Raw genomic sequence first — 71,722 nt, 5'->3', positions numbered from 1 at the left:
GAGTTAACATACGAAGCCAAACAAACTATTGAGCAATCATGGACTCAAAGCTTGGAATAGTGGAGAGGAAGTGTTAGGGGGTTACTCACTGCAAACTCTAGTGTACTTCTGCTTTCAGGTATATATTTTGCAGTAGTTTATGGATACGTGTGCACATAAGCTCTCTCTCTTTCAGAAACTGGTGTATATCTAGGTTTTGGGACTTTGTTAGAAAGTGAACCACCTGAGATGGAATTAGAGTATACTATGAAAGGAAAGGTCTCACCTGAGTTACTAATGAAGCTGAAGGGTTGTCATTCCACACGTGAAGTCTCTGGACACAGTCTGAAGTGAAGCATGTTGAGGTGGCAATCGTTGTGTTGGTTAGGTTGTGATCGGCAGATGCAATATTATTTGATATGGATTGGAAGAGGCACATGGGAAAGTGGGCCCTATCCAATGGTTCTAGGACTGCGGGAAGTAGGGGCTTTATAGTGGAGATGTGAGGTTCCTGCTGTCGTAGGGTTCAAAAAGACAATTGATAGTTAATGTTATCATCACATTATTTGGCAAGTCTTATAGATCTAGTGAACTGATTGGCAGAATTGAGAGAAGAATCTGTTTTTCTCTACGAACCTGTCACTCCTCGTTTTCATGGTATGCCTCTTCATGTTCACAGAATTAAAATCTTTCCCATCTTAGGTCTCCTTCTTATGGAAGGATCACAGACCTTTTGCTTTCTATTCTGATAAAGACAGAGAAGTGGAGAGAGAGGATAGAGGAAAGAGATGCCTCTAGTACAGTAGTACCTCTTCCAAAGTTTCTCCCATGATGACAGAAACCAGGGTCTTGAACCTGAGTCTTTGCACACTGTGACAGGAAAGTTTTTTCCTGGTGCGCCGACACATGGGCCCAGGTTTCTAGCCTTTCTGTGAAGACAAGGAAAGGCAGCATTGAGTTGGGGGTGCCTTACCTGGGCAGCATGGGGTAGGGACAGTCACCTTGGTGACTAACAGACCTAAGTCCATGTCAGAAAGGAAAAACAGGAGATATGAAACATGTAAGAAAATTTGGATTTATTTTCTCCTTTTTGTACACTGAAGAATAACATTATTCATTAAGAGCATCTAGCTGTTATATTTAAAATATTTTCCAACAAAAAGTAGGCCTAGCTAAGAACACAATATGGGGAGTAGTAGCACAGTGGGTTAAGCGCACATGGAGCAAAGTGCAAGGACTCTCATAAGGATCCAGGTTTGAGCCCCTGGCTCCCCACCTGCAGGGGGTCACTTCACAAGCAGTGAAGCAGGTCTGCAGGTGTCTGTCTTTCTCTCTCCTTCTCTGTCTTCCCCTCTTCTCTAGATTTCTCTTTGTCCTATCCAACAATAGCAGTGGCAGTACCACTAACAAAAAGAACAATAACAAGGGAAACAAAATGAGAAAAAAATGGCCTCCAGGAGCAGTGAATTCATAGTGCAGGCACAGAGCCCCAGAAATAACCCTGAGGTAAAAAGAAAAAAGAAAATATTTTCAAAATGTTACAGCTTAGTGATGATCAACAAGTTTTCAGAAGCTAAATGTAGTAAAATAAAGTCTCTTAATAATAAAATAAGCATAGGCTTTTAGAGCTTGTGTTATTAAAAATTGCCATCTAGGTGTGGGTATTTACAGCCAGATAACATATTTACAACAATATAAACTATAATTTACATTTTGAAAACATGCCCCAAATAAGAAAGTCTTCTAAAAACGGACACAGCAAATTGGGAGAGAGAGTCAGAATTGAGGTTTCCAGGATTTGAGAACCATTAATTCTTAAGTGCACCAGACTACGTTCGCCTTTTATAGAACCTGTACGTATTTTCCTCCCTGGAAAATAGCAAAGATTCTTTCACATTTGCTCTGCAAGTCCATGAAACTGACAGGAGGCTTGAACCCAGGTCCTTGCACCATTTTAGCACTTCCACTCAACCAGGTTCACTGGCACCCAGCCCTTAGATTCAACTTCTTCTTTGTAGTGAATTTCTCCATGAAAATGACCCTATTCATAATGAGTTCTCATTGGTTCCTATGTTCTTCTTGGCAGAGAAGAGAAAGTGTCTCCTCTGAAGAAAAGATGATGTTCCCTGAGGTTCTAGGCCACAGTGATGGGTCTTTTTGACTTTTTATAAAATGAGTCTGCCATTCCCTGTAGTGCTAGTGGAACGGTCAGTGTTCAAGGCTCTCCTCAGGATTTCGCACATGAATACAGACTTTCAGAATATCCTTATGTTCCTGGCTCTTCACGTTTGCTCAAAGAAAGGTATAAGGCATGAGCAGAACAAGTAATATTCTTACCTGGAAAGACTCCATGGATAGAGAAGAGGAGACTCTTGTGTTTGCTGAGCAATTCTGGATCTGCAGCTTAAAAAACTTATATCAGGGAGTCCAGCAGTAGCGCAGAAGGTTAAGCACACATGGAGCCAAGTGCAAGGACAGCATAAGGATCCCAGTACAGGCCCCTGGCTCCCCAACTGTAGGGAGTCGCTTCATAAGCGGTGAAGCAGGTCTGCAGGTGTCTATCTTTCTCTCCCCTTCTCTGTCTTCCCCTCCTCTCTCCATTTCTCTCTGCCCTAACAATGATGACATCAACGACAACAACAATAACAACTACAACAACAATAAAACAACAAGGGGAACAAAAGGGAAAATAAATATAAAAAAATTTAAAAAGAAAAAAAAGTTATATTAACTGGAGTCATTACCTGAAGAAAGATTATGACTAGGGAAGCCAAGTAGAATGAAAGAAAGAGAACCCTGTTGTCTTCATTCATTTTTTTTTAAATCTAGAAGTCTTTGAGACAAAGGAGGGCTATCTCTATCAGTCTTTCCATGAACTAGGTCTTTTCCATGACCTAGTTGAAAATAAAGCTTAATGTAACCAAAGATTTCCAGTAAATACTAGTGTTTCTATTATTAAGATAATTTGAATTGAGTTTTTGCTCTTAGAGTTAAATAGTGTTAACATAGACAGTGTTAACAGAGACAGTGAGAGTGAGTTTAGTGGACTGGCCAAGGGAATCCTGTCTAGAAATGAAATCTTACTTGATGTCCAAGTAGATAGAGACAAAATGGCATCACTACAATTGATATGGGAATAGGTGGGAGGAGATATACGGAAAAAAAAATCATACCTCCTCTGTAACTTCCTAATCTCCATGTCACCCTACTGCTCCAGTGACCAATTTGAAGGTCACCTGCAAAGCATGTGCTCTGTAAATCACCAGATTAGAAACTCAGTGAGGGCTGAAAGGATACCTGAATCACTCGCTTCCGCATTACTCCAGTACCCAGAACAGTGGTTGAAAACTAAGCACACAAGTAACTTGTATGCAGAATGCATGACGGAGGGTATTTTGTTTGCTTCGTCTCTCCCTCAGTCAATGCATATCCCCCCATTATATATGGGTTTCTTCCAGAGTCACTGAGACATTTAATTGGAATATGATGTGTATGATAGTCTGTATGGTTTCTTTGTCTCTCAGTTCCTCCAACACTTTGCAGACATCTGCTGCATTTAGAATAACACTTGTAAGACTTGGAATTAGGAGTCTTGTGCTTCAAGCCCAGGTCCATTACAACATGATTTTTATATGAGAACCTTTCTCCTTTGGATAGTTTTCCCCTTTGCTAAAACGCAAGGACGGAGTGAGATGAGACTTATGTCCCTTCCAAGTCTATCACTTCACGGTTTAGGATAGAGCAGGATATTGATGACTCACTTTGCAGCATAAACAAGTTCTCTCAGTGTGCAGTCTGCTAAAGTAGTGAGCAAGGAACAGAACTCTTTCTAAATAGTAAAAAATATTCACACCAGACAGAGTCCAAAACCTCTGAGGGTTAAATGAGGGGAACTATAATACTAAGCAGATGAATCCTCTAGACTAATATTACAACACCTCCTGGCATCCCTACCCCTGTTTCCATAGGATTGCTCCCCAGTGACTCAGCTGCTATGCATGGGGACACCTAAGGTCACCTCCATCCTGACCTTGACCCAGCCCAGTCCAGCACACCCTTTGTACAATACTGGGTACATAGAGCATATTCACACTCTCCAAAAGGCCTCCCAGGGAGACTATAGACTCAATGCTGCCATCTGGTAAAATGTCCGTCCATCCCAGATGATCCTAGGGGTCATAGGAAACCAGTGAGATAGGCCCTTTTTCCAGCCATGACATCTTTTTCCCAGACAATAACTTGGATCCACCTGCATATCAGATTTCAGGCTCAGAGGAAAAAAGAAAACTAGTATAGTCACAGGCTCTTTGGGATTTAACTAAAATATACCTACTAGCTATCTACAGAATGGAGAACCCCCCAACTCTTCATCTGCACTGTTCCAGCCTTTGGGCCCATGATTGGTCAACAATTTGTTTTGCTTTGTATGTTAACTCTCTTTTCAGCCACCAGGTTTCAGATGCCAGCATGATGCCAACCAGACTTCCCTGGGCAGACAACCCACCAATGTGTCCTGGAGCCCTGCTTCCCCAGAGCCCCACCCCACTAGGGAAGGAGGTAGGCAGGCTGGGAGTATGGATCCACCTGTCAACGCCCATGTTCAGCAGGGAAGCAATTACAGAAACCCGACCTTCCACCTTCTGCATCCCACAATGACCCTGGGTCCACACTCCCAGAGGGATAAAGAATAGGAAAGCTATCAGGGGAGGGGATGGGATATGGAGTTGTGGTGGTGGGTATTGTGTGGAGTTGTACCCCTCTTATCCTATGGTTTAGTCAGTGTTTCCTACATATATATATATATATATATATATATATATATATATATATATACACATATATATACATATATATATATATATATATATAAAGATAGGGAGGATGAAAGTGGTTAACACACTTTGCACTATTGTATGTCTTTTACACACTAGCTGTGAAGATATCAAGATACATGGAACAGGTACTTTTATTCCCAAATTACAAAGAAATGAAAACTCAAAAGAGTGGATTTAAACTGCATAGAATTATTATGAGGTGTCAGAGTTCATATCGGGAACATCTTACTCTGTCCCTGTTTTTCCACTTCTAATTTGTCTGTAGATAAAAAAAGATACCTCATCTTTTGGAATAATAGACAAACTATTTCCTCCAACTGGTATAATACTGGTGATGTAAGCTATGAGTATTGGTGAAATCAGGACACTGGTGGAGGCCAGGGTTCAAGAAGGAAAAGGTTTCCAGTAGACATTGTTATACTCAAAGTCCTAAGCAGAGGAGACAGAGTTGAATCCAGGTTATGTCCCTGAGTTCATTCTACTCAGTCTAGGTTACCCTCCAAGGTCACTCTCCCACAGCCACACAGAGACTCTAAAATTAGAGTCAGATCCATCTGTCGTGACATCCAGTAGGAAGTTATTCCTCATCTCTGTTGATTAAAATTGTAATCTTAGAAAGTCACTCAGTGACAAATCTAGAGGCATCTTTCCAGAGGTCTTTCTAAATGGCCCATTATCCATGGGGCTCTCTCTGCTAGATCCTTATGTCCCCTGGCATATTTTGCTGCCTTTCTTAATGCTGAACACACTCACTGAGACCACAGACTTACAGTAAAATCTGATCATGCCAAATCCATCTCTATTGATAACAAAATTAATCTTGAAAACATTGCTCTCCATATAACAGAATGTACTTTATAACACACAAGAATATTTTTTTTCAGCGTTTTTGGAAGAAGTGTGTCTGCTGAGTGATAGACTTTTTTCCTTGTTCAGATATGGTACATTTCATCACTTAGATGTTTACCTTTGATTTTAATATTTATTTATTCCCTTTTGTCACCCTTGTTATTTTATTGTAGTTATTATTATTGTTATTGATGTTGTTTTGGATAAGACAGAGAGAAATGGAGAGAGGATGGGAAGACAGAGAGGGGGAGAGAAAGACAGACACCTGCAGACCTGCTTCACCGCCGTCAGGTGGGGACCCGGGGGCTCTAACCGGGATCCTTATGCTGGTCCTTGCGCTTTGAGAGGGGAGGGAGACACCTTGCTTCACCACTAGTGAAGCTTCCCCTTGCAGGAAGGGACCAGTGGTTTGAACCCAGCTTCTTGCGCATAAGTGTGTGCACTGAACCAGGTGTGTCACTGCCTGGCCTTTATTTATTTATTTCTAATTTTTTATTATATTTATTTATTGGCTAGACACAGTCAGAAGTTTGGAGGTAAACTTTGGGTAGGGTATCAGAAAAATCAGCTCCATGAGTGGGTGTTAGAAGTGGCCAAGTTGATCTGAGGGAGTGATGTCTTTTGGGAGGAATGTATTCCTGGAGAGGGACCTCTTACAAATGTCTTATGAATATCAGCAGGCTGTTGATTCTAAGAGCTTGACATTTAATACTATCACGGGTGGACAGCGGAAACATGATGCGCAAGGATCTATCACATTGAGATGGCTTCTAAATTGCTCTCTAGAGCAACCATTGGACAAAACTAAATTAATAGAGGCTAGGTGGTAGCACACTTGGTTGAGCACACGTGTTACAATGCGCAAGGACTCAGGTTTGAGCCCCCAGTCCCTGCCTCAAGGTGGAAGCTTTGCAAGTGGTGATACAATACTGCAGGTGTCTCTCTGTCTTTCTCCCTCGCTATCACCCCTTCCCTCCCAACTTCTGGCTGTGTCTAGCCAATAAATAAAGATAATAAAAAATTAGAAATAAATAAAGGCCAGGCAGTGACACACCTGGTTTAGTGCACACACTATTATGCGCAAGAAGCTGGGTTCAAGCCACTGGTCCCTTCCTGCAAGGGGAAGCTTCACAAGTGGTGAAGCAAGATGTCTCTCTCCCTCCCCTCTCAATTTCTCTGTGTAACTATCCAATAATAAATAAATAAATTGTAAAAAAAAAAAAAAAGAGCTAACAGGGAGTTGGGCAGTAGCGCAGTGGGTTAAGCGCACGTGACACAAAGCGCAAGGACCAGCATAAGGATCCCGGTTAGAGCCCCTGGGTCCCCACCTGACGGCGGTGAAGCAGGTCTGCAGGTGTCGGTCTTTCTCTCCCCCTCTCTGTCTTCCCATCCTCTCTCCATCTTATCCAAAACAATATCAATAACAATAATAATAACTACAATAAAATAACAAGGGTGACAAAAGGGAATAAATAAATATTTAAAAAGAATTAACAATAATAATAAATAATACAAAATAAATTGTATATGCATGTAGATATAGATCACATTATATTGGCTTTTCAAAGATCCAAATGTTTGTTAAAAGTAGCCCTCATTATATCCACAAATATTTAACCAGTCACTAAAATCAATATGAAGGCCCAGGAATAAATATGAGACGGTGTCTGTTGCAGAAGTCTGGCTAGTCTGCGCTTCAGTCCCCTAAGTCGAGCCGTTTATACTGCCCGTCAGCCAGCTCACTGCTACAGCTGTGCTCTGGTATCTACAGCTTGGTGCACTACCCCAGCTGACAGCTAGATTCAAAATTTTGAAAAATAAGTTTCTCATGTAATGAAGAAGACCTTCACTCATTTTTAGAAAATGTGTTTGTTCCGACTCATCAGTCCCCCATCCACCCCTGCCTCCAACCACTATCTTCTCCCCACGTGTGAGATGGACGTGACTGCTGGACTCTGAATTGCCTTGCTGGACTTGGAGCACTGATTCTGAGAATGTCTCTTGACCATCTTTAGTCAGCCAATACCCAGTTGATTAAGAGCATTGATTCTCCTTGTAAGTGCCACTTGGGCCATGGGTAATCAGAGAATCAGATCATAGCCTGCCTTCCTGAAGACCGTGGCCCAGAGGTGGAGCCAGGTGCCTAGGCAGAGGAACAGTCCAAGCATAGATCCAGAACCGAGGCTGCCACAGTTCCTTCCTGTAGGATCATGGGAGAACGACTCCCACACACTCTCCCTCTCTGACCTTCAGAACTCTCACGCATGCAAATAGAGGTCAGATCACTTGTTTGAAAAGGTGTTTCTGTGCCCCCTAACTAGCAAGTGTTGAACGCAGTACTTAGAGAGCATAAGGTAGCTTTAGCACTAGTCTTTGTAATGCATAAAAACCTTAGATGTCAGTTCAACCTCCTCGGTCCCTCTTGCTGGGGTAGAAGCTTCATAAGTCATCCAGCATTTCTGCGGCTGTCTCTGTTTCTACCTTTCCTACCACTCCTTTCATCTCAGTCTCTCCCTTTTTATTTTTAGTTTTTTAATAGTTTCCATGGTCTTTATTTGTTTATTGGATAAAGACAGCCAGAAATTGAGATGGAAAGGGTGGATAGAGAGGGAGAGAGACAGAGAGACACCTGCAGCCCTGCTTCACCACTCAGGAAGCTTTCCTCCTGCTGGTGGGGACTGGGGGCTTGAACCTGCATCCTGTGCACTATGCTCAACCCGGTGCACCACTCTTCTCCCTTTTATTTTTATTTTTTTTATTTACTGGATAGAGAGCCAGAAATAGAGGGGGTAGAGGAAGATAGAGAGGGAGAGACAAAGAGGCACCTGCAGACCTGCTTCATCACTCGGAAAACTTTTCCCCTGCAGGTGGAGACCAGGGACTCGAAACTTTTCCCCTGCAGGTGGAGACCAGGGACTCGAAACTTTTCCCCTGCAGGTGGAGACCAGGGACTCGAAACTGGGTCCTTGCACACAGTGGCATGTGCACTAAACCAGGTGTGCCACCACCTGGCCCCCATCTCAGTTTCTCTCTGTCGTTAACTAATTCATTAGTTAAGAGTCTTAGATCCTCAAATTCTTTTTTATGCCCTAAGTGTGGGTCCAGTAGTTAAGTATTATATGACTTCTGATTCTTTGTCTCCTTGAGGATAGGTGCTGACTAGAATTTGAGAGCAGTTCTCACATGACAATCCACTTCATCTCCTCCTCTCTTCTTGCCAGAGGACTGTGGGGATAGGCATCCTAGATGCAGAAGTCAGTTATCAGCAATATTCACAAAGGGGATGGGTCTCCTCCTGCACTGCCTCCCAGACCCTCCCCAACAACACCCGTCCCAGCTTCCTCTAGAACCCCAATCCTTGGTCTCCACATGTCAGGCCCTATAAAGCTCTATTTCCATCCCAGAAGAGGAAAAGGTGGCCTGAGGATGTCACCCCATTGTTTCTCTTTCCTATGGGCTGGGTCATTTCAGGGCGGATATGCACTCCCCTCTGAGGTCAGGGCATATTTCTTTTTAATGAGGAATCATCAGAGAACTATGAATGCAATGTCTTATGCTGTGCCTCTCCCTGAGGTAGTGAGTTCCTTCAGAACATAGGGTGTGGATCTGACCAGTCTCACAAAGTGACAAGGATACATTTCAATTGAGAAACCAAATCTGGGCAAGGGAAAGAGCATAATGGTTCTGAAAACAGATTTCCATACCTGACGCTCCAAGTTCCCAGGTTCAGTCCCCTACACCACAATATGCCAGAGCTGAGAAGTGCTCTGGTAAAAGAGAAAGGAAGGAAGAAAAAGAGAGAGAGAGAAAGAGAGAGAGAGAGAGAGAGAGAGAGAGAGAGAAAGGAGAAAGAAAAGTCAATGATTATTTGAAATGATGGCGCTATGTTTTGCCCTCTCATGACAGTTGTTATTGGGGATGGGCTGACTGATTCTGTTTCATTCAGTTTCCTTTCAGATATTTCTCCCCAATAGAGTTCTTGCTTCACTATCTACGATCCAAACTTAGCTTCTGATTAGAACAGGTTCAGCTAATGTCATGATTCTAGACAGGGGTGACCCAAGGAAAGACATGGTAACTGGGGGCAGGAGGACTGTGTCACTAACAAACCAGCTGCAGTGAGGAGTCCATGCCACATGTCCTGTGAGCACAGATAGGATCTAGCACAAAGTGGTGACCCATCTGACAGGACTTCTACGAGTGGTAGCTTTAGAAGGATACACTGAAGAAGGATATGGCTTGATCAATGCACTGAATCCATAATTTTTAAATTATGGGAAAAGAATCCATAAAATAACAAATAAATAGAGCTGTAATACCAAAGAACAGCAAAAAGTTGAGGACAATTGGCAAAAAAAAATAAATAAATAAATAAATAAAACTTCACCTGGTGCTTACTTAAAAACCAGAGAGTTTCTTTGGAAACTGCCAACAAAATTCTCCAGTAGCTTCCAAAGAAGTTCTTACTTCTTCTTGAACTACTTACTTCAAGAACATTTGGACAGATACCCAAGGCAGGAATATTCTACCAAAGCCCTAGTTTGGAAAATGAGGTCCCTGGATAGGAATTATGAGGCTGGGAGATATCTCAGATAGGAGACTGCACACTTTACCGGGCACAAAAACCTGGGTTCAAGCCCTGGGCACCACACAGGAGCACTGTGCAGAGAAAGCTTCATGAGTGGTGAAGTAGAGCTGTGGTGTCTCTTCTTTTCTCTGTCTTCCTTTCCCTCGCTGTCTTTCATTCTCAAACTGGAAAAGAAGAAGCAGAAATGGGAGGAGGAGGAAGTGGAGGAGGAGGAAGAGGAGACAGAGGAGGAAGAGAGTAGTAGCCAACTTTAAGTCAGGCTTAAAGTTCTAGTGGCAAAAAAAAAAAAAAAGAGAGAAAACAGAATCTGGATCATTGTCCTAACCTGGTGGATTCTTCCAAATACTCTAGCTCCTCTAAAATCTTATAACCTCAAAAAATCTAAAGAATGACCTCTGTTACTAAAAGCCAGCAGTCCTCCCGGGGAAATCACTGTAAGATGAAAGAGTTCCCTTCAGAACCTTCTTGAAAGTCACATCTATCACTCAGGTTAAGTGATACTAAAATCCCGTCTAGTTGAACAGGCAGCAAAATCCTTCCTGCAGATGCTTTCTCCTGTCTCCAACTATTTCCCACCCTCGGTTAAGGTCTCAGTTTCTGGCAGCAGGAGCTTCAGGGTAAACTTGAAGAAATGATGTTGCCTGTGTAGCGGCTACACCTTGGAGTAAGGAGCCCTGCCTCCATGGCTGACTCACCCTTCGGGGAGTCCTGTTTGGCCATCACCCTTGAATTCCACTTGTAGTCTTCATTTTAGTGCCTTCTAAAAGTTGTAGCTTTGCTCAAGCCATCTGTCCTTGTAAAAGCATGTGTAGACGAATTTACGGTTTACACAGTATGGCGATTTACTCACAATAACCCTTTGTTTCCATTTCACACAGGAGAAAACTGAGATGCATGAAGGAGTTCCAGCAGATGATCCAGTCAACAAGTAGTACAACAAGTCTAGCAACAAGATCCTCTAGTTGCTTTCCCATTACATCTACATACCTAAATATTCAAAGCTTCCAGACTGTGGGTAAAGAGAAGTTTCTTGTGGAGGGGGAAGGAAAAGAAAAAGGAAATGACATAAAGGCTCTAGTCCAATCCACCGAGGTTGTGATGTAGTTCAAGAATAGGTGATTTTTTTTTTCTTTTTAACTTTTTTTTTTTCACTTTATTTTTTATTTATTTATTTTTTACATGCATAACATTCCCCAGATTCCCATTTAGCAATACAACCCCCACTATTTCATTCATCATTTTTCATGGACCTGTATTATCCCCACCCACCCACCCACCCCAGAGTCTTTTACTTTGGTGTAATACTCCAATTCCATTTCAGGTTCGACTTGTGTTTTCTTTTCTAATCTTGTTTTTCAACTTCGGCCTGAGAGTGAGATCATCCCATATTCATCCTTCTGTTTCTGACTTATTTCACTCAACATGATTTTTTCAAGGTCCATCCAAGATCGGCTGAAAACGGTGAAGTCACCATTTTTTACAGCTGAGTAGTATTCCATTGTGTATATATACCACAACTTGCTCTGAATGACTCTGAAAATGTCCAATAGTTCTAGGTTATCTATCTCTTCATTTAGCTCCCTTATGTCTTTACTGATTTTCTTCCTGGATGATCTGTCAAGTTGAGATAGTGGGGTGTTGAAGTCCCCTACTATGATTGTGTTACTGTTAATATATTGCTGTAGCTCTTTCAGTAGAAGTTTGATGTATTTAGATGGCTTCTCATTGGGTGCATAGATATTAATAATTGTTAAGTCCTCTTGATTGACTGATCCTCTGAGCATTAAGTAGTGTCCATTCCTATCTTTTTTAATCTTATGTATTTTAAAGTCTATCATGTCAGATATGAGAATAGCTGTTCCTGCCCTTTTTTGTGGGCCATTGGCTTGAATGATAGTTTTCCATCCTTTCACTTTAAGTCTGTGTTTGTCTTGTTACGTTAGGTGAGTTTCCTGTAGACAACATATTGTTGGGTTGTGTTTTCTGATCCATCTTCCTACTCTGTGTCTTTTAATAGGTGAATTCAGGCCATTCACATTTATTGATATCAAAGATTGAAGATATTTTAACGCCATTCTTGTAGAGTTTTAGAGTGTTTTGATATATGTTCTATTTGTGGTGGTCTGGTTGTTTATAGGAAACCTTTCAGAACTTCTTTCAAGGCAGGCTTGGTGATGGTTGCTTCCTTCAACTGTTGCTTGTCTGAGAAGGTTTTGATGCTTCCATCTAGTCTGAATGACAGTCTAGCAGGATATAGTATTCTTGGCTGAAAGCCTTTCTCATTGAGCACTCGATAGATATCTTGCCATTCTCTTCTGGCCTGTAGTGTTTGTATGGAGAAGTCTGCTGCTAATCTTATGGGTTTTCCTTTGTAGGTGACTCTTTGTTTTTCTCTTGCAGCCTTGAGGATCCTTTCTTTATCCTTATTCCTTTCCAATCTAAGTATGACATGTCTTGGTGTCTTTAGGTCTGGGTTAATTCTGTTTGGGACCCTCTGGGCTTCTTGAATCTTTATGTCTTTGGTGTTGTCTAGACTAGAGAAATTTTCAGCTATTATGGCCTGGAGAATGCTTTCTTCCTCCCCTTCTCTTTCTTCCTCTGGTAAGCCAATAATGCGTATATTGTTTCTTTTTAACTTTTTAATAGTGATTTAGTAATGATTAACAAGACGGTAAGATAAGGGGGGCGGGGGGCACAATTCCACACAATTCCCACCACTAGAGTGTCCTGTTCCATGTCCTCCACTAGAAGCTTCCCTATTGTCTATTCTACTGGGAGTATGAACACACAATCTTTATGGGAGCAGAAGATAGGAGTTCTGGCTTCTGTAATTGCTTCTCCATTGGACATGGGTGTTGACAAGTGGATCCACACCCCTAGCCTGTCTCTACTTTCCCTAATGTGGAAGGGATTTAGGGAGGTGAAGTTCCAGGGCACATTAGTGAGGTCATTTGCCTAAGGAAGTTTTCCTACTTCTTTTTAAAAATATTATTCTTTTTTAATTTTCTCTTTAAAATATTTTTATATTTATTTATTCCCTTTTGTTGCCCTTATTATTTTTTGTTGTAGTCATTGTTGGATAAGACAGAGAGAAATGGAGAGAGGAGGGGAAGACAGAGAGGGGGACAGAAAGACAGACATCTGCAGACCTGCTTCACCACTTGTGATGCAACTCCTCTGCAGGTGGGGAGCCGGGGTTCGAACAGGGATCCTTGGGCTTTGAGCCACATGTGCCTATCCCTCTGCGCTACTGCCTGACTCCTGTTCCTAGTTCTCTTCTCAACTCTCACACCATCTTCCTAGACAATACTTTTAGTCCACCTGGATATCAGACTCAGGAAAAAAAAATTAGTAAAGTTGTGGACCACATAGAATATACCTAAAATGGACTTCCTAGCTTCTTCCCACATAAAGACCCCTAGTTTTACCTGTTTTATTCCTGCCATTGGGTTCCTGCTTATTAAACAAATTTTCCTGCTTTATATCTTTTTAAAACATTTTTTACTATCTTTATTTATTGGATAGAGACAGCCAGAAATTGGGAGGGAAAGGGGTGATAGAGAGGGAGAGAGACAGAGAGACACCTGCAACACTGCTTCACCACTTGTGAAACTTTCCCCTTGCAGGTGGGGAGTGGACACTTGAACCTGGGTCCTTGTTCACTGTAATGTGTGCGCTCAATCAGGTGCGCCACCACCCAGCCCCCTGCTTTATATCTTACTCCCTTTCAAAAACCAAGTTGCAGACACTACCATGACACCATCCTGAAAACTTCATTTAGACTCAATTTTCTTCTCCACTGCTCTTGACAGTAGCTTTGAGAGCAGCAGTAAACACAGTCAGAAGAGGTGTGAGAAGGGAGGTGGAGGCTTTGGTAGTTATTAATCTTGAGTTTCTCATTCTCTACCAAGAGATATCAGTATTTCCCTTGGGAAGCATGGATGGATTTTATAGATTGTGAAGCTGGACTTCAAACAAGAAATCTGACATTAGCCAGTTGCATGATCTTCTTCAATTTAGTCTGACTTTCACTTTACTTGTTTGTAAAACTTGTGACCTACTTTGCAAGATTGATCATGGTTTTAAGTAAATGTTGGTTCTTATTTCCTGTGACCCTTTACCTTCTAGACCAGATCTTTATTTCAAATTTTGATTTCCTGCTGTAGCAGAATGTGTACCCAGACACTCTGGTGCATGTGAATGCCACAGACCCCATGGGGTTATTTATATCCCTGGCCTTGGATCTAGTGGGGATGTTCCTCAGTTTCCTAATTTGAGGTGCCTGATATCTGTTTTCCCAACAGCAAACTGTCAACTGTCCAGGGTATACATAAAGAAGCATCTGAAAGACATAACCCTTCAAGCTAGACATTGGCTATGGTGACATGTAGCTCACAATTCAGACAGTCGTCTGGTCCCTATTGAAGACTGGTTACTGAGGTAGTCACTGAAGAAACTAGGCTGAATCAGGGAAGAAGACTACCACTTAACAAACCCAAGAACAACATGAGAGAACTCAGGATGAGCAACAAAGATCAGTGTTGTTTGTATTGAGCAACCTACTTTAAAATCCTCTAGCTGTGACCATGGACTGTGAGCTCAGACCAACAGGGCTTGGAGCTTACACTGGCTTCTGTGCTAAATATGAATAGACTTGGGCCCTGGGTCATAACAATGAGGTTTATAGTTAGCAGTACTTCTTTATTTTCCTCATGTTTGGGAGCTGCTCTCTGCCCTAATCCAGCTTTCTAGTCTTATTCTCAACTCTTGACACCATCTTACCAGACAATACCTTTAGTTCAACTGCATGTTGTCTATCGGGATCAGGCAAAAATTACTAAAGACAGGGGCCCCTTGGAATATACCTAGAATAGACTTCCTAGCATCTTTCTACACAACGGCCCATATTTTCTTCTGCTCTATTCCTACCTTTGGGTTCCTGTTTATTAAACAATTTGTCTTGATTTATATCTCAATACCTTTCAGCCACCAAATTACAGATACTAATATGAATCCATCCTGACTTCCCTGGGCAGACTACCTCACCAATGTGTCCTGGAACCTCACCTCCCCAGAGTTCTGCCCCACTAAGGAAAGAGAGAAAGGCTGGGGGTGTGGACCCACCTGCCAACACCCATGTCCAGTGGAGAAGCAATTACAGAAGCCAGAACTCCCACCTTCTGCTCCCCATAATGACCGGAGGGATAAAGAATAGGGAAGCTTCCAGTGGAGGGGATAGGGCATGGAACTGTGGTGGTGGGAGCTATATGGAGCTGTCCTCCTATCGTCCTACAATTTTGTTAATCATTGTTAAATCACTAATATATATTTTTTAAATCCTCTGAATACTTTTGTCTTCCAAGTCAGTGTTTCTCTGTTTTATAAGGAACACTTGCAGTGGTCTTGGGCCATGCATGCTTTGCCCATTGTGGGTCAGTTCTTCTCAGACTAGCTCCAGGATCTGTGTCATCCCTATGAATCTACATTAAAGCTGCACTGGAAAATTGTAAAAGTCAATCTTCTCTGGCCCTCAGAGGTCAGGGTGCCTCTGACCTCCCTTTGATGGCTTCTGGTAGATTTTCAGCTCTAGTAGCATCCTCCCACTCAACATATCTGTGTCCTGTATGTCCTTGGCTCTCATAGTAAGTCACCATTTGAACTTAGCACAATACTAAATGCCTGACATGCCCTCACTCAGTTAGTTGTCATAATGTCCCTGCTTCTTGTAAAATCAAGATGATTTGCTTGATCACCACTCCTGAGAGTAAGGATTGAGAGTCCAGGCATGATTTCTCCCCTGCAACCTGCCTTGATTCCAGTGACCCAGGTCTCTTGCCCTGACCTAGGGCCAGAATAAGTTAAAAAAAAAAAAAAAAAAAGAGCAGTGAAATACCTTTGCCCAAAGGGGTTGGAACAATTCAAGTGTGTACAGGCTAAGTAAGTGCTGAGGTGTCAGGAAGCAGGAGCTTGCTGACTCTGCCTTCCCACTAAGGTAGAAGCTGATTACACGGAGAGGCTGGCAGTGTGTGTGCCAACAACTCCTTCCAGCAGGCACACATGCAAAGGTTTGACAGAACACAATTCAAGCAGGCACTCATTAGGCAGCAGGCCCATTTCTGCTTAATCACAGGCAGTGAAAGAGCAAAGAAATTGGATCTGTCTGAGCCCTCACAAAAAAAAAAAAGAGAAAAAGAAGCTTCAAGACTTGTAAAGGCAGTTTCTAATGATGCACCTCCCAGAAGTCCTGGGTGGGGAGGAAACTGAGAAGCATGTAGTCCCTTTGGCACAATTAACAATTGTTTACAGAACACTTCCTGCATGCCAGGCACTGGGTCCGTGTTGCTGGGGATAGAGGTGGGGGCTCTGGAAGGCTAGCTTTCTGTGAATCTAAAACACAGGACCGACATGGCAGGAAGTCTCTCCTGTCCTGGCTTCCTATAGACCACAGACCCACATTAGCTAGGACTTTGCTTGGCTGGCTTTACAATACGGTACAGATGGCGTTCTCCTGAACACTTGTCCAGGTGTTTCCCACATGTGTTACCTTCTGCTTTCAGCAGTATGGCTGGTGCCTTCTTCATCTCCTAAGGCTACTCCTTTCTGGGATCCCACTCAAGTACCACCCTTCCCAGGACACTTCCTAGCAGACTTAGAGCTGGTAAGGTGTGGTTAGTTTCTACTCTACTCTGCTCACAGCCTTTGTCTCTCCATGTCTGATGCTGCAGAGTGCACTGACAGATGATGGAGAACAGAGGACAATGGACAGAGGGGGTGCTGGCTACCCCTTTCAGGATTAACTCACCCTGTCTGGGCTGCACTGCCTCCTTCTGAGTGAAGTACACAGAGGATGAGGACAGGAGTGCATTTGGATGGTACTGTCTGCAGAGATATGCAGCTCTGATTTCTACACATCACAGGGTGAAAATGGGGTGGGATTTAATTTCTGAAAGTTGTGAGGTCTCCATGATGCGATTTTTTTCCAATCCCATTTTCAGCAGACGCTGCCTTCCTAGGGGATGCATGTGCCAGTCTGGACTGTGTGAAGTTCAGCTAAGCCTGGCTACTCCAAAATTTCTTCACACTTTTTGCAGTCTGTGAATACCTGATTTCTGGCCTCATAGGAAGAGTGACAACAGTTTTTGAGGCCATTTATGACTCACACACCTTTCTGTGTCTATCCCATTATGTCTGAAATTCACACCAGTGATGATTATGGTGTTGAGTAAGTCAGTGAATACATGCAATTTGACCTGTTTGGGTCCAAGCACTTTGGGAAAGCAGTTTTGTTGCTTTATACAAATCAAAGAGTAAACACCTAAAGAAACAAATTTCTGAATGGAAAAAAAAAAATCACTTGCCAGACCCCAGAATTTTAGTTAAATACGCACAATTTTATTGACTGAAGAGATTAGGACAAAAACATTAAACCAAATACAACAAAGCACCAGAGGCCATAGATTCCTGCCATGCATATGACATCCATCTTTCCTCCTTCCTGGTCCCTAAAAATTAGAGGGATGGGAAGAAGAAGAAGGAGGAGGAGGAGGAGGAGGAGGAGGAGGAGGAGGAGGAGGAGGAGGAGAAAAAGAAGAAGAAAGAGGTCCTTCTTGACACAGCACCATCTTCAGATTGTAAAACGCCTCTCTCTGTCATAGCTGACATTATCAAAATAGAATCCAGGGCAAATCCATGGCCACCTGTCTCCCGACTATGAAGGATTGAGCCGCCCTCCTGGGCACGTGGGGGTGGAGCCTGCAGGGCAGGCATGAAGCATCCAAGGTTGTCACATACATGCCACGCACAATAATGAAGCACTGATTCAAGTAACATTTACACTAGAGTCCATGTGTCACCTACCCCAAAAACATAACCAGTTCACGAGACGCATACAGGCAGTCAAATTGAAACAACTGAGGTACTGAAAACACAAAGGTTGATGCCGGAGGAGTCCTGTATCATACAGCAATAGAAAAGACATAATGGGAAAAAAAATGCCACTCAAAACCAAAGAAAGCTATCTAGAAAAAAAATAATAAGCCAAATAAATTGTTATTTCAGGGACAGTGATAATCAAACAAGAAAAAAAAAAAATATATATATATGTTAACTATAGCATGTAACATGTCATCCCAAGTCAACCCGTAATTGAAGTACTGGCTTAATACATCACAATGTGACATTTTCCTTAATAAATAGAGGAGTTTTTGAAAATACAAAGGTGCGTATTGGGATAGAGAGCTGTTTTTATTTATATCATCCTAGCTTTCAGCTTATTACCCTTCTTGCTTGTCTCTACTGAGGATTTTGTTTTGTTTTTGTTCTTTTCTTCCATCCAAGGAGAGCCTTCCATGCCCAAGGGATGATTCTTTGTAGAGGAAACTGGCGTAGCTGCCCTGTATTTCATACAAGTGGGACAATCTGCTCTGTTTCATTTGCTTCCAATGAGACAAAGACCAAATGTTTAGTTGAGATCAGAGACATGCAAAAGCTCCCAGTCCAAGAGCTTCCTGCTCTCTCACAGGCTAGCGCTTAGCTCAGCAAAGAGTGACACCAGCCACCAGCCCTCATTATTTAAAACAAAAAAAGAAGGAAGGAGTTGAATTTCTTTTCCTTTTGTTCCCTCTTTCTCGACGCTATGATAGCCGTAATGCATCTGGAAGTTTGACTTCTAGCAGCTTCCTGCCACAAAGCAATTGACACAGAACAGAACATCTTGCTGAAGGACAGACAGATCCTTCCCACCCCACCCCCCCCTTGAGGGAGCAAAGCATTAATGTGTCATTTCCTGACCAGGATATTCAATAGTTGATGTAGAAGAAATGACTTTGAGAAGAGAGATTAAGAGACACAAACTGGACTTTTCTTTTTAGTTTAGCACCCAGGTTTCATGTCAGTCTGTGTGCACCGGAATTTTTTGTTTTTTAAGTGAATCTCATTAGTTGTCAGATAGGTTGTTGGCTTGTTTTGTTTTTAAGAAAAAGGAAAGCAAAAATCTAAAAAAAAAAAAAAAAAAAAAGAAAGAAAGAAAGAAAAAAAAAAGAAATCCTTGGCTAATTGTACCTTCCCTGAAACATGACAAGAAGTTAAATGCTAACAGTGCAATGCCAAGATGTATGTCCGAGGCAGTTTTGATTCTGTCGGGGTCTACAATGATTTGGGAACAAAATGAAAAGTGGGAATGGTAGACGTGGCCCAGCTGGCAGGGGCATCCCCAAGACTCCACTGGGGAACAGGAAACATGTGGTGGTAGCTTGTCCCACCCAGATGACCTGGCCCCAGGTTGACCCCTGGCCCCTATCTCCTGCCCCATGCTACAAGTTCAGTCAGCTCCTTGAAGGTGTTCCTTCTTTGAAACCAAAAAACATGGTGAGTGTGAGTGTCTTCTATGCTCCCTGTCCAGGAGATGGTGTGTTTCCTGGAAGAGCTCCCTTCCTCTGCCCTCTTTCGCTCCTGGTACCTGCTCAGTATCTGTGGGAGCTTGAACTCAGTTAAAGAAAGGATCCAAATTCTCCTCCATGTTGACATCTGGCACCAGCTGGTCAGACACCTCTTTAGCACCACAGCCTGAAGTCGAGACATTAAAATCTGTCGTAAACCAAGGGTGGTCCAGAATCTCCTGGGAGGTCAGCCTCTCCGAAGGCTCCCGTCGCAGGATGCTTCGGATGAGGCACTTGGCCTTGGGCGACAGAGTCTCTGGAATGCTGAACTGGCCACGCCGGATCTTGCTAAAGAGGGAGCTGGGCTCAATGTCATGGAAAGGGTAGCGCCCCACCAACATGGTGTACAGCATCACTCCTAGGCTCCACACATCGGCTGCCTTGCCCGAGTAGCTGCCACTGGTATTCAAGATCTCTGGGCTCACATAAGCCGGGCAGCCATGCTTGTCTGAGAGGGAGTCATCATCCCCCCGTAGAATGTAAGCATCTTCCAGGCTCTCTAGCTTGACCCGAGTCCTGCAAGAGAGAGAGGAAAGTGTGAGTTCTCGCGGTGGTGAATTCTCACATGAATATGTGCATTGTACAGCGAGTGTTAGCATGCACAAATGGTCAGAGAAGAGAAAAAGTGCCAGGGGAACCATCATAGAGCCTCTGTCCTAATCCCAGGCTTGTGACTTTGGTTTCTTCATTGCCCCTTCTCCCCCCCACCCCGTGCCCCCAACCCTCAAGGAGACTTTTAGTTCCTCTGGGCCATCTCCACAACCACTCTGACAGCCACAGCAGGAAGACAAGCTGGAATTAACCAAAGGAGAGCTGTCAGGAGCTCTCTAAAAAGAAAAGGTCCAATAAAATCCTAGAAAAAAAAAAGTCAAACAAAAAGATTATTTCAGAAACAGAAATACTCAAACAAGAAAAAAAAAAAAAAGTACAGTACAGTACAGAATGTAACATGTCATCCCAAGTCAACCCATAATTGAAGTACTGGCTTAATACATCACAATGTGATATTTTCCTTAATACATAGAAAAGATTTTGAAAATACAAAGGAATAGGTTAGAGATTGGGATAGAGAGCTGTTTTTATTCATTGCTTTGAAATCTCCTCTGCAGCTGACAAGGCTGAGGAGTCATACAGTCCTTGTATTAAATAATGTCCACTAGTGAAGAGGGGAAAAAAAGGCAATGTTTGTGGTCCCTGAAGAGGTGCAGGACTGGGATCTAAGAGAATGATTTCTACGTCACACTATATACCCCCCCACACACACACACACACACCGTATGTGGCTCACTCAAGATTTCTATTTCTCTGTCTACAAGAGAATTGACAAAACAGCCGTCCTTGTATTTCACTTCATTTATTTTTGTAGTTGTTGCAAAATAGACACAGCACTTTATCCATTTTAATTGTTCAGTTCAGCAGCACTAAGTAATCTGTACTGTTGGAAGGCCATCTGGATAAGATCCTCTTATGTCTGTTTGTCTTAACATTCTGAGACGTTGTGATATTTACTGACATTTCTTTTCCTTTCTCCTCCCTCATCCATCTTCTGCTCTAATCTATAGGATGCCTGTTCTTCTTTCTTCCTTACATCAAATGCTCTATAAAAACAGGAAGGCTGTAGAAGCGCTAATCCAAATATAACTCTTCCTTTTTGCTTTTTCTAAGCTGAGGTGGAAGGTATCGCTTATCCACACTGACCTCACAGATGTTTCTAGGCTGGAGGTGATTCACTAAAACCCAAGGGGTAGAGGTGAGGGGTGTGCAAGCTGTAGGTAGGCCAGGGGCAGCTTCCTCCCCTTCCTGCAGCTGCTGCTACCCAGAGAGTCAGACTCCTTGCCTCTGAGTTCCACATCTTGGCCACCGAGCAGGCTGTAGACACAACTGGAGCAGTGCAAATACCAACGGTCACCATCTTCACAGTGAATGTCCGTCTTGGAGACAAAGGACTGTCCAGTGCAATGAACAAGCAGTGACATCGGAATCAGAGTGTCCCAGTTTGGGCTGTCTCCTCTGCCATGACACCCAGGAGTGATTAGTCTCATATTAAGTAAGAGGTGGCATCTTCAGTGTTACTGCCTCTTGACCCCCTCACCTTCTAGCCACAGTCCTGTCAGTTCCCCAGATACACTTCCTGACCACAGTCCTACTTCCTAAGCCTTACCTCTGTACCCCACACCCCCACACACTCCCCCTCTTCACCTGCACTGCACTCCCCTTTCCAAAGTTGCCTGGCCTAGCCTGAGCACCCTCTGCACAGATCCCCGGCTCCCACACACGAGCATTTCTAGCCTGTGTTAACCCAGTGGCCATGGCAAGGGGGCCGGTGGTCTCCTTTCTCACCTCCAGGAGACTGAGGTCACTTGTGAAGAGCACAGCACTTCCCGCATGCCTGGGGAACCTGGACCAACCTGGTTCACAGCAGACACTCATCCGGATACAAAGGGACACCCACACTATTCTTCAGGCTCAGAGGAACAGAGTCCCCACTCCATCTACCAGGCCAGGATTAAGCAAAGGACGCCCCCCGGTCCCAGGACAAGCTTTGTGAAGTCAGTGCTTCAGGCACTAGTCCAGGGAGGGCAGGTGGCAGAAAGGATTTCAGAGACTTAACTGGCTACTGACTCAGCCATTTCAGGAGACAGACGCCAGGGCCTCAAGCTCTCAGGCCTGGCCTAACCTACAGCTTTTGTTCCTTCCTTCCAGGTCACACCCCCAGGGTGACTCACCCTGTCATCACATTAAGCCTCTCCTACCAGCAGGCAGCAGTGACTCCAGTTTTACCTCCTGAAAACCCCCCATATCTCAGCAAAAGGTCTCTGAATATAGTGAGAGGTCTGTCTTGGCAATTAACCTCTGTCACTGCAATTCACCTCTGGAACTGTTCCCCTCCAGAAGGGACTCAGCAGCTTTGCTGACACCCAGTGAACTTGAGAATGAGACAGAAAGACCCCCACAAGTGCTGCTGAGGTCTGATTCCTGCTAGACTGATCTGTCTGCTACCTCCTACTCTCTCCTCCTCAGATCGCTCACTGGCTGTCTCTGCTTGTCACATCAAGTTTGAAACCAGAACCCAAGCTTGTTCAGAAAGAGCCCGGTGCAAATCCTGACTTGGAAAATTACCAAGTACCACAGAGCCAACACGATCTTAGAGACCAAAACTAAAGCGCTGGGTTATTGACACAGATCTCAAACATTCCCACAACCAGCCTTCAAGACAAAAATGGTTGTGACTGAATGCGGACGCCCAGATGAAAGCTCAGAGAGGGCCAGTCAGCGTGGTCAGGCTCAGTGATAAGCTCCAAAGACTAGTGAGGCTAGTTAGTGGTCTTCTCCCCTCTAGGAAGTGAGCAAAAGCCAGCCCTGGGTCTGCCTCCAGCCATCCAAGCACCTGACAGAGGAAACCAGACTCCATCAGAGCAGAGGCATCCTGGAGAGCCCCAGGGTAGGGTCTGGTGGAAGCTGCCTTTGTAGAGTGTCCTAGGGAGGGAAGGAGAGAAGGGGATGCCGGGAAGATGGAGAGGAAATGTAGTGCTGGTTCTCAGGAGATCGTGGACTTGTTTATATCACAGTCAGGCAGGAGGCGAGGCAAGAGGTCTGTCGGGATTGCTTCTCTAAACAAAGATGTCCAGATGCATCCCCACTCAACTCTGGGCCCTGGAGAAATGAGAGGGGCCTGGTTGGGACTGGAGCCTCAGTCCCTATGGGGCTTGCTCCAGAGCAGGGGCAGGTCTGCTGGGGACAGATAGCAGAGGAGCTGTGTGAAAGAGCTTTCTGCCGGAGGCTTCTAGGTCTAAGATTTGATTCCCAGTATCACCTTCAAGCAGATCTGAGCAGGGCTCCAGTTAAAAGTGAAGAAAGAAAGAAAGAAAGAAAGAAAGAAAGAAAGAAAGAAAGAAAGAAAGAAAGAAAGAAAGAAAGAAAAGCACGTGCAGGTCAGAATGTGGTGAAGAGGGAAGGAAAAGAAGAGGTCTTCTAAATCCAGCATCTCTGAACAGTCTGGGGGGCCGTTTTCCAGGAAGAGCAATCAGAATTCTGGACAATAAACTAAAGCAGTGCTGGTGGTCTTCCATCTTTCAAAAACCCCACCTGCCAAGTCAGCACGAAGGTGCAAAAGACAGGAACACAGGCTGGGCTGTCTTGACTCCTGTGAAGGTTTGATGAATGAATGCAAGTACATTCACTGGCGAAGAACCTAGCATTGTAGAGAAGATGCAAAAAAAAAAAAAAGTGTCAGCTCTAGTGGGCCTCACTATTGAGAGCCTCATGTTCAAGCCCATGTCCAACACAAGGGCCCAGACGGGCTGCCAAAGGAACACCCCCAAAAGCCTCAGCTTGTTCTAAGTAGAAGTGAATTCTTTTCTTTTTTAAATAAATAAATCATTTAGAAAATATGATTTATTTATTATTGGGTAGAGACAGAATTGAGAGGGGAGGGGAAGATAGAGAGGGAGAGAGGCAGAGAGACACTTGCAGCCTTCCTGGGCACGTGGGGACGGAGCCCGCAGGGCAGGCATGAAGCACCCAAGGTCGTCACATACATGCCACGCACAATGATGAAGCACTGATTCAAGTAACATTTACACTAGAGTCCACGTGTCACCTACCCCAAAAACATGACCCGTTCACGAGACGCATACAGGCGGTCATATTGAAACAACTGAGGTACTGAAAACACAAAGGCTTATGCCAGAGGAGTCCTGTATCACACAGCAGTAGAAAAGGTGACACCTGAAGCTTGCTCCCTGCAGGTGGGGACAAGCGGCTCGAACCCAGATCCTTGTGCACTGTGATGTGGGTGCACAACCGGGTGTGCCACCGCCGGGCCCAGAAGTGAAGTCTTTGACCATCTTTGCATGGCTTGCCCTCACAAACATCTACAGTTTTCTTCTTTCCAGCGTGGACCCAGCTCACTCCCTTTCATTTGATTCTGATTAAGATAACGCCACTTCACCCTTGTGAGAAGGTCACACATCAGAAAAGACAGGAATGACCAAGGCTGGTGAGGATGCAGAGAAAAAGGGGACACTTCTGCACTGCCGGTGGGAGGGGGAAACGGTTGAACCGTCACAGAAACCAACTTGGAGACTTATCGGTACACAAAGAATAGACCTACTCTACAACGCGGCAATTCCTCTCCTGAGGATTTACCCAAAGGAGAGAAAACACCTTCAGAAGAGACCTGTGTGCACCTGTGTTCAGAGCAGCCCAGTTTGCAATCGCCAGAACCTGGAGGCGACCCAGATGTCCAATATCAGATGAGTAGCTAAAACATAGGTTATATATAATATACACAGTGGAGTACTACTCAGCTGCTAAAAATGATGAGGTTGTCTCCTTTTGCATCTTCTTGGATGAAAGTGGAGGACATCATGTTGAGATAAACCAAAAAGGGAAGGATGGATATCAAATGATCTCACTGGACTTAAGTAGGAACAGGGAGGGAGAGCACAGAGTGAAATAAGGACTGGACCTGGTGCATTGCACCAAAGCAAAGGACTTTCGGGAGGGAGGGAAAGAGAGAGAGGGGAGAAAACTCCTGGGGCTTGGTGCATGGTGAAATTGTATGCACATGCCAATAATTGCCCTGTATAGCATTAGCACCCCTAATAAAAATAAACGAAGAAATAAACAGGGTCTGGGAGGTGGTGCCCCTGGTCAAGCTCACATAGTAACATAGCCCTAAGTGCAAGGACTTGCTCAAGCATCAGGGTTCCACCACCCCGGCCCCAGATTTCCCACCTGCAGGGGGATCCCTTCACAAGTATGGAAACAGGTCTGTAGGTGTCTCTCTTTCCTCCCCCTCTCTATCTCCCCTCCTCTGTCCTGTTCAATAAAATGGGAGAAAATGGCTACTGGGAGCAGTGGATTCCTAGTGCTGGCACCAACTTCCTGTGATAACCCTGGGGAGGGGGGACTTAAAAAAAAGAGAAGGAAGGAAGGGAGGGAGGGAGGAAGGGAGGAAGGGAGGGAGGAAGGAAGGAAGGGAGGGAGGGAGGGAGGGAGGAAGGGAGGGAGGAAAGAAGGGAGGAAAGAAGGAATGGAGGGAGTGAGTGAGGGAGGAAGGAAGGAAGGAAGGAAGGAAAGAAGGAAGGAAGGGAGGGAGGGAGGGAGGGAGGGAGGGAGGGAGGGAAGAAGGGAGGAAGGGAGGGAGGAAGGAAGGAAGGAAGGGAGGGAGGGAGGGAGGAAGGAAGGGAGGGAGGAAAGAAGGGAGGAAGGAAGGAATGGAGGGAGTGAGTGAGGGAGGAAGGAAGGAAGGAAGGAAGGAAAGAAGGAAGGAAGGAAGGAAGGAAGGAAGGAAGGAAGGAAGGGAGGGAGGGAGGGAGGGAGGAAGGGAGGGAGGGAGGAAGGAAGGAGTGAAGAAAAGAAAAAAGGAGGCAAGAAAGGAATGAAGGTAGGAAGGAGGGAAGAAATGAAGGAATGAAGGGAAAAGGAAAGAAAGAGAGAGAGAGAGAGAGAGAGAAAGGGAAAAGATGATCCAGACAGACTCCATGGAGGCAGCAAGGGTTCATGGAAGGGAGAGATGGCAGAAGATGCCAAGAGGGGTGGTGAAAATATCCGTGCCCCGAGCCTGGGAATGGCAGTGGTTAGTGCCTGCCTGCAGCTCCTCAGCACAGAGCCAGAAGCCCCAGGCAGGACTGACTTGGCAAGGAAGTGGCATCTCTGTGAGCGAGTGAGCATTTTGCAACCTGTCCCTGGAACAAGCAGGGAACAGCCTGCTTTGCTTTCGGCCTCTGAATGAATGAGGCCCGCATGCAGAGCAGCCTCCATGCTCGCCACTGCCCCAGCCCGGTGCCAGCCCGGTGCTAGCCTGGTGCCAGCCCGGTGCCAGCCCTGTGTCATTGGAGCCCCGGAGCCAGTGTGGAAGCCAGGGGACAGCAGGACTCTGCCCCACGCCCGCCTCTGAAGCCAGGGAGGAGCCAAGCAGCTCTCAGCAGGGACTGCAGGGTGCCCTGTAGGCCGGAGTCAAAGGCATAGTAAGACTCCAGGCTCACGCAGCTGTCTCCCTCCCCTCGAAGGCAGACAAATGGGCCTGGGCAGACAGCGCAGGGATTCTGCAAAATGACTCTCCTGTCTGAAGCTCTTAGGTCCCAGGTTCAGTCTCCAGCATCACCATCAGCCACAGCTGAGCAGGTCTCAGGGGGAAAATAATGATGATGATGATGATGGTAATGGCGATAATAATAATGACTGGAGAAAAGCACAGTGGGGGTCAGGCGGTAGCACAGCGGGTTAAGCACACATGACGCAAAGCACAAGAACCCGCTTAAGGATCCCGGTTCGAGCCCCCAGCTCCCCACCTGCAGGGGAGTCGCTTCACAGGCGGTGAAGCAGGTCTGCAGGTGTCTGACTTTCTCTCCCCCTCTCTGTCTTCCCCTCCTCTCTCCATTTCTCTCTGTCCTATCAAACAACGAAGGACATCAACAACAACAATAATAACTACAACAAGGCTACAATAACAAGGGCAACAAAAGGGGGGGTGGCCTCCAGGAGCAGTGGATTCATGGGGCAGGCACTGAGCCCCAGCAATAACCCTAGGGGCAAAGAAAAGAAAAGAAAAGAAAAGAAAAGAAAAGAAAAGAAAAGAAAAGCCTAGTGGTTCTGCAAAAAAGACTCTCCTGACAGAGGGTCACGTTTAATACCCAGCACCACCATCAGCCAGAGCTGAACAGGGCTCTGGGAAAATGATGGTGATGATGATGATGATGATGATGATGATGATGATGATGATGATGATGATGATGATGATGAACCCAGCCTGAGGTTCTGATATCCTAGGTTCAGTCCCTAGGACCACCATCATCCAGAGCTGAACAGAGCTCTAGCCTCTCTCTCTCTCTATCTATCTCTCTATCTCTCTATCTCTATCTCTCTGTCTTTCTCATTAAAAAAATGACACTGAAATTAGTGAAGCCTAAACTGTTACTAGTTATGACCATGAAATGTAAGCTCAGGGTGGAGGGTAGGTAGCATAATGGTTATGCAAACAGACTTTCATGCCTGAGGCTCCAGAGTCCCAGGTTCAATACCCCATACCACCATAAACCAGAGCTCTGGTTAAAAAAGAAAAAAAAAAGGGAGCTCAGACCTGCAGGGATGCTGAGGTTACACAGGCTCCTGTGCTGAATATGGGTCCCATGTCAGATCAATGGGGCTCACAGTTAATATTTATAGACTTTTCCCATATTTGGGAGCTACTCTCTGCCCTGATCCAGCTTTCTAGTCCTATTTCCAACCCTGACACCATAACTTCAGACAATACCTTCAGCCCACTTGCATGTTATCTGTCAGGCTCAAGCAAAAATTAGTAAAGTCATGGGCCCCTTGGAATACAGCTAAATAGACTTCCTAGCTTTTTCCGACATGGAGACCCCAAGTCTCATCTGATATAACTTACTTTTAGGTTCCTGATTATTAAACAATTTGTTCTGCTTTATAACTTAATGCTTTTTCAGCCACCAAGTTGCAAATGCTACCATTATGCCAACCTGACTTTCCTGGGCAGACGGCCTCACTGATCCTGGAGCCTCCCCTCCCCAGAGCCCTGTCCCACTAGGGAAAGACAGAGACAGGCTGGGGGTGTGGATCCACCTGCCAACACCCATGTCCAGCGGAGAAGCAATAACAGAAGCCACAACTCCCACCTTCTGCTCCCCATAAAGAATTTAGGTCTATACTCCCAGATGGATAAAGTCTAGGAAAACTTCCAAATGAGGGGATGGGAGGTGAAACTCTTGTGATGGGAATTGTGTGAAATTATACCAGACAGAATGCAGAACTTGCATGCCTGAAGACCCAGGTTTGATCCTTGCTACCTCATTTTTCAGAAGTACTCTGAACTCTCTATGTTTCAAAAAAGAAAGAAAGGGGGAGTCAGGCGGTAGTGCAGCAGGTTAGTTGCACGTGGTGCAAAGCACAAGGACCGGTTAGGATCCCGGATCGAGCCCCTGGCCCCCCACCTGCAAGGGAGTCACTTCACAGGCGGTGAAGCAGGTCTGCAGGTGTCTATCTTTCTCTCCTCCTCTCTATCTCCCCCTACTCTCTCAATTTCTGTCTCTACACAATAACAAATAAAAAATTTTTAAAAAAGAAAAAGCCTTTAAAAAAAGAGGAAGAAATAAAGGAAGGAAGGAAAGAAAGAAAGAAAGAAAGAAAGAAAGAAAGAAAGAAAGAAAGAAAGAAAGAACTTTAAATGGGGCAGGGCCAAGGGCAGAAACTCCAGCAAGGAAGCATTGCATTGCAGAGGACCAACAGACACGTGAGAAAATGCACAGACACTGGTTATCAGAATGATGCTAATAAAGACAGAAATAAGACAGGACATCGAGGAGAAGCTACAGATGAGAAAGTGCCAAAAAAAGAGGTGTTGGAGAGGCCAAGAGGGAGACACACTCGTGCAGGACTGTGGCAGTGTCCATTGGGCCAACCCTTGTAGAAAACTGTCTGGACACTTCTCAGAACACTAGACATGGACCTGCCCTATGACCTTGCTATTTCTCTGCTGGGGATTTATCCAAAGAAAACAAAAGCACCTACCAGAAGAGACTGGCGTACACCCATGTTCATAGCGGCGTGATCTGGAATGGCCCAAATTTGGAAGCAACCCAGACATCTAATGACAGACATGTGGTTGAAAGAATTGTGGTATGTAATGTGAAAAAGGGATTCATCTCCTTTGCCTCTCCTTAGACAGAACCTGAAGACATCCTACTACATGAAATAAGTCAAAATGAGAAGGACAAATACTAAGTGGTCTTTCTTATAAGTGAAACTTAAAAAATTAGAACAGGGGGTCTGACGGCAGCGCAGCAGGTTTGGCGCACATGGTGCAAAGCACAAGGACCAGTTTAAGGATCCCAGTTGGAGCCCCCGGCTCCCCACCTGCAAGGGAGTCGCTTCACAGTCAGTGAATCAGGTCTGCAGGAGTCTGTCTTTCTCTCCCCCTCTCTGTCTTACCCTCCTCTCTTGATTTTCTCTCTGTCCTATCCAACAACGAACAACATCAAGAACAGCAATAATAACCATAAAAAGGGCAACAAAAGGGGGGAAAATGGCCTCCAGGAGCAGTGGATTCATGGTGCAGGCACTGAGCCCCAGCAATAACACTGTAGGCAAAAAGTAAATAAATACATACATACATAAATAATCAGAATAGAGAGGGAAATCACAGAGTGAACCCTGGACTGGGTAGAGTGCATTGCACCAAAGCAAAGGACTCTGGGAAAAGAGGTGGGGAGAAGGGGGTCTTCAGGTCCCCTTACAGGATGATGCAAAGATGAGAAATCATACCCAGGTGTCAGAAACTGACCTGTACCCCCCAATAAAAGTGAAAATAATAATAATAAAGCTCAGAAAAAAAATTTTAAGAAGGTGAACAGATGACAATCTGACCTGAAAAGGGGTCTTTAAACTTTAAAATTTCTTGATTTTAAGTTTAATTCTCAAGCTCCAAGGAGGGGAACACTTCCTGTGTGCTATCATAGTAATGACAGTGATGAGTAACGGTAATAATAATAATACAGCGGCCATAGACTGAGCCTCTCTTAAGTTCTGGTACTTTCAAAGCCAACATTTTTTGTCATAACCAAACCAAGAGGCACATATCATGGTGGATTCCTAGTTCTTCAGATGTGAGGCAGTGAGGACTGCACAGAGAACTGAGTACCCTGGGTCACACATGAGGACCCAGAATACTGAGCTTGAATCTAGGTCAGGAGGATCCTAGTACCAGTATCCTCTTCAAAATACATCCAGGAACCAACGCCATGAACTTGATTTAGCATCAAAAACAGAGAAACTGGACACACAGTGGCAGACTTGGTGAAGCACTCATGCCATACTCAAGGACCTCGTCCCCCTCCTCCCTTCCTTCCAACAAAAATATTTCTTTTTTTTTATTATTTTTTGATTTATAATAGGATAGAGATAGAAACTGAGAGGGGAGGGGAGACAGAGAGGGAGAGAGACAGAGAGACACCCCCAGCCCTGCTTCACCACTGGAAAAGCTTCCCCCCTGCAGGTGGGGGTCAGGGATTTGAACCTGGGTCCTTGTGCACTGTAATGTGTGTGCTTAACCAGGTGTGCCACCGCCTGTCCCCCTTTCCGTCCTTCCTACCTTCGTTCCTTCTTCTTTCTCTTTCACCTTATTTCTGCCTCTCTATCTCTCTTTCCTTCCTCAACTTCTCTCTGCCCTACCAAAAGAAAGACAAGATAGACAGATACAGACAGACTAGAAGGGAGGAAGGGGAAGAAGGGAGGGAAGGAGGGAGGAAGGAAGTCAGCCTCCAGAAGCAGTGGATTCATCATGCAGGTGCTGAGACCCAGTGATAATCCTGGCGACAATTAGAGAGACTTTAAAAGATCATCAAGAGAAACATGGCCAAGGTTTACCTACACTAAGTCAGGCACAAAGCCACCCCAATTAGGAGGTCACTGCAGTAGCTCATGCAGCCAGTAAGGAGGCCCCACCCAGAGCAGAGGGGACTTGCCTAAGGTCACCAGCTGCTAAGTGGCAGGGCTGACTTTCCATCCCACGCCTGCAACCTCCAAAGCTTGGGTTCCACCTCAAGTCACAAAAGATAGCAGATGTAAGTCAAGCTCTGGGACCTTCACAGCAGCCCTGGGCGCTCAGCAGGAAGGGCTTGGGGCAGGGTGGGCCAGGGCAGGGCTGCTGGGAGTGTGGCCAGCTGAAGTGGGCCCGGCCGGGGCGGGATGTCCGGAGGCGGCCTGCGGTCAGCGGAATCCGAGAAGTCACTGAAGGCCGCTCCTCGGGTGAGGTCCAAGCAGACAAAGGGTCAAGTGAGGGAGGAGGGTCAGCACAGCCAGGTCAGGCCCTGCCCCATCCTGCAGCCACAGCCAAGCTGCCCTTAGTGGTCAGGCCGGCCGCCGTGCAGGCAGAGTCCCCCGGACCCACAGCCGCTGCTCTGAAGCCATCCTCGTGTGCAGAGTCCCAGAAGTCACCAGAGAAGCAGGGGGCCAGATCCTGCGGCTTCTTCAGCAGACCACACTCCCACTGCACTTGGCTCCCAAACATAGCCACAGGTGCCAGGGGAAGGGAAGAGTTGAGGGAAAGGGGAGGGGAGACTGGGCAGAGTCAGACCAGAGCCAGACCAGGCAAGAGGGCCCAGCCAGCAGAGGCCGCAAGGTAGCTTCTCCCTTCCCCTTGGGGCTCTGTGCCACCGTGCTTGGGAGCTGGGGATCCCTGCCAGTGTTTGATGTAGGAGAAATATAGAGGCTTGATCTCTCACAAATAGATGTTCTCTCTCTCTCCCTCTCACTTGGTAACAGTAATAATGAATATGATTATATGATTATCCTGTGATTTTGTCATTGTTTCCTTTTTAAAAATTAAAAAAAAAAGGTAACAGGGGTACAAATCCACACAATTCCCACCACCAGCATCCCATGTCTCATCTCTGCATTGGAAACTTCCCTATTCTTTATCTCTCTGGGAACATGGACCAGAATTCTTTATGGGGGCACAGAAGGTGGGAATTTAGCTTCTGGGATTGCTTCTCTACTGGACATGGGCATTGGCAGGTCAATCCATACACCCAATCTGTTTTTTTGTTTTGTTTTGTTTTGTTTTGATTATTTGTCTTTGGTTTTGTTTTACCAGAGCACTGCTCAGTTCTGGCTTATGGTGGTGCAGGGGATTGAACCTGTGACTTTGGAAGCTCACGTATGACAGACTCTTTGTATAACTATTATGCTATCTATCCCCAGGCCTACACTAGCAGCTGGGAAAGATGGAGCGAGAAGCAGCATGGCTGGGAAGAGAAATCCAGCCTGACTTAATAAGCACCCAGGTGCTGCCCCAGCACAAGCCGTCCTGCCAGATGGACAGGCCAGAGCTGTCTGCGGCCAGGTGCTCACTGCCGCCTCACTGTGGTCACCTGGGTGATGGGGAAGCCACCCTCCCTCAGCTGCCTTCTAGCTGTAGGAACATCACTCTAGGGTAGCCTCCCCTGTTTCCATAGGAAGAGACAGGGAAACCCCAGAATGGTGATACAGGCTGACTTGTCATCAATACTCCATTCTCCTCTCCCCTCCCCTGCATTCAGACCTCCCTTTATAGTCTCCCACCCCCAGATGGATCAATTCAGCCTCTCAGAAAAACCTCCTCAGGCAGTCTGTTGCTTAAGGCTGGGTGGGGGGTCTTTGGAGGGGCCGCCTGGCCCTGCTTTTGCCAAGGAGGTCAGCCACACCTGCGCCAACCTTGCAACACACGCCAATCTGGGGTCCAGAGCTCACTCCCTAAGCACCATGGGAGTGGGAAATGAGACCAGGGTTCAGGCCCATTTACAAGTCATAAACTGGAGCACTCTGAGAAGACACGCAGGAAATAAGTTCAGAGAGTTGGGAGATCTGGTCAACCACTAGCACATTACAAGAAGGACTTTCACCACTTGAGTGTTTTCTCTATAGAGATAAGGAAAGGTAAGCATAGAAGCCAGAACCCTCACCTTCTGCATCCCCAAAACAATGTTGCTCCATACTCTCAGTTGGGGAGAAATAACAGGGGAGGATGACCAGAGGACCCTGAACTCCAACTCCATCAGGAACAGAAGAGAGAAGAGGAAAAAGGCAGGAATATTTGGATGGAGTAACAGGTTTATGTATCACTTGGAAAGGAAGAGAAGGTGGGACCTTAAAAAAGGTGGGGGCAAATATAGACAGATTTGTAGAAATAACGGTCAACCCATGTCCGCAACTTTGGGGGAATTGTTGGAGCTTCCAATGGAGGGAATGGGGATCCAGAACTCTGGTGGTGGGAACAGCCCAGGGTGGTGCTAATTATCTTGTGATTTTTGTAAATCAATATTAAATCACTAATAATAAAAATAAAAAAGGAAACAAACCAACAAAAAGGTATGTGTAAGCACTCCCATCCCAAGCCTCCTGGTTCGGACCTGACTGAAGCATCGGCAGTCTGAACTTGTTACCCACACACACACACTTTTCATAATCACAAAGCTAACTCATCCCTATCCTGCCTAGAGAAACCTTTCTATGTCTCCTCCCAGATTTCAGGTCACATCTGAAGTCTTCGTCCTTTAGCCAAAACTCAACCATCGTTTCCTCTCCAGACTAGACTCATCTTGCCTTGTGAGTCCTCCCCTAAACACACAGGTGTTTGAGGTCACTTGTTGTTGGGATATTCCTTAAAACATTAAGCCAGCTCCCCCTGCTCCACCCTGCATTCCTGACACTAAGGCCTATCTACATAATCATTGTTTTGCCTGAAAGATCCACACCCATTCCATTCTTTTGATCTATCTTCTTTCAAGACCCTCCCTGCCTCCAGGGTATTAATTAATCCCACCAGTTAAAACCCTCGCAAGAGTTGCTAAGGAAGTTTCTACCTTCCCGGCCCAATTTTGCCTTTCTCCAACCCCCTTCCTAGCCATTTCCGTTTCTGACTTGCCATTTCCAGCTCTGACCGATAAAAACCTCCGCTCTCTAATCAATAAATACATTGCATTGCCTAGACCACCACAAGCTTGGTTCCTGAGCCATCTATCTCCCACGTCGCTGAGTGAGTAGCAGCCCAGGCTGGCTCCGGTCGAGTTCTCTCCAACCCAAAGAGTACGTGTCCAGGAAGAGGAACCCCCACGCTAGCCCGGCAACTTGTCTTTACTTTCGAGATAGACCCCTTCCCACACTGCCTCACTCAGACTGCACCCATGAGGGAACCCACCTCCTCTTGGATGGAATCATTCTGTGTCTGCCCCCACTGTGGGAAGTCTCCTCCACTCACTCCCAGAGAACTCTCTGAAGTGCCTTTCTTCTCTAAGGGGTTTGTTAAAATAATTGTGATTCTACCACTTCCACCAGCCCAGGCTCTCTCCAGTATCACTTGCTGCCTCCAACACCTCACAGTCTAAAGAGCACACAGTAAGAGCTTAGTAGATATTTGTAACACCCGATGATTCCAACATCAGAGATGTCCCCTGTGCCAACTGCCTATACTTACACACACTGAGGCATGATTTTGCCTTCAACTTGCAATGTCTAGAATCCAAATACACTTCACATAGGTCAGGACCAAGAAGCTCTCCACTGTGCCAAGTAAGACATTGAAAATGAGTCCCCACCTACTGCCTACTACCATCAATATACCTAATTCGCCCACCCTCCCACCCCCTTAGGCTGATGCTCTCAGTGTAGAACGGGAAAACATACACCCACCAGGGACATTCACTTCTTCTTCTAGCGTTTGCCCTTCTTCCATAGCCAGTCAACAGTGTCAGGTTGAAAGCTGTCAGGAGCTGCTTGTTGCTGGCTTTGAAAGTGACTGGGATCCATGTGGATTCAGTCGGCTAGGAAGGATCGTCAGTTTCCCCAATGAATGGGTACTCATGGGATGCACCACGAGAAGGGACATTCACTAAGCACTGAAAAGTGCTAAGTCCTGTGTCAGGCATGCAGGATAGAAAAATAAAGACCCCTTCCCACAGTTCTGAAAGAAGTAAAACCCTCTCTACAGGATGGAGGGACAGAGCATAATGAGATTGCCCCCTGGGGCTGGTTCGCTGGCGGCCTGATCCACAAGGGCTGTGACTACCCAGGAATACTCAACACTGAGTGTAGCTACACTCCAGGTGGTCAGGCCCTACTGGTGTGTTCTGAGTATGCAGGTGGTAGTGCACCTGGCTAAGCACAGGCAACAGTGCACAAAGACCCAGGTTCGAGCCTCTGGTCCTCTCCTGCAGGGGGAAAGCCTCAGGAATGGCGAAGCAGGGCTGCAGGTGTCACTCTGTTTCTCTCCCTCTCTATTTCCCCCTTCCCTCTCAATTTCTGGCTGTCTCTATTCAATAAATAAAGAAGGGGTGAGGGGTGGAGCACCCAGTTAAGCACACGCACATAACACTAAGCACAAAGACATGCACGAGGATCTGGGCTGGAGTCCCACCTTCAGGAGGATCGCTTCACAAGTGATAAAGCAGGTCTGCAGGTATCTCTCTTTCTCTGTCTCTCCCTCATCTCTCAATTTCTCTCTGTCCTGTCCAATAAAATGGGGGGAAAGTGGACACCAGGAGCAGTGGGTTCCTAGTGCTAGCACAAAGCCCTAGCAACTGGAGGTAAATGATGATGATGATAATAAAAAACAAAGATAATCTAAAAAACTAAGAAAAAAAAAGGCCGAGCCCCCAGTTTCTCACCTGCAGGGGGTTCACTTCACAGACAATGAAGCAGGTCTGCAGGTGTCTGTCTTTCTCTCCCCCTCTCTATCTTCCCCACTTCTTTCCATTTCTCTCTGTCCTACCCAACAACGACAAAAAGGCAACAAAGGGAATTTTTAAAAAGTTACACACACACACAAAAAAGAGGACCAGGTGGTAGCACACCAGGTTGAGAGCACATGTTTCAGTGCACAAGGTCCCAGGTTTGAGCCCCTGGTCCCCACCTGCAGAGGGAAAGCTTTGCCAGTGGTGAAGCAGGTCTGCAGGTGTCCCTATGCCTCTCTCCCTCTCTATCACCTTCTTCTCTCTTGATATTTGTCTGTCTCTATCCAATAAAATAAAAATTAAAAAATTAAAAATAAGAAAAAGAAAAATAGAGTTAAAAAAGATATTTTTCCCCAAGTTTAACAGTGGTGGCATTTATTTAACTAGGCATCTGCATTCTTGAGCCAGAATTGTATGTGACATGCTTGTCTCCTGGCCCAGGTAGCCCGGTCAAACCCCAGGCCAACCAGTAATGATCTGTAAGTCCAAAGTGTTCATGTCCTCATCTGTACAATGGCAGTGATAACAGTTCTTTACATTCTGTTAATAAGCTAATTCATTATCTGAATGGTTGGTTCATTTAAATATAGTAGTTAGTAAGATCAAATGAGTTCAAGAAGTGTGTAAATTCATTTCAAATATTAAGTCAGAATAGGGCTTGGTACCTAATAGGCCTTAAATATTACTTTACTACATGTAAGACCGAGGAAACCAAGATTTCTTACTCACTGGATGTTTTGTGTATGCCTTGTACACGCTAGGTGCTCAAAAAATATATATATTGTTTAAAATGATAAAGCAATTTCTATGTTGTTAAATTATGAGATCTAGAGCCATCAAATGGTGACCAGTCATGACAGATATCTACTTCCCTGCAGGGCACCAGGCACTAGGCTGAGTCTTTTTCTTTTTTTTAATTATTATTATTTTTATTTAATTATTCATTGGACAGAGACAGAAATCAAGAGGGCAGAGGATGCTAGAGAAGAAGAAAGACATAAAGAAACCTGCAGCCCTGCTTCACTACTCACAAAGCTTTCCCCCTGCAGTTGGGGACTGGGGGGCTCAAACCTGGGTCCTTGCTCCTGTACTAAATGCACTTAGCCAGGTGCACCACCATCAGACCCTTCTAGGCTGGATCCTTTAAGCTCATTATCTCCATCTCGAGAAGGTGGGTCAAGGTCACGAGGCTAAGTGCTGAAGCATAAATCTCACCACAGAGCCGAGTCTAGTCAACTTGTGCATTAAACATAAATAGCAGGGCAGGGGGAGATAGCATCATGGTTATGCAAATAGTCTCTCATGCCTGAGGCTCCGAAGTCCCAGGTTCAGTCCCCTGCAGGTCCGTAAACCAGAGCTGAGCAGTGCTCTGGTAAAAAAAAAAAAAAAAAAAAATAGATAGATAGATAGATAGATAGATAGATAGATAAATACAAATAATAATCAAATAAATGAATAGCAGTTTGCTGAGAAAATACCTCCTACTCAGTCAATTTCTAAGACAGGGACCTGAAGAAAGTCCCTCCTTTCTCATGTCCGTGTAAAGAAACCCTTGGCAAATAAGGTCATACCCCACCTGAGACACTGATGACAGTGTCTTCAAAACGCCACTGCTACATGTTTCCTTACATTGAAATGAGAAAGGTGAGTTGATTTCTCCCTTCATGTCAAAGAAAGCAAACTAAAAGCAGCTGTCACTGAAGTTATCTAGGCCAGAGATGTAGGTCATGGGATGTGTACAAGAATGAGGTCCTGGGGAGGATACTCAGATCGTAAAGGTGGGTGTCTCAAGGGAGACCCATGGGTCAAAGTCAGTCAAGGTTCTCATTCTAGGCAATGAGCTGCCTCTCTCCTTCTGTGTCACACTCCATTCTGCCTCCTTCCTACTCCTTCACTCATCCAGAGTTCCTTTGTTCTGGGATCAGTAGCTTCTGTCCCCAACAAGTCTGTCAGGAAAGGGCAGACCAAGGACACAGAGCTGGACCATTAAAACACAACCAGGCCAGAGGTTAAGTGTGGGCATCATTGGGGGCTGGGGTGGTACCCTGGTGGGTGGGGGTGGGGAGGGAGGCAGACAGGGTGACACCACCATAAAGCTCTGTGAGGGGAAGGAAAGCAAATTCTGGTCTCCGGGGCTCCAGTGCCAGCCGCCTGCACGCCATTAGGCACTGAGACCTCCTCCCTGGAGGCAGCAAACCTGAAGCCCTAAAGGTAGCAGCACTCAGACTGACACTAAGGCCTCAGACAGAGAACAGGGCGGAGGGCTGCAGGGCGGGCAGGGCGGCAAGCTCCCCTCCCAGGGAGAGGCGGGCTGAGCCTGGGCAGATGGTGTTTATTCATTCCCCTCCAGTCCCTAGGGCCCTGGGCCCCTGCAGAGGGTCCTAGCCTCCCTCCTGACACAGCAGGCTCTGCTCCTCTTCCACAAAGCAGAGGAAATGAAACCCATGACGTGGAGAGATACAGATCTAACCAGAGAAGCATGTACAGAGGCCTGCTTCTCCGTTCACAGGGGGCTTTTCTGTGCATGGAAATATCAGCACTGAGCTGCAGCCCAGGGAGAGGGAACAGAGCTGAGTGAGACAGGGATTTCTTTCTCTCTTTCTTTCCTTCCTTCTTTCTTTCTTTATTTCTTTCCTTTCTTTATTTCCTTCTTTCTTTCTTTTCTAAATTTATTTTTAGATGTTTTATTGACTTTCCTTGAGAGAGAGAGAGAGAGAGAAACCAGAACCCACCTTACTGGGCTCTGGCTGATAATGGTGCTGGGAACTGACCATGGGACCTGGGAGCCTCAAGCAGGAGATTCTTTTTATAGAACCATCACCACCACCACTACTACTACTATTATTCTAAAGGGAAGAAAGAAGGATGAAAGAAAGAGAGAAAGAAAAGGAGGGAAGAAATAGAAAGAAATAAAAGAAAAAGAAGGGAGGAAGGAAGGGAAGGAGGAAGGAAGGAAGGAAGGAAGGGAAGAAGGAAGGAAGGAAGGGAAGAAGGAAGGAAGGAAGGAAGGGAAGAAGGAAGGAAGGAAGGAAGGAAGGAAGGAAGGAAGGAAGGAAGGAAATAGCAGCTGCAGAAATGGACCACGCTGAGCAGGATCCTGTAAGCACCCTCAGGCTACTCACCCATGGGGACACTGTTTCCCAGGGAGCCCAGGACCAGCACCACAAGGAGGGACACCTGTCTGTTTCCTGGCTACAGAAGCAGCTCCAGGAACCCTCACAGCCTCCCCACAGGGTCCCCGGGTTACTCCTGCTCTGAATCAGCCACAGCTGGGAAACTTCAAGAGACCTGCTCCAAGCTGAGCAGAAGGGCTGCTCACCGGAGCCACAGGGCTCGGGGTCCTGCTGTCTGAGGGGCCGTGACCTGTGTGTGGTGTCTGCAAGGCCACCTGAGGGAACGTGGACTGGCTGCTGACAGCTCCAACAGGAACAGGCTCACGAGTGAGCAGCCCCTCATGGACACAGGCAGACAGTCGAGCGTGGAAAACTCCCGTAAGCAGTTCTCCTTCTGAACCCGGGGAGTCCAGCCAATTTCATTATGTAATGCTTCCATATTCAGTCATGGTCAAGATAACAGAGCAAGGAGCAAGGAGCGGATCCTTGAGAGGAGAGAGGAGAGAGGAGAGAGGAGAGAGGAGAGAGGAGAGAGGAGAGAGGAGAGAGGAGAGAGGAGAGAGGAGAGAGGAGAGAGGAGAGAGGAGAGAGGGGAGAGGGGAGAGGGGAGAGGGGAGAGGGGAGAGGGGAGAGGGGAGAGGGGAGAGAGGAGAGAGGAGAGAGAGAGAGAGAGAGAGAGAGAGAGAAAGAGAGAGAGAGAGGCAAGAGGGGGAGGGAGAGGGAGAAGGAGAGGGAGAGGGAGAGGGAGAGAGAGAGAGAGGCAAGAGGGAGAGGGAGAGAGAGGCAAGAGGGAGAGGGAGAGAGAGAGGGAGAGGCAAGAGGGAGAGGGAGAGGGAGAGAGAGAGAGGGAGAGGGAGAGAGAGAGAGAGGCAAGAGGGAGAGGGAGAGGGAGAGGGAGAGGGAGAGAGAGAGAGAGAGGCAAGAGGGAGAGGGAGAGAGAGAGAGAGAGAGGCAAGAGGGAGAGGGAGAGAGAGAGAGAGGGAGAGGGAGAGAGAGAGAGAGAGGCAAGAGGGAGAGGGAGAGGGAGAGAGAGAGAGAGAGAGAGAGGCAAGAGGGAGAGGGAGGGAGAGGGAGAGGGAGAGGGAGAGGGAGAGGATAGAGGGAGAGGGAGAGGGAGAGGGAGAGGGATGTCGTATGCTTTACATTGGCTTATTCTAGCCCTCCCCCTGCCAAGAGAATTGGATCAGGCCTGCTAATTTCCGTGGGCCCGCTTGGCCCCGCCCCAAAAGGAACCCCCGGGAGAGGGTTCCTGAGTTCGAGAGTGACAGAGTTCCTGAGTTCCTGAGTTCGAGAGTTTCAGAGTTACAGAGTAAGAGAGAGTTCCACAGTGGAAGAGTTTCAGGGGGTTCCCCAGTAGGAGAGTTCCAGAGTTCCAGAGTTGGAGAGGGTTCCTGAGTACAGAGTAAGAGAGAGTGCTTGCGCCGCCGCAAAGAGACAGCAGAGTTCTGTTTGGTGATTAGTTTGTCTTAGTTTATGAATCGCTGTTCCTGAATAAAGAAATACAGCTTCCCTGCCCAGCCGTGTGTCTCTGGTCGTCTCTGTTACCCGCCCGTGAAGCCAGCTAGAGCCAGGCGAAATTTTAACAACAGAGGGAGAGGGAGAGGGAGAGGGAGAGGGAGAGGGAGAGGGAGAGGGAGAGGGAGAGGGAGAGGGAGAGGGAGAGGGAGAGGGAGAGGGAGAGGGAGAGGGAGAGGGAGAGGGAGAGAGAGAGAGAGAGAGGCAAGAGGGAGAGGGAGGGAGAGGGAGAGGGAGAGGGAGAGGGAGAGGGAGAGGGAGAGGGAGAGGGAGAGGGAGAGGGAGAGGGAGAGGGAGAGGGAGAGGGAGAGGGAGAGGGAGAGGATAGGCCAGCAATGTGTGACAGATGAAAGCTCAACTGAACAGTATTTTCCAAAAGTCTCAAGAGTTTGTGCTTTCTCCTTTAAACAGACAGTGACCATTTTTTACATTTTCCCAGAGCCCTTTTTTAATTGTTACAACATCATTTATTATTGTACTTTTCCATATACTTGGAAGTAATTTAAGTTTTTTTTCTTTTTATTTATAAAAAGGAAACACTGACAAAACCACAGGATAAGAGGGGTACAAGTCCACACAATTCCCACCACCAGAACTCCGTATCCCATCCCCTCCCCTGATAGCTTTCCTATTCTTTATCCCTCTGGGAATGTGCACCCAGGGTCATTGTGGGATGCAGAAGGTGGGAGGTCTGGCTTCTGTAATTGCTTCCCTGATGAACATGGGTGTTGGCAGGTGGATCCATACTCCCAGCCTGCCTCTCTTTCCCTAGCGGGGTGGGGCTTCCCAGAGTCCTTCTAACCCCACCCTGTGTTGTCTTTTTCACTGTTGTCAGGAAAAGAGGATATTTCTTAGAGAAATACCAATATTCAGGGCCAGGCAGCGGCACAAGTGGTTAAGTGCATAAGGTCCCAGGTTCAAGCCCCCTGGTCTCCACCTGCAGGGGGGAAAGCCTTGCAAGTGAAGAAGCAGGACCACAGGTGTCTCTCTGTCTCTCTCCCTCTCTATCTCCCCCTTCCCTCTCAATTTCTCTCTGTCTCTATCCAATATAAAAAATAATCGTATATTTTTTAAAAGAGAGAGACATAGCAATGGCTGAATTTCTGTGTATTCATGTCAGAGGCAAGAGTTTCCAGTATCCAGGCATCAGCGAGGTCCCAGGACCTCTGACTCCTGCCCCCTTATCCCACCCTACCCCTGCATGACATGTTCCAGGTCAATGACTTTGTACATCAAACAAAGAGAGATTCTTGCCATGAAACCTCACTAGCTAAAGGCAGCCATGTTTTCTCGGGAGTGTACCTGCCACAGCACGTGAAGATCATGGTTCAAGGCCCCGGTTCCCACTTGCAATGCAGGAAACCTCACAAGAAGAGTAGATCCATGGTCCTCCCCCCACCCCACCCCACCCGCCTCCCCATTGCTTCTTAATTTCTCTGTCTCTAGGCAAAAATAAATAGTTTCTTAAAGAAGGTGGTCTGGGAGGTGGTGCAGTGGATAAAGCAGCAGATGCTCAAGCATGAGGTTCCAAGTTCAAGTCCAGGCAACACATGTATCATAGTGATAGCTGTTTCCTTCTCTCTCTCTCCTACCTTTTTCATTAATAAATAAATAAAATCTTAAAGAAGAAGGAGGAGGAAGAGGAGAAAACTCACTAGCTACTGGAAATACAGATTGAGAAATATGTTAAATACCAGTCCCACACTTTGAAACCAAGAGGTTGAGACACTGACTGAGTCACTGTGTCTGCTGGTGTCTGTTGGATCGGAAAAAAAAGAAGTTCTTATCAGCCACCAATGAAAACATCTCCAATGTTGATATGGAAGCAAGAGTGGCCTTCTCAGAGAGGTACCCAGACAGACACATGTGACATTCAGGAAAGACAAAGGCACTGGTGTCTCAGCTGGTGTGATGAGGCAGAGCAAGCTCTGAGGGGGGATGACAGGACGTCCGGCTGGATGACCTTGAGCAGGGCTATGTCTCTAGACCCTGACCCATCAGAGAGGGGTAATCACTATCCCTTGGGCTAAAGGAGCTGGGACCTGCCTCTCTCATAGGATGACCAACCTCCTTCCAGCCCCTCTTCCCTTCTGTCTCAGAAAGAAAATGTTCTTGAAAAACATGTAAGATTTAGCTGTGTTACTTCTGCTCTGGATACTCATGATCATGGGCTACATCTCTCTGGCTTTTTTCTGGAAAAAGTGATGTCCTTGGGCAAAAGCCAAGCTCAACTCCAGACTGGGCAGGAGAGCCCCAGTGCTGTTCCTGACATCTTGGTCTATTTCTTTCCCCCTTGCTAGATCACTCACGACTGAGGCTGGGCTCCGAGGTGCAGTTCAGCTCCCTTGCACATCTCAGAAAGGACAAGCCAGATGTGGACGGAGAAAAAAAGAAATTTTGTGGCAGCAAATTTGAAGTCTGACTCAGCCCTCGATTTCTTTGTGGTGAACAGGAAGGGCGGGGACCCCCTCCCCTCTAGAGATCTGCTTCTTTGCAGCAGAACCAGAGGACTGTAAATGAGGGACACCTCAGGAGCCCACTCCCTGATCACAGATTTGTTGGGACCCAAGGGCATCCACCTTCCTGTGATTCCCACTTTGCACAGATGCCTTAGTCGGGAGTGTGCTGCCACTGGCCCTGCCACACTTGCTCAAGTCTAAAAATGTCTCTAGACAAAGAGGAAGCTGAAAACCAGGCTCCCGTGGCAGGGCATTCATTGTCCTTACAACCTCTAGCAAGTGAGTGCATGTTCTGAGGGCTGGCTTCATAGAGAAATGTTCTTTTGGGACCTGGTGGTGGTGCACCTGGTTGAGCACACACATTATAATGAGCCAGGACCCAGGTTCAAGACCCCAGTCCCCACCTGCAGGGGGAAAGCTTTGCAAATGTGAAACAGGGCTGTGAGTGTCTGTCAAGCTCCGTTTCTACCTCCCCCTATCCTCTCGATTTCTGGCTGTCTCTAGCCAATAAATAAAGATAATAGAAATTACTGATCAAAAGAGAAAGAAATGTTCTTTCTTTGATTCTTTCCACCTGCAACTTTGAAACCTAAGCCTCTGCAAGGTCTATGGTCTCACCTCTGGACACAGTCCCTGTCTGTGAGTCAAGAGAACTGAGTGAAATGATCACTGCAGGTGGGCCTGGCAGAGGGCAGTTGTTATCTCTTATTATTTCCATGTTTATTCCTTGATTACCACTTGCAGGAAAGTCTCCAAGTGAGAATATCTTATGAAACACATCACTGGATGTTATAATTCACAAGGACCTTAGAATCAATTTAATAGAGCCAGGACTAAGAAGGATAAGAAATATGGGAGACCGGGCGTTGACACACTCAGGGGCATGTCACTTTGCACACATAGTACAAAGCACAAGGACCCACGCAAGCATCTGGGTTTGAGCCCAGGCTCTTACCCAACTGCAGGACCGGGGAGCGGGGATAGGGGGGTGACACTTCACAAGTGGTGAAGAAGGTCTGCTGGTATCTCTCTTTCTCTCTTCCTCTCTATCTCCCACTCCCCTCTCAGTTGCTCTCTGCTCTGTCCAATAAAACGGAAGAAATAGCCTCCAAGAACAGTGGCTTTGTGGAGTCAGCACTGAGCCCCAGCGATAACCTGGGAAGGAAAAAAAATTAAGTGCAGGTGAAAAAGGGTAGGGGGGAGAAGGGGGTTCAGTGTACCTTCACAGAGGGTATTAACTGTAAAACCAGGACAGGTGAGCCCAGATGTAAGGACAGAGGTGTCTAAACTGAGGGAGAGATGGGTCTGCACCGCTCCACACTGACGACAGAATGCAGCACAGCATCCTGCCCCCACCTTCTAAGTTCATGAAGAAAGGTGCAATCAGTCTGTCACCAAAGGGCAGGATATTGCTGAAATGGCTGCATTTGACACTCCTTCATGGGTAAAAAGATGAACTGAATGTCACCCAGTCCACAGGCCCACAGAACCCCAGTAGCCCTCTTCTCTTTGCTTGGAGTTTGCTCCATTCCAAACACTCATGAAACCATTTCGTCTGGACTAGGCTGCAATAGCTGCCTTGACTTTGCTCATCCCCAAACGCCTCCCAGACACAGTGTATTATTTCCAACTGTGATGATGAGAAGCACTCTGTCACTCTCATCCCAATGCCATCAGATGTCTGTAAGCAATCAGCTAAAAGAAAAAAAAAAAAAATGTCACCAGCCACGGGGGTAGATGACAAACTAACCAGGAGGCACAAAGTCTTAATAACAAGAACTGAGCCAGACACATCAAAAGATGTGTCTGTCCAGTGAAAGAATGAATGAGCCTTACTATTCTTACAATGAGATGCTCCTTAGTGACGTCACCCATGAGCCTCCACTTCACGCGCACACTCTTTGCGGGAGCCATCCAGGCACATTCTGAGTGTTCCCTGGCATCATATGGACAGAGACTCTAGATACATTCTTGGGAAGCCTCAGCAACAAGCAGAAATCTTCTATAAAAGCACACTCTTGGGAGTCGGGCAGTAGTGCAAACAGTTAAGCGCACGTGGCGCAAAGCACAAGGATCTTGATTGGAGCCCCCGGCTCCCCACCTGCAAGGGAGTCACTTCACAGGCAGTGAAGCAGGTCTGCAGGTGTCTGTCTTTCTCTCCCCCTCTCTGTTTTCCCCTCCTCTCTCCATTTCTCTCTGTCCTATCCAACAACAAACAACATCAATAACAACAACAATAATAACTACAACAAGGGCAACAAAAAGGAAACAAATAAATATTGAAAAAAAGCACACTTTTGGGGGGCCGGGTGGTGGCACACCTGGTTGGCACAAGGACCTGAGCTTTATCCCCCAGTCCCCAGCTGCAGGGGAAACATTGCAAGTGGGGAAGCACGGCTACATGTGTTTCTTTGTCTCTCTGTCTCTCTGTCTCCCTCTTCCCTTTCAATTTTTCTCTGTCTCTATCCAATCATAAATAAATAAAAATGTTTTTAAAAGCACGGTCTTGTGGGCAGGTGAGAGGGTCTGAAATAAGTGTCTTGAAAAAAACAATTCACAAAGTCAGTTGGGAGAGAAAGTAGAGCCCCCATGCAGCTTGCAAAACAGAAGGAAATAGTTAAAGGGGGTAGGGCAGTAGCACAGTGGGTTAAGTGCACGTGGTGCAAAACACAAAGACCACCGTAAGGACCCCTGTTGGAGCCCCAGCTTCCCACCCATGGGGGGGGGGGTCACTTCACAAGCAGTGAAGCAGGTCTGCAGGTATCTTATCTTTCTCTCCTTGTCTCTGTCTTCCCCTCCTCTCTGCATTTCTCTCTGTCCTATCCAACAACAACAAGTGCAACAAAAATGGGGAAAATGGCCTCCAGGAGCAGTGGATTCATAGTGCAGGCACAAAGCCCAGCAATAAGCTTGGAGGCAAAAAAAAAAAGTGTTAAAGTAAGAATCCCCAGTAGTGATTGTGTGTGTGTGTGTGTGTGTGTGTGTGTGTGTGTGTGTGTTATGGAGGGGTCCAGTGTCCTATCCAAATGCTCCTTAGAAAGAGAGAGTCTTCAAATCACCAAGCTTCTGCAGGGGGAGTTTCCTCCCCCAAAATGCTGGGCCTCCCCCCACCAGGCATCAAACATATTTATCTGTCAAGTCTTGACTCCAGAACCACCTCCCTTAGAGAAAGTTTCTCAATTCTCCAAGTCCAGAAGAGAAGAGACATCCCAGTTCCCATCTTCCTTTGGCCCCGTCATTTACAACACCAAATACACCCATGACAGGTCAGCTTGAATTTTCACCGCACTGAGTATCCTGATTATAACATGGCAAAGAGACTTGGGGAAAAACATCTACTGAATAAAGGAATGAATCGCAACTCACGGTGTTAAAGGTAGGACTTACAAAACCTTGTGTGGTCTGCACAGAAAGGGCAGTCGGTCATCTTCACAGGCAATGCTGTCTGACAAGGGCCATGGGTCTATAGAAGTTTCCATCACCTCTCCTGGAAGCCTCTGATGTCGCCTCCCTTGGCCCCTCCACACCTGCTTCTCCGGGTGACTACTGCAGCCCACATCCACTCCAACCTCGCCAGCCAAGGGCCTCCAGCAGCCACAGGAGCTGACAGGGCACAGTCGACTGGAAGGGGACCTACCTTTCCTCGTCCTTGAAGATGAACTTCCGCAACTTGAGGTCCCTGAGCACCAGCCCCCCATCATGGCAGTGGGCCACGGCGGAGGCGATCTGGTAAAACAGTCTGGCCGCCTCCTCCTCCCTCAGCTTTTTGCAGGTGCGGACAAAGGAGTGCATATCCCCATAGCTGCGCTCAAAGAACACGTAGGCTTTGGTCTCCCCCAGGATGATTTCCGTGATCTGGTTGATATTGCTGTGGGCAGACAGGCAAAAACATGGGGCCAGGGACTCCTGATAGCAGCTGATATCAAACACCTGGGGTGAGATGAAGAAAAACAGAGTCAGAACTGATAGATGGCGTCGCGGTTATGCAAAGAGATTCTCATGCCTGAGGTTCCGAAATCCTAGGTTCAATCCTCTGCACCACCATGAGCAGGGCACTGGTTAAAAAATAAGAGAAAGAAAGAAAAAATCAGGTGTCCGGGCAGTGGCACACCTGGTAAAGTGCGCACAGTACTAAGCACTAGGACATGCGCAAGGGTCTGGGTTCAAGTCCCCAACTTCCCACCTGCAGGAAGGATGTTGAACAAACTGAGGAGCAGGTCTGCAGATGTCTGTCTGCCTATCTCTCTATCTTTCTTTCTTTTTTTCTTCCTTTTTTTAAGATTTCATTTATTTATGAGAAAGATAGGAGGAGAGAGAGAAAACCAGACATCACTCTGGCACATGTGCTGCTGGGGGTCGAACTCAGGACCTCATGCTTCTGAGTCCAAAGTTTTACCACTGCGCCACCTCCCAAACCACAACAGATATCTGTCTTTCTCTCTCCCTCTCTTCTCATCATCTCTCAATTTCTCTTTGTCTTGTCCAATGAAATGGGGAAAAAATGGCCCTCCAGGAGCGGTGGACTCATAGTGCCGGCACCAAGCCCCAGCAAGAACACTGGAGGCAAAAGTCAGAGATGCCTTTTGCACAATGGACTTGAGACTAGACCCATCTCCACTGACTCACTGCACACTGCTGAGTTAACAGCTTGCCATCTCTGAGCCTCCAAATCCTCCTGACAAAAATGCAAATGAGACTTGACTGGCAGCACTGGAGGGAAGATATGGGAAAGGGAAGCCAAAATGCTTTGCACGGCTCAACAGACACAGCGTGCCACCTATTATTTTGTTTCCTCTCTGTCCCAATCAAAACAAAAATAAAGTAAAATAAATGTATGAAAAAGGGACCCACCTCTGAATAATGAGGAAAAGCTATTCACTAGGTCTTCAAAAAGCCAGAATACACATGACCGGGAGCCCACGTTTTGTCATTGCATAATGCCTTGTGTTTGCAAAATTTGCAAAGGGACTCTCCAGCCTGATGCTCCAGGTTCAATCCCCTGCACCACCAGACCTAAGCAGGGTTCTGGCTTAAGAAAAAAAAAAAAAAAGAGAGAGAGAAGGGAGGAAGGCCAGGGGGTCAGGGGTTGCTGCAGCCAGTTAGGTGTGCATAGTACTGAGCACATAATACTAAGTGCAGACAGCATTAAGCAGAAGGTACCAAGCACAGAGTATTCTGTGCACATAGCACTAAGCACAAGGATACTTACAACCACCTGCCAGGTACTCTGTGCTAAGCAGCTGGGGTAGGCAGCACTATACAACACACTGGCAACAAACAGATATTCTGTTTCTAGACTCTGCCTGCTATCTGACTCAGTGCCTTCATTTTACAGATGTAGAAATTGAGGCTCAAAGAACAAATGGAATCAAGCCCCCAGTGGCAGAGATGGGAACAGGAGGAAGCCTCCTTTAATGGGAAAGCAGAAGCTTCTTCCTCTACACCCTCCAGAGACCGAGCTCAATGAATCAGTTATGCAATGACTTTTCCATGAATCAAAATTAGCCTGTGAAATGCCACCTCATTGTGGGACTATTTAAAAACACAGATTCTCCGTCAACACCTTTTTTTGAAACAGCCCTAACAAGAATGAACAGGACCCAGAATGCCTGAGGTTATACGAAAGAGCCTTCATTCATTTGAAGATCCTCAGGAAATCAGGAGGAGCCATTTCCTGGGTTGAGAATGTGTCTTTGCTCCCTTCCTGGGAACGTGGATAAAACAAGCAGGGCTATCCCAAGGCTGCAGGCACGTGGTGCCCCAGAAAGCATCTAAGGCCAGGAATGTTCTGACAACATGCTTCCTCTTATCAGTTCTCCAGCACTGAGTTTCTCAAATGTCTTCTTTCAGAAGTGAGAAATCCTCTCCTTCAGCATCATTTTGCAGTGTGTGGGGGGTTAGGGGTGGAGGCTCTGGCTTAGAAATCTCCAGACCAGAGACTAATCCTGGACTGGCCTCTGCTGCTCTAAGCAAGTTGGCTAATGCTCTTAAGAGGCTCTGGGTCTCCCACCCTCCCTTCTAAATAGAAGATGTCTGATTTCACCATTTTTTGGACTCAGACCCCAGAGGAAACTCTAACAAAAGCTCAGTCTTTTCCTAGCTGACAATGCCCATTCGCATCTGCATGCACAACACTGGATTCGCTTTAATGGAACATGCAGGCCTTCCTGAAACCATCCAGGGATGCAGCCTGTCACTTAAAAATCCAAGAGCTAAGTTGCTCTTAGCTTCAGGGGAAAAAAAAAAAGTCTGTGAGTCAAACAGGGATGGTTAAGATGCTGGGGAGGGCTGGTGCTAACCCAGGCTGAGGAAGGAAAGTTAATACTGTGAATGAAACATAATGAGGCATCTCAGGAAGGCGGCACAGCTGCAGCCAAGACAGCCGGGAATTTAAGAATGAACAAAAAACACTCGCGCATCTCCAGAGACCACAAATCACACCCTGATACTGTCAGAGGACGACCTGCCAGTGGTGGCCTTGGAGGTCTGTGCAGTCAGGAATCTGAAAGAATTGAGTTGAGGGAAACAAGCAGGCAGCAGGCAGAAAGGCCTCAGACATCTCACACAGTCAGGAATGCTCCTCCAGGGTGAAAGAGCATGAAAGAGCGGGCATGAGGGAGACCGAGCTGCCATCCGCAGGCTGTCACCAGTGCTCAGAGATGAGTTATGGTCACTGACAGCAGACCTCCTGCTTCCAGTTTTTTTTTTTTAATCAATCTTTCTGTTCTATATTTTTTAAACTTGAATGGACACAGAATTAAAAATAAATAAATAAAAACATTGCACAAAGCCATAGCTGCTTTGAGAGGTAACCATGGATCCTTTGTAGGACAGACCAGATTCCAATATGGCGGGCAGGGTATGGAAGAAAGCAAGAGCCTCTATGTTCTCCCTTATGAGTGAGAGCCCCAGCTTAATAGCAGGTCTGGATGGCTTTGGGTTGGTATTGAAACCGGCACCTTAAGTGCAGAAGCAAGCCTTAAGTGTGGCTGCCAGCTTCTAGTTTGACTTGGAGCTCTAGTTATGTAATGTGACAGTTCAGATAAGGTAAGATAAGGCCATCATGAACAGCATTTGCAAGACAGTAATTATGTCAATTTATACTCCAACTATCAGCACTTCTATGGAAATGAAGAAGAGATCGCCCTCCCACCCCTCCACCCAGCCTAATGTAGGCTATGGAGACAATGACAAGCCTAACTGGGGTACATGACCCTCAAGTCTTGCCCCCCCCCCACAACACCCTGTAGAATTGTCATATGAAATCCTCTCTACTCTGAGCCATATTTACATTTGATCTGTTTTGACAATGGCTTTCCCCCCCCATCACCACCCTCCCCCATCAAAACTGCCCTAGGACACATTAAGCATGCCAAAATATCAAACAATGTCCGGACTGAATATACAGATTTCGCCAAGCCTTGTAGTAACTCTGGAGTCCACAGTATAAGATCTAAGAGTCCTTCAAAGATAGATGGTCTTATTAAAAAAAAAAAAAAATACTTGGAGTTAACAGAATACCTACAAGGGTGATTGCATAAGAAGTCACCCACATAGTCTGTCGTCTGTGGTGAGAAAGGCAGAGAGCTGAGAGCTGCCTCCACAGTGTCTCACAGGGGGTGACCTCTATCTAGCAGAACAATGATACTGCACTTAACTCCTCTTGCGGCCAGGATGCTAAGGGGCTCATTCAGTCTCTGCAGGAACTACACCAGCAGATGAAGTAGTGTCAGGCCAGAAAGCCAGTCTAAGGAGGACACCCTGACATCCATCCAGAGTGAAACCACAGGGGGAGGGAGCAAGAGAGACCAGGGGCTCCAGTCACCTCTGCTTCTAAACAAAGGGATGGAGGCCAGTCCCCCCCCACCCCCCCACCCCCACACTTTGACAGGATGGCAAGGAGCTCCTTTACTCAAAAGGCACCTCCAGCTTCTGAGACACCTTCAAATGCAGCAGCAAAGTTGAGCCAAGGGAGTGCAGACACTGGCAGCCTCTGGTGATGCTGAGTGGCCTTCAGTAGGATCAACTCATTTCCAAGGGCGACTACCCTGCCTTCTGGTGCGGCCTTTTAGGGCTTCTGAGAATCCAAACTGGTCCTGAACTGCCTGCTGAATTCTGGTTGGCCCTGCAAGGTTGCTCTGGGGTCTAGGTAGCTTGGGGGAGACACAGACACGCCACACAATGAGCAGGACTCAAGGAGGCTCCTCCAGCTTTTCTGCCGAAACTACAGAGGGCAATTGCAAACTGAGAGACCTTGGAAAATTCTCACTGAGCTTTCACAATGAAATATCCCTGTTCCACTGTGGAACCAAGCAAGTCCATAGTTAATGGGAAAGTGTGGAGTGAAAAGAAAGAAAGAAAGAAAGAAAGAAAGAAAGAAAGAAAGAGAACAGGGAACAAGTGATCACATCTAAAATTAAGTGACAATGGATTCTTGATCCAATTCCTGGGAAGCAAGAAGCCTTTCCTTTATCTTTTCTTGCCCTTCTAGCTAGTCCCCAAGCACAAGCTCATCCCCTCCTCTGAAGCTCTGTGGGTACACACACACACACACACACACACACACACACACACCAGACACTGCTGGAGTCAAAGACAAAAAGGAAACTGAACTGTCTGTGTCTGAGCCCTGCACACCCCTGGGCCCCACAGGCAAAGATGTGCTCTGGAGGCAGAGGCTGGCATCAAAGGGGGTGGGGGGAGGGGTGAGTCTGGAGATGAGAAGAAACGGAGACGAGAGGAAGACCCAAAGGCATCACTGTTTCCTACACCCAAAGGCAGGCAGCAGCCTGGTTTCCACTCCCACGTTCCTGTATCTTTTCAAAGCTCAGGCAGAAGAAAGCTCTTGGGGAGCTGGGCTCCACCAGAGGGGACACTTTGTATGGCTTGTAAAGGGCACCTTCAACAAAGGTCCAACACCTGCATGAGGCTAGGAACAATGGCTAAGGGGAGGGACCATGTCATCAATGCCTTCAAAGGGGGGGGGGGAGTCCCTCCCCTCCCCTAGCAGGGGAGGGGGTTTGGCAGGGCAGGGAGTGGGAGAGAGGGAGACAGGGAGAGAGGGAGACAGGGAGAGACAGGGAGAGAGGGAGACAGGGAGAGACAGAGGGAGAGACAGAGGGAGAGGGAGAGGGAGAGGGAGAGGGAGAGGGAGAGGGAGAGGGAGAGGGAGAGGGAGAGGGAGAGGGAGATGGGAAACTCCCAGGGAGTGTGACCCAGCTCACAAGGCTTCCAGCAGCCCTGAGGAGTACCGGGCACTCTCCTGGAGCACCATGTCCATGACACAGCCCACTGCCTTCCCCGGTCTCTGGGCTCCCCCCAGAACGCCCTGCCCCAGTCCGCCCCATTGTCTGCAATGCTCTGAAAACTTTGCAAGTAGACAGATGGGGGAAAAAAATGAAAAGGAATAAATAAACCCATTTAACCAGTCCAAGGGTACTCAGTCATCTGCATCCCTCCCAGCTCGGCTCCCTGCAGAGCCCACTTCACCTTACACACCAGGCCCTCCTGACCGGGTGCCCCCTCACCTGGTACACCAGCCCCTCACTTACACAGCAACCCCTCACCTTGCACACCGGCCCCCACCTTATACAGCAACCCCTCACCTTGCACACTGGCCCCCTGCCCCCTCACCTTGCACACCAGCTCCTCTCCGCTGTGCAGGTGCGCGGCACGCAGCACGCGGTCCCCCTCCAGGGGCTCCAGCAGCAGGTACCCCCCAACGCAGGAGACGCAGTGCGACAAGTTAGGGGTCTCTGGCGGGCTCGGGGAGCCGAGGTTCGGGCTAAAACTCGGGCTGGGCTCCGCGGACCTCACGGAAGACAAGTCTTCGAAATCCTGGGTTTTGTTCCGCGCTCTCCCATACCTTGTTATTGTGATGGGGGTGGACCTGTGTATGTTCATGAGTGGGGGTCGCACAGCGCCCACAGACAGAAGGACTGACAGACAGACAGCCGCTGGAGAAGTGAGAGGCTGCTGGCACCTCGAGGCAGTGGCTCCACTTAGGATGGGGGAGGAAGGGGTCCCCGCGGGGGCGGGGGACAGAGAGGAGACCCCCGAAGCCAGGGAGCTCGGTCCAGCAAGTCAGGGCCTTTGTTACCCCGAGGTGGCCAGCAAGATGCAGGGCTCCACACTTCTGTTAGCCCAAGATGACCAACAGGATACAGGGCTCCACACTCTGTTACCCCAAGATGACCAACAGGATACAGGGCTCCACACTCTGTTACCCCAAGATGACCAGCGGGTGCAGGGCTCCACACTTCTGTTACCCCAAGATGACTAGCAGGATGTAGGGCTCCACAATTATGTGACCCCAAAGATGACCAGCTGATGCAGGGCTCCACACTCTGTTACCCCAAGATGACTAGCAGGATGTAGGGCTCCACACTTCTGTGACCCCAAAGATGACCAGCTGATGCAGGGCTCCACACTCTGTTACCCCAAAGATGACCAGCGGGTGCAGGGGCTCCACAATTCTGTGACCCAGAGATGGCCAGCGGGTGCAGGGCTCCACACTCTGTTACCCTAATGACCAGCGGGTGCAGAACTCCACACTCTGTTCCCTAATGACCAGCGGGTGCAGGACTCCACACTTCTGTGACCCAAAGATGACCAGCAGGATGCAGGGCTCCGCACTCTTGTTACCCAGAGGTGACCAGCGGGTGCAGGGCTCCGCACTGTTACCCAGAGATGGTCAGCGGGTGCAGGGCTCCGCACTGTTACCCAGAGATGGTCAGCGGGTGCAGGGCTCCGCACTCTTGTTACCCCGAGGTGACCAGCGGGTGCAGGGCTCCGCACTCTGCCTCTGCCGCGTAGTGGAGCGCCTTCCTCTCCCCGCAGGAGGGTCGTAGCGCAGCCGGGCTCCCCGCTCCGGCTCCGGCTCCGGCTCTGGCTCTGGCTTCCGAGTCGCGGCGGGCGGAGAAGCGCTGCCTGGGCGGTACGGTCCGCGGGGATCCTGTGGATCTGCTGGGTCCCCGGCTCTCACAGCCACGGGGATCCGCGGGAATCTGCCGGGGATCTGCGTGGATCCTCGGGGATCTGCCAGGATCTGCCGAGGATCCGCCGGATCTGCAGGGAGCCCGGCTCTCACTGCCGCGGGGACCGAACAAAAAGAGAGAGGAGGAAAGGAGCGCGGGGCTCCCGGCTCGCGCGCCGCCCGGCAGACGGCATCCGCGTGGCCCCCTTTTTTGGTGGGAAGGGTGGGGGTGGGGGGCGTGGAAGAGGGGGTGCCTGGCAGACCCGGCAGTTACCTCCGCTCCGACTGTAGGTGGCGTCTGAGGTTTTTCCAAGTTCTCAAGTGCTCTCGGAAAAATTAAACAGACAAAAAAGAAAGAAGAAAGCAGAGCCAGGGCGCATTTAACTTGGAGCGGCCAGGGCTGCCGACAAAAGGCTGCGGGTGCCGGCGGGCTGGGTGCCGACCCAGGGGGTGGTGGGCCGGGTGCTGACCCAGGGGTGCCAGGACAGATGGGCTCTGACCCAGGGGGCTGGGCAGGAGAGCTGGGTACCAATCCAGGGGGCTGGGCGGGCTGAGTGCTGACCCAGGGGGCCCAGAGGGCTGGGTGCCGACCCAGAGGGCCGGGAGAGCCGGGTGCTGACCCAGGGGGCTGGGAGAGCTGGGTGCTGACCCAGAGGGCCGGGAGAGCCGGGTGCTGACCCAGGGGGCCGGGAGAGCCGGGTGCTGACCCAGGGGGCCGAGAGGGCTGGGTGCCGACCCAGAGGGCCGGGAGAGCTGGGTGCTGACCCAGGGGGCCGGGAGAGCCGGGTGCTGACCCAGGGGGCCGGGAGAGCTGGGTGCTGACCCAGGGGGTTGAGTGCCGACCCAGGGGTCTGGGAGGGCGGGCTGGGTGCTGGCCCAGCGGACCGGGCCGCAGGCAGGGTCAGCACCGGCGCATGCCGTCTCTCCGGCTGCCTGGGTCCAGCTCCAGGTCCCCCTCCTCCGGAGGCGGCGAGTGTGGCCGGCCCAGCCCGGGGCAGCTCAGTGGGCTCCGGCCTCCCTGGGCGCTCAGGGCGCCGGCACCGGGGGGGCGGGGGGGGCACCCCCAACCCTGCCGCCCGGCCGCGTCCCCTTCCCGCTGGTGGCTGCAGCTCGCCGCCGAACGAGGTGCCGGCACTCGGCTTCCCCTCCCCTGAGCTGCGATTGCTCCTGCACTGGGTTTGTTTTGTTTTTTTTTTGGAGGGGGGGGGGAGAAAGAAAAAAAGAAAGAGAAAGGCAGGCTCCTCTTCTTCCTCCTTGGGTTGGATCCTTTGCTCCCGGAGGCAGGCAGGCGTGTATGTACAATGGCAGGGGTGGCCGGTGCCGGCGAGGCGATATTAATAGTCACTGACGTGGCCGGGATCTCGGCGCGGGGACCCAGGCGCGCCCCCGCCCGCGCGCTCCCGCTTCCCATTCAAGGTCTGCGGTCCCTGGGCTCGGAGCCTCGCCCCTTCAGCACCGCCATTGGCTCCTTGCGTATTAGGCCCCGCCCTCTTCCGTGCAGGCCGCCTTCATTGGGTCGCGCGCCCGTCAATCATGGTCGTCCTCTGGCTGCAGGCTCCCGCCCGCTGCATTGCACCGCCCGTCCGGGCCAGTGCGCCCACCCTGGACCCGGGGAGGGTAGGCGGGGTGCATCCCCCTTCCGCAGCCGGAGGGGGTGGGGGTGTCCGGGTGTAGCCTTGGGTCAGTGAAGGGGCTAAGCCGGGACCCCAGAAAGCCAGCTGGACCCCCCCCACCCCGCCCCTACCCATGCAGGGCCCGCCCACCGAGCTCCAGCACCGCCCGCCGCCTCCTTTGTGCTGGGCTGCCTCCCCCACAAAGAGGGGCGGCCAGGAGGCTGTATACTGAGAGCCGCGCTTTGCATGAGGGTTGCTGCAGGCTGTTTGCAGACATCCGCTCCCCAGCTCTTTCCGACACCCCCCCTCCCGCCTCCCTGGCTTCACCTCTACCCTGCTGGCCACCCCCAACACCCCCCTCCCCACACCTCTTAGCCTCACCCTCCCAGCTAAGACTTGGGGCATTTGCTAGCAAAAGGTCAGTTTGAAAGGTGTGGCGGGGCTTCACAAGTGGCTAGGCAGGGGCTGCAGGTGTTTCCATTTCTGTCTCCCTCTTCCTTCTGGACCTCTGTGTCTCTACCTAAAATAAATAAATACATATTTTAAAATAGAAAACAATTATGGGGGGCAGGAGATAGCAAAGCGCAAGGACCAGCGTAAGGATGCAGGTTCGAGCCACCTGGCAAGTGTCTTTCTCTCCCCCTCTGTCTCCCCATCCTCTCTAGATTTCTCTCTGTCCTATCCAGCAAGAGCAACAACAATGACACCAAGAATAACTACAACAACAAGGGTAACAACAAGGGCAACACAATGGGGAAAATGGCCTCCAGGAGCAGTGGGTTCATAGTGCAGGCACCCAGCCCCAGTAATAACCCTGAAGACAAAAATTAATTAAATAAATAAAATAAAATAAAATAAAGAACAATTTGCAATAGCCAAAACCTGGGAGGAAGCAACCCAGATAGATGTCCAACAACGGATGAGTGGTTGAGTAAATTGTGGTCTACATAACCATTGGAATACTATTCAGCTATTGAAAATAGCTTCTTCACCTCATCTTGGATGAAGCTTGAAGACAGCATCTTGAGATAATCCAGAAAGAGAAGGATGAATCTGGGATGAATTCACTCATAGACAGAAATTGAAAGGAAAAAAAAAGAAGAACAGAAAGGAAAATACAACGCAGAACTTGGACTGGAGTTGGTGTACTGCACCAGAGTTAAAGACTGGACTGGGCCAGAGGATTGCAGGTTCAGCTCCTGGAACAGGATGTCAGAGGAAGACCTAGTGGGGCTTGAACTGTTATGTGGAAAACTGGGAAATGTTAAGCATGTACAAATTATTATATTTTACTCTCGACTGTAAACCATTAATTCTCCAATACAGAAATTAAAATAAAATCTAAAGTTATTTTGAACTTTAAAAAATAGAGAATTTTATCCCATCTTTTCCCTCCCAGGACAGTGCCCAGAATACCCACTCCTGATGCAAGCATACCTGGCTCTCTGCCCAAATGATGGAGACAACAAGTTCTTCTCTACTTGGGCTTCTCCTCACTCACTCCCAGCCTCAACCCACAGTAGTCTACTCTGCATTCATGACTGAGTATCCCTATCAGCTAAGGGCTGTTACTGCCATTCTTATCCAGGAAAGATTCTCAGCTTCCTCCAGAAGTTCTAGTCCTCAGGCTTGGGCAGAGACAGAAGGAACTTGGGCAGAGTTTTAGAACCCCAGGCCTTAACCTAATGCATACAGTTAGAGGGGCAAACAAGTGGGCTGGGATTTGGGGGTAAACTTAAAAGTAAATAAATCAACTAAAAAAGCCAAGGAACTAAAGGCAAACTTGAATCCTTTGGAGCCCCCAGTCTGAGCGTTTGTATCCATGTCTGTCCATTTCCTGTGGGGTGAGAGAAAACTGAAAACTGTTAATCTATTGCTCTAATGAGTTCCCAGGAAGCTGGCCAGAGAAGAGGCTAAACATAGAGGGAGCACCTCAGGGTTATGGGGTTTGAAAGACAGCCAAGGTCATTGTTCAGCCAAGGAACACATGCCTTGCTTGAGTGAGATGAAGAGGCCCTGCTTCCTCAGCACCAAAGCAAAGAAGCAGGGAGCCAGAGGACTGGGAGGGGTGGTGTGCAGTGGGGCCCTGCTGCATGTGGATGAAAAAAAAAAGGCCTAAGGTGGGAATGAGAGTGTTTGCAGACACTGGGGAGATGAGAAATTGAAGCCATGTGTCAACAACCATACTGTAGGCCATTAACCACCCCCCCCCAATAAAATAATAAATGGGAACAGAAGACACAAGTGTCTTGCAACCCTGGTTTCCTATCAGGAAGGAAGGAAGGGAAGCAGGGAGGGCGGGAGGGAGGGAGGGAAGGAGTCAAAGAAGTGATTCCACACTTCCTGATACATCACACCATCCTACTCTTCTCAAATCTACTCAACACTCAGTCCCATGTGTTGTGTGTGAGGGTGGAGGTGGGGGTAGGGGGGTCATCTATTCATTTATCCTGCAGCAAGTGTCCAGGGCTGCTGAAAAGGGAGGGTCTTTTAATGCAAGTTTAGCCCCTGGAAGACTGGTGTATGCACCTGCCTGTCTCAGTGACAGACTCAGACCTCTCTCTCTGAGGATGAGAAAGAAAATCCTTTGCCCTCTTCTGTTCCCTGGCCACCAACAGTGCTTTGTAGTAACAAAAGGGTGGAGGGGAGATCTTGTTCCAGCCTTGGCTGGGCATCTGATTTCAAATAAAAAAACAAGTAGATTTTTTTTTTCTTCCCTTCCCTGAGCTCTGGTTGCTTCAACTGTAAAATGAGACACTTAGCCCCCACCCTGCTGGGGTCACATGATTGCTTTAGAATTACATTTTCAATTCCAGGAAATCTATAAAGGCTTACTATAAGTCAGGCCCTGTGCTGGGTGTTAAGGACCCAAGCATGAGTAAGATTTTGTGGTTGCCACCCAGGAGTTCTTAAATCTAGCCCCAGAGAAAGGAGGAGAAAATGTTAAACTTCATAGTTTAATAGTGTGTCAATGGGAGATTCACCCATCAAAGGAGAAGAGAGGAGGAAGAAATGATTCCTGGACTTCAGCAAGGTTTCCCCAGAAGGCATGACTGAGGCTTTGTTTTGTTTTGTGGTGTTGTATTACCTTGAGCTGATCCAGATATTTATTGAGACCTACTGTGTGTCAGACACTAGGTACAGTGATAAAATAATTGAAGATATGCCTTCTCTCTGTGTGGATCTTGAAAGTGTTCTGAATCAAAAAAAAAAAAAAAGAAAAGAAAAGAAAGGAAAAGAAGAAACATGAAGAGAAGAAGGTTCCTGGCATTTCAGGCAGAGAGAAGGAATGTGCAGCAGTACAGGAATGGGACATCCTGAAGTTTTAGTAACTGACCGTAGCTGCAGCAATAGCTGTGTGGGAACCGTGGCCAACAACGTAGAGTGAGACTAGGATGGACAGAGTGTGTCTGAGGGGCTATAGAGGCGCTTGGAAGAAACACCAAAGGGAGAAAGAGTCTGGATTCTGGGGCTGTCGAGAATGCATCACTGCTGCTATTCCTTATTCCTTCTGGGGAGATCATGAAGTAGCTGACCTCCTGTCCCTTCTCAAAGGCAAATACCTGACATTTGGAAGCCATTCAATGGCAGGAGAAAGTAGACGATGTATCCAAGCCCCTTAAACATTTTAGCACGTGTTGGCAGTGATTCTACTCAGATCAATACGGACGCTGAAGTGGGCAGAGGACAGGGCTTGTGGGAGTCCGGGCCTGAGCTCAAACCTTGGGTCACATGTACCAGAGTGACACTGTGGTTCTCTCTCTATTATTCTCATTCTAAAAAACAAGCAAACAGGGCAGGGGTGCATAGCATCATGATTATGCAAACAGACTCCTAGGTTCAATCCCCTGCTCCACCATAAGCCAGAGCTGAGCAGTGCTCCAGTAGAAGAAGAAGGAGAAGGAGGAGGAGGAGTAGGAGGAGGAGGAGGAGGAGGAGGAGGAGGAGGAGGAGGAAGAAGAGGAGGAGGTGGTGAAGAAGGAGAAGGAGAAGGAGGAAGAGGAGGAGGTGGTGGTGGAGAAGGAGGAGGAGAAGGAGGATGAGGAGGTGAAGGAGAAGGAGGAGGAGGAGGAAGAGGAGGAGGTGGTGAAGAAGGAGAAGGAGGAAGAGGAGGAGGTGGTGGTGGAGAAGGAGGAGGAGAAGGAGAGGAGAAGAAGGAGAGGAGGAGGAGGAGGAGGAAGAAGAAGGAGAAGGAGAAGGAAAAGAAGAAGAAGAAGAAGGAGAAGAAGAAGGAGAAGGAGAAGGAGAAGGAGAAGGAGAAGGAGAAGAAGAAAAATAAGCAAACATATATATTCGAGGCCAGGCAGTGGCACACCTGGTTAAGTGCACACACTACAATGCATAAGGACCTGGGTTCAAGCCCCTGGTCCCCGCATGCAGGGGAATGCTTCAGGAGTGATGAAGCAGGGCTACAGGTGTCTCTCTGTCTCTCCCCTTCTCTATCTCTTCCATCCTTCTTAATTTTTCTCTGACTCTAATAAATAAAAAAAATAGAAATAGATTTTTAAAGACTTAAACAATAAAAACACAACAGTATTGATAAGATATGCAGGATTTGTTCAATATACAGCTGTAGAAATGTTTGGGAAAAAATAGATAGTGATGATAAAATGTTATGTGGTGATTAGAATAAACTTTGAGTGCTGATGAGAAGACAGATTTTAGCTACTCCACTTAGTTCAGTCAAACTCGGTAACTTTAGGTCACTAGTCTATTGTGTGTGTTTTCCAGAACATTCTCATTCTTTTATGTATATATGCATTTATGTATCTCACTATCTTTTATTAATTTTTTTTATTGATTGATGTTTTAGACAGCAACAGAGAAATTGAGCACACAGAAGGAGACAACGAGTGAGAAAGAGAGGCACCTGTGACCCTGTGATAACTCTTGTTGCTTCACCTCTTGGGGTTTCCACTCTACAGGTGGGGACCAGGGACTTGAACCCAGATCCTTGCACATGGTAACATGTGCACTCAACTAGGTATGCCACCACCTGGTCCCAACATCCTTACTTGTAAAAAGCCTTTAACTACTTTTTAAATTACTTTGTTGTTCATTAGTTGATTTCCTTAGCAGACAAATAGTGGGTACTGCTGAATGTGAAGCCCTAAACTACGTGGTGTTTGATGTAGAACTAGATGGTCTTTGAGAACAGCTCCTAAGGCCTTAAGGCTATCGCTACTGGCTATTTGAGGGGAATCCTTTTTTTCTTTTCTTTTAATATCGTATTTATTTATTTATTTATTTATTTATTTATTTACTATATAGGGACAGAGATTGAAAGGGGAGGGAGAGAGAGATACCTACAGTTCACCACTTTTGAAGCTTCCCCCCTGCAGGTGAGGACTGAGGGCTTGAACCCTGGTCCTTGTGCACTGTGACATGTGCGCTCAGCTAAGTGCCCCACCACCCATCCTGGATCCTTCTTTGTTTATCAAAGCTTATAGCAAGCCACACCTACTCTCAAAACTGTGGGACAGACTCCCAGGACAGCTCCTTTGATCTGTGGCAAGCCACGGATCACACGCTCTAGAATGTTCCATTTTCACCCTGGTCTCTATGAATGACAGCACCGAGGTTGTGCAGAAAATAAAAGAAAGGAATCTTCATATCTCCTATGGAAGCTTGGCCGCACACAGAGCACAGGGCACAGGGCACAGGGCACAGTGCACAAAGCATAGGGCACAGGGCACAGATCACAGGACACAGGGCATAGGACATAGGGCACAGAGCACAGGGCAGAGATCACAGGGCACAGGACACAGAGCACAGATCACAGGGCACAGAGCACAGATCACAGATCACAGGGCACAGAGCACACGGTGGGCACAGGGCATAGGACAGTCAATGGGTGATATGAATCTTCTCAGTATCATCCTGAGATGTTCTCAGACACATGCTAGTCCATCATGCAGGGAAGCCAGGCTCCCATCTCTGAGCCTACCACATGGGCCCGCCCTTCTCCTTCCATCTGCAGTGCCTCCATATTTTCCCAGACAGGCTCCTCCCAGGGTCTTTCTCTTCATCTGCCCCCTCCCTCACCTCCAGGCCTTGCTTAGCTGCTCACTAACTGGGCTTTGTGAATGCCTCTGGGTTTAAATGTCATGTTTGAAATGCAGGAAGTCTGGTCTGTGAGGTGAGGTTTTGGCCTTGGTGCATCTAGGCTTTCAGTCTAGGTGCTCCTCAGGATAGAATCTGCAAAGGGCTTAGTGTCAGCACCTTTACAAGCAGACTGTGTATCACCCACCCCGCCAGGAAGGAGTTAACTCCCTGTGAGCAGAGAGGTTCAGTCAGGGTTCCTTTCTGTGGTCTCCCCTCCAGTGGTCCTGGCAGGCTGGTCTCAAAAGGCGCCCTTTTTGCTGCCTTATATGCTGTGCCCTGTGCTGTTACCTCACTGAGCTTCTGCTGCGCATGCCTTCATGGCCTCTCTTGAGCCCTGTGCCAACTCTACAAAGGGTTTCCGTGCGTCTCTGTGTGTAGAGAGGAAGGAGTAAGCTGAGGACTAAGGACTGACTGGGTGAAGGCACAGGCCTTTCCTACTGTGACCATCAGAGCGGCCTCTGCCTAAGGTCACCCTGACCCGGGAGTTTATACCCGGTCAGGACGGGAAGCTGCCTTTCCCATGACTGTGACATCACTGGCTTGGGGGCCAGGTGGTGGGTCATGGTGCAACTGATGGTTCAGTGCACATAGTACTAAGCACAAGGACACTTGCAAGGATCTGGGTACGAGCCCCCTCTCCCCGCCTGCAGTGGGGATGCTTCATGAGTGCTGAAACAAGTCTGCAAGTGTCTCTCTGTCTCTCTCCTTCTCTCTCCCCTCCTCCTCTTTCAATTTCTTTCTGTTCTATCCAATAAAATGGAGAAAATGGCTGCCAAGAGCAGTGGATTCATAGTGCTGGCACTGAGCCCCAGGATAAGTCTGGATACGAAAGAATCTGCAGGAAGAGAGAAAGGAAGAAAGGAAGGTAGGAAAGAAGGAAGGAAGGGAGAAAGGGGAAGAAAAATTAGAAAGGAAGAAAGGAAAAATAAATAGATAAAATGAAAGAAAAGAAAGGGAGGAAGAAAGAATGGTTCCTGTCCTGGCTTCATATCCTAAGTCGCCCACTATGTCCTGTTTCTCTGAGAATCTTCTCTGTCACTGATGTCAATCACAGTTTCACTATGCGTGTTTTTTTTTTTTTAACTATGAGTTTATTTTTACTGTGAGTGTTAAAATATCCCCTTTCTTCCTCTGTGGTTTATATAGAAGCCTCAGAATAGTTATGGACTAAGGAACCAGGACAGAGAGATGAATTATTATTGTTTAAGTGACTGCAATGTGTGTGTCTCACATCAACTGGTCTCTCTGCCATCAGTCTTAAGAGAATGAGAACGGTCTAAACCTTTAACTTATATAGTTCACCTAAGACCTTTCCATGGGAGTGAGTTTCCTCGCAGTAATACACACACACACACACACACACACACACACACACACACAACACACACACATATTCAGAAAGTACTTGTAATACAATATTGTGCTTATCAAGAAAAAAAAAAAACACAAACGCTTTTCTAGGTTTTCATCTGTTTCACACTGTCAGTTGGGGACACACCTTTTCCTCTTTGGATTTGTGGCTCACTGTGGAGCAAAGTCAAAGTATGAATACAAAAGAAATCACATTAGACCCCCCCATTCTGGTTTATAGCTTTATGGTCAGTGAGAGTCCACAAGTGAAGTGAACACAGGAGAATCTTGTTCTTTGCTTTAGAGTAGAGGAGGCTGGGAAGCCAGCATTTGGACAGACCTGAGTGGAGCAGATAGTGTGCCCTCTTGCTCAGTCGTACTGAGCAGCTAACGGAATGGTGAAAACAGGTAAAATGAACCAGCAGTGCAGGAAGTGCTAGAGATTTGCATATTATCTGGAGGGCTGGGTTACTGTAAAAATAGACTCAGTGTGCAGGACATTCTGGTAAGTGGGGTGTGTTTTCATACCTGGCCACAGGCCTCTACAGACCTCAAGGGAGCAAACAGACTGAGGTCCAGGGGCCCCACCTCTCTCACGCTAGGTTACAAACTTGGGAACCTAATGGCATTTGACTTCCCTGCCCTTATTGGAAGGGTAATGATAATAGCTTCCTTGCAAAGGAAACATGCTAAATGGAACCATCATTGAAGTCCTCACTCAGCTTTTAAGTCCAAGCATCAGCGTGAGGTGGGACGAAACAGGCTTCTCACAAGTCCCGTGGTGTCTGTCTACCTGGTGATACTTGAAGACTTCCCCACACTCGGGCCCCAGCGCAGTCCATGGACTGGATGGCCATGGTCGTCCCTGACTACTCAGGTCCGGGCTCATTGGAATTCCTATGTATGCCAGGCAGGCCACTGACAGAGCACTTCCCTGTCCTTTGTCCCTTCTAATCTCACTGCAGCTCCAGAATTATGGAACCCTGGCAGAGGAAACCCAGGGATGTTTAAAACTCTCCCTGTGGCTCTTCTGTATCCCAAAGTCAGTTTAATCCAACCAATCAATTTCTGGTCACCTCCCCTCCCCAGTGCCGTGTGAGAATACCCTGTCAGTTCCTTAGTCTCTAAGGAAATACATTGTGTGTTGGAACCAGCCAAACAGCTCCTTGGGCTATTGTGTCTGCTCTGTCATGCCTGAGACCCAGGTCCTAACTCCATTGCACTGAAGGAAGCCTTGATGAGACACCCGTAAACATGCCTGTGTATGTGAATAAAATCTTTATTTGTGTACGTATTATATACATAAACAGAAACATTTATTGAACACCGACTCTGACTTTCTGTAGTTCTGGACCTCTACTCATTTACAAAAACATACTTAAATCTTTTTCATTATTGTTATTATTTATTGGGGTTAATAGTTTGCAGCCAATACAATAGTTGGTACATGGATAACATTACTCAGTTTTCTGCAAAACACTCTAAGTTCCTATCCGGTTCTTCCTCTGCCATCATGTTCCAGAACCTGAGCCTACCTCCCCTACCCCACTGGCCGCCAGAGTTTTGTATTTTGGTACAACACACCGACCCTGTCCAACTTCAGCTGTATGTTTCCTCTTCTGGTCTTACTTCGCAACTTCTGTCTGTGAGGGAAACCTTGTATTTCTGGCTCATCTCACTTCACATGATTCCTTCAAGGCCCATCCAAAATGAGGTAACGAAGGCAAATTCACCATTTGTAATAGCAGAGTCACAATCCGTTGTGTATCTAGGCCACAACTTACTCTGCTACTCATCTATGGTCGGACACCTGGGATACTTCTGTGTATCTAGACCACAACTTACTCTGCTACTCATCTATGGTCGGACACCTGGGATACTTCTGTGTATCTAGACCACAACTTACTCTGCTACTCATCTATGGTCGGACACCAGGGAAACTTCTGTGTATCTAGACCACAACTTACTCTGCTACTCATCTATGGTCGGACACCTGGGACACTTCTGTGTATCTAGACCACAACTTACTCTGCTACTCATCTATGGTCGGACACCTGGGACACTTCTGTGTATCTAGACCACAACTTACTCTGCTACTCATCTATGGTCGGACACCTGGGACACTTCTGTGTATCTAGACCACAACTTACTCTGCTACTCATCTATGGTCGGACACCTGGGATACTTCTGTGTATCTAGACCACAACTTACTCTGCTACTCATCTATGGTCGGACACCTGGGATACTTCTGTCTAGGCCACAACTTACTCTGCTACTCATCTATGGTCGGACACCTGGGACACTTCTGTGTATCTAGACCACAACTTACTCTGCTACTCATCTATGGTCGGACACCTGGGATACTTCTGTGTATCTAGACCACAACTTACTCTGCTACTCATCTATGGTCGGACACCTGGGATACTTCTGTCTAGGCCACAACTTACTCTGCTACTCATCTATGGTCGGACACCTGGGACACTTCTGTGTATCTAGACCACAACTTACTCTGCTACTCATCTATGGTCGGACACCTGGGATACGTCTGTGTATCTAGACCACAACTTACTCTGCTACTCATCTATGGTCGGACACCTGGGATACTTCTGTCTAGGCCACAACTTACTCTGCTACTCATCTATGGTCGGACACCTGGGATACTTCTGTGTATCTAGACCACAACTTACTCTGCTACTCATCTATAGTCGGACACCTGGGACACTTCTGTGTATCTAGACCACAACTTACTCTGCTACTCATCTATGGTCGGACACCTGGGATACTTCTGTGTATCTAGACCAGAACTTACCCTGATACTCATCTATGGTCGGACACCTGGGATACTTCTGTGTATCTAGACCAGAACTTACTCTGCTACTCATCTATGGTCGGACACCTGGGATACTTCTGTGTATCTAGGCCACAACTTACTCTGCTACTCATCTATGGTCGGACACATGGGACACTTCTGTGTATCTAGACCACAACTTACTCTGCTACTCATCTATGGTCGGACACCTGGGACACTTCTGTGTATCTAGACCACAACTTACTCTGCTACTCATCTATGGTCGGACACCTGGGACACTTCTGTGTATCTAGACCACAACTTACTCTGCTACTCATCTATGGTCGGACACCTGGGATACTTCTGTGTATCTAGACCACAACTTACTCTGCTACTCATCTATAGTCGGACACCTGGGATACTTCTGTGTATCTAGGCCACAACTTACTCTGCTACTCATCTATGGTCGGACACCTGGGATACTTCTGTGTATCTAGACCACAACTTACTCTGCTACTCATCTATAGTCGGACACCTGGGATACTTCTGTGTATCTAGACCTAAACTTACTCTGCTACTCATCTATGGTCGGACACCTGGGATACTTCTGTGTATCTAGACCACAACTTACTCTGCTACTCATCTATGGTCGGACACCTGGGATACTTCTGTGTATCTAGACCACAACTTACTCTGCTACTCATCTATGGTCGGACACCTGGGACACTTCTGTGTATCTAGACCACAACTTACTCTGCTACTCATCTATGGTCGGACACCTGGGACACTTCTGTGTATCTAGACCACAACTTACTCTGCTACTCATCTATGGTCGGACACCTGGGACACTTCTGTGTATCTAGACCACAACTTACTCTGCTACTCATCTATGGTCGGACACCTGGGACACTTCTGTGTATCTAGACCACAACTTACTCTGCTACTCATCTATGGTCGGACACCTGGGATACTTCTGTGTATCTAGACCACAACTTACTCTGCTACTCATCTATGGTCGGACACCTGGGATACTTCTGTCTAGGCCACAACTTACTCTGCTACTCATCTATGGTCGGACACCTGGGACACTTCTGTGTATCTAGACCACAACTTACTCTGCTACTCATCTATAGTCGGACACCTGGGATACTTCTGTGTATCTAGACCACAACTTACTCTGCTACTCATCTATGGTCGGACACCTGGGATACTTCTGTGTATCTAGACCACAACTTACTCTGCTACTCATCTATAGTCGGACACCTGGGACACTTCTGTGTATCTAGATCACAACTTACTCTGCTACTCATCTATGGTCGGACACCTGGGATACTTCTGTGTATCTAGACCAGAACTTACTCTGCTACTCATCTATGGTCGGACACCTGGGATACTTCTGTGTATCTAGACCAGAACTTACTCTGCTACTCATCTATGGTCGGACACCTGGGATACTTCTGTGTATCTAGGCCACAACTTACTCTGCTACTCATCTATGGTCGGACACCTGGGACACTTCTGTGTATCTAGACCACAACTTACTCTGCTACTCATCTATGGTCGGACACCTGGGACACTTCTGTGTATCTAGACCACAACTTACTCTGCTACTCATCTATGGTCGGACACCTGGGACACTTCTGTGTATCTAGACCACAACTTACTCTGCTACTCATCTATAGTCGGACACCTGGGATACTTCTGTGTATCTAGGCCACAACTTACTCTGCTACTCATCTATGGTCGGACACCTGGGATACTTCTGTGTATCTAGACCACAACTTACTCTGCTACTCATCTATAGTCGGACACCTGGGATACTTCTGTGTATCTAGACCTAAACTTACTCTGCTACTCATCTATGGTCGGACACCTGGGATACTTCTGTGTATCTAGACCACAACTTACTCTGCTACTCATCTATGGTCGGACACCTGGGATACTTCTGTCTAGGTCACAACTTACTCTGCTACTCATCTATGGTCGGACACCTGGGACACTTCTGTGTATCTAGACCACAACTTACTCTGCTACTCATCTATAGTCGGACACCTGGGATACTTCTGTGTATCTAGACCACAACTTACTCTGCTACTCATCTATGGTCGGACACCTGGGATACTTCTGTCTAGGCCACAACTTACTCTGCTACTCATCTATGGTCGGGCACCTGGGATACTTCTGTGTATCTAGACCACAACTTACTCTGCTACTCATCTATAGTCGGACACCTGGGACACTTCTGTGTATCTAGACCACAACTTACTCTGCTACTCATCTATGGTCGGACACCTGGGATACTTCTGTGTATCTAGACCAGAACTTACTCTGCTACTCATCTATGGTCGGACACCTGGGATACTTCTGTGTATCTAGACCAGAACTTACTCTGCTACTCATCTATGGTTGGACACCTGGGATACTTCTGTGTATCTAGGCCACAACTTACTCTGCTACTCATCTATAGTCGGACACCTGGGACACTTCTGTGTATCTAGACCACAACTTACTCTGCTACTCATCTATGGTCGGACACCTGGGACACTTCTGTGTATCTAGACCACAACTTACTCTGCTACTCATCTATGGTCGGACACCTGGGACACTTCTGTGTATCTAGACCACAACTTACTCTGCTACTCATCTATGGTCGGACACCTGGGATACTTCTGTGTATCTAGACCACAACTTACTCTGCTACTCATCTATAGTCGGACACCTGGGATATTTCTGTGTATCTAGGCCACAACTTACTCTGCTACTCATCTATGGTCGGACACCTGGGATACTTCTGTGTATCTAGACCACAACTTACTCTGCTACTCATCTATAGTCGGACACCTGGGATACTTCTGTGTATCTAGACCTAAACTTACTCTGCTACTCATCTATGGTCGGACACCTGGGATACTTCTGTGTATCTAGGCCACAACTTACTCTGCTACTCATCTATGGTCGGACACCTGGGACACTTCTGTGTATCTAGACCACAACTTACTCTGCTACTCATCTATGGTCGGACACCTGGGACACTTCTGTGTATCTAGACCACAACTTACTCTGCTACTCATCTATGGTCGGACACCTGGGACACTTCTGTGTATCTAGACCACAACTTACTCTGCTACTCATCTATAGTCGGACACCTGGGATACTTCTGTGTATCTAGGCCACAACTTACTCTGCTACTCATCTATGGTCGGACACCTGGGATACTTCTGTGTATCTAGACCACAACTTACTCTGCTACTCATCTATAGTCGGACACCTGGGATACTTCTGTGTATCTAGACCTAAACTTACTCTGCTACTCATCTATGGTCGGACACCTGGGATACTTCTGTGTATCTAGACCAAAACTTACTCTGCTACTCATCTATGGTCGGACACCTGGGATACTTCTGTCTAGGCCACAACTTACTCTGCTACTCATCTATGGTCGGACACCTGGGACACTTCTGTGTATCTAGACCACAACTTACTCTGCTACTCATCTATAGTCGGACACCTGGGATACTTCTGTGTATCTAGACCACAACTTACTCTGCTACTCATCTATGGTCGGACACCTGGGATACTTCTGTCTAGGCCACAACTTACTCTGCTACTCATCTATGGTCGGGCACCTGGGATACTTCTGTGTATCTAGACCACAACTTACTCTGCTACTCATCTATAGTCGGACACCTGGGACACTTCTGTGTATCTAGACCACAACTTACTCTGCTACTCATCTATGGTCGGACACCTGGGATACTTCTGTGTATCTAGACCAGAACTTACTCTGCTACTCATCTATGGTCGGACACCTGGGATACTTCTGTGTATCTAGACCAGAACTTACTCTGCTACTCATCTATGGTTGGACACCTGGGATACTTCTGTGTATCTAGGCCACAACTTACTCTGCTACTCATCTATAGTCGGACACCTGGGACACTTCTGTGTATCTAGACCACAACTTACTCTGCTACTCATCTATGGTCGGACACCTGGGACACTTCTGTGTATCTAGACCACAACTTACTCTGCTACTCATCTATGGTCGGACACCTGGGACACTTCTGTGTATCTAGACCACAACTTACTCTGCTACTCATCTATGGTCGGACACCTGGGATACTTCTGTGTATCTAGACCACAACTTACTCTGCTACTCATCTATAGTCGGACACCTGGGATATTTCTGTGTATCTAGGCCACAACTTACTCTGCTACTCATCTATGGTCGGACACCTGGGATACTTCTGTGTATCTAGACCACAACTTACTCTGCTACTCATCTATAGTCGGACACCTGGGATACTTCTGTGTATCTAGACCTAAACTTACTCTGCTACTCATCTATGGTCGGACACCTGGGATACTTCTGTGTATCTAGACCACAACTTACTCTGCTACTCATCTATGGTCGGACACCTGGGATACTTCTGTGTATCTAGACCACAACTTACTCTGCTACTCATCTATAGTCGGACACCTGGGATACTTCTGTGTATCTAGGCCAGAACTTACTCTGCTACTCATCTATGGTCGGACACCTGGGATACTTCTGTGTATCTAGGCCAGAACTTACTCTCCTACTCATCTATGGTCGGATACCTGGGATACTTCTGTGTATCTAGGCCAGAACTTACTCTGCTACTCATCTATGGTCGGACACCTGGGATACTTCTGTGTATCTAGACCACAACTTACTCTGCTACTCATCTATGGTCGGACACCTGGGATACTTCTGTGTATCTAGACCACAACTTACTCTGCTACTCATCTATGGTCGGACACCTGGGATACTTCTGTGTATCTAGACCACAACTTACTCTGCTACTCATCTATGGTCGGACACCTGGGATACTTCTGTGTATCTAGATCACAACTTACTCTGCTACTCATCTATGGTCGGACACCTGGGATACTTCTGTGTATCTAGACCACAACTTACTCTGCTACTTATCTATGGTCAGACCCCTGGGATACTTCTAGGTTTATCCTTCCATCCTATTTTCTGTTTCTATCAAATGTCAGGCTAGTCGTGTAGACTTCACATTGCCAATGAGGAAGGCTTAGTACTGGGCCAGTAGTGAGGGTAGACTTTCACTTCCACCACTGATCTCATTTGAACCCTTTAAGTGTTCTAGTGAGTCTCTTCCGTCTGCCTCCCTTACCGTCTTTTTCTTGTTTCTTTATATTTCTGGCCTTGTGCTAAGAAATAAGTTCAAGGCATGGTAAAGCCCCATGCCTTAGCTTTCTTTAGCTTATAGGACAGAGGTGCGTGAAGAAAAAGTTTCAGAGAGAAATAAATTCCAGCCTAGAACTAGAGATTCACCATGGCTTGAAACCCTCAGCAGGTCAGCACTCTGGACACACAGGCAGTGCACTCACTTCCTCAGAGTTCCCCGTAGACAGGTGAAATGGTGGAAGGTTACCTCTGGGAAGCTGAAGAGATATGTCAGTCGTTGTCTTGCTTGGGACCCATGTTCTAACTTTGACCCCACATGGGAGAGGCTATAGGACAAAGGGAGCTCCCCCCTCCCTCCCATCTATTTGCCTCTCTCTCCCTTTCTCTATCTCTTACTCTATCTCACTCTCCCTCCCACTCACTTTCTCTCCCTCCTATTCTCTCTCTCTCTTACTCTATCTCTCTCCTTCTTACTTTATCTCCCTCTCACTCTTTCTCCCTCCCACTCTTTCTCCCTCTTACTCTATCTTCCTCTCATTCTCCTTCCCACTCACTTTCTCTCCCTTACACTCTCTCTCCCTATCTTCCACTCCCTCTTCCTTTTTCCCACTTACCTCCATCTCTCTCTCTTTCCCTCCGAGTCTCCCTGCCTCCATCTCACTCTTTCTCCCTCCCACTCTCTCTCCCTCTTACTCTCTCTTCCTTTCA

At 47.4% G+C, this 71,722-nt stretch overlaps 1 protein-coding gene across 6 annotated transcripts; it reads right to left on the bottom strand.

The window, feature by feature from the left end:
* Positions 1 to 17,621: 17,621 nt before the first annotated feature.
* TRIB2 (tribbles pseudokinase 2) lies at positions 17,622 to 55,385 on the bottom strand. Of its 6 annotated transcripts, XM_060186578.1 has the most exons (7): positions 53,760 to 55,385; positions 53,433 to 53,638; positions 53,348 to 53,390; positions 53,221 to 53,262; positions 52,638 to 53,136; positions 46,642 to 46,934; positions 17,622 to 20,204 (listed from the first exon to the last, which is right to left on the bottom strand). In XM_060186578.1, exons 5-7 carry the CDS (start codon positions 52,905 to 52,907, stop codon positions 19,736 to 19,738), a joined length of 1,032 nt encoding a protein of 343 aa, XP_060042561.1. In that variant the 5' UTR covers positions 52,908 to 53,136; positions 53,221 to 53,262; positions 53,348 to 53,390; positions 53,433 to 53,638; positions 53,760 to 55,385; the 3' UTR covers positions 17,622 to 19,735. The 6 variants fall into 6 exon arrangements, with proteins under 6 accessions (XP_060042561.1, XP_060042560.1, XP_060042556.1 ...); XM_060186577.1 differs by lacking the exon at positions 53,348 to 53,390; XM_060186573.1 differs by having other exon boundaries at positions 53,221 to 53,469; positions 53,590 to 53,638.
* Positions 55,386 to 71,722: the final 16,337 nt, after the last annotated feature.

This window comes from Erinaceus europaeus, chromosome 3, assembly GCF_950295315.1.
Source record: "Erinaceus europaeus chromosome 3, mEriEur2.1, whole genome shotgun sequence".
Classification (NCBI taxonomy): domain Eukaryota; kingdom Metazoa; phylum Chordata; class Mammalia; order Eulipotyphla; family Erinaceidae; genus Erinaceus; species Erinaceus europaeus.
This window is presented reverse-complemented; position numbering and strand designations above follow the sequence as displayed.

Coding starts and splice junctions, on each gene's coding strand:
- TRIB2 (XM_060186575.1), bottom strand. CDS start 52,907: ATGAACATACACAGGTCCACCCCCATCACAATAACAAGGTATGGGAGA. Junction 46,935..52,637: donor GAGAGGAGCTGGTGTGCAAG/GTGAGGGGGCAG, acceptor ATCTCACCCCAG/GTGTTTGATATCAGCTGCTA. Junction 20,205..46,641: donor ATCTTCAAGGACGAGGAAAG/GTAGGTCCCCTT, acceptor TCTCTCTTGCAG/GACTCGGGTCAAGCTAGAGA.